The following is a 65,042-nucleotide window of genomic DNA, read 5'->3' as shown; positions in this document are numbered from 1 at the left end:
CGAAAGAACAGAACAAGGAGCTGGAAGAGGAGGAGGGAGATGAGCTCAAGGACACAGATGGAGATGTGGAACATACACCTCAAAAGATTGATATGAGCCAGTAGACAATTTATTTGTAACATTCTTTAAAGACATGCCCACACTACATTTATAAGTAGTGAAGGTTTGTAACATTTCTTATCAAACTAATTGAAATGTTTTCTGAATTCAGAGACTGATCATTCTAGACGTAAATGGTCTGCTTCTCAAAAGGTAGCCTGTTCCTTTCAATATTAGTGGGGCGAGAACATTTTGTATAGGGTATATGCACATGATGCTGAGGCCAGGAGTGGCAAATTTTGTCAAGTTTGTGCTCTTATTTTTTCGGGCTGCCATTTGGTCCTCAATGGCTCCGCAGAACTTGGAATCTATGATCAGAGTGCTTTGCACAGAAACAGGTTTTGAGCCAAGCGACTTTTATTTTATCTACGATCAAAGGGCTTGTGAAGTGCGTCCCAGTATGTTTCATCCAGGCAAAGAGGGAGTGCCGTTGTACACTAAGCCCATTGCCATTATCCATCTACCTATTGACATACATAATACTTTGTTGTTGATAGATGATACCCCTGAGAAGGGGATATTTAATCCAGAGCACACTTGTACCCCTACCATTTGAGGGAGATGTAGATGATAGGTTTTTGGAACAGACACTAATTCCTTATTTAGAAGGCTTGTACGATTTTTCTGGCACAGTACCAGAATATGTAAAAAACAATCCATTTAATTGAAGTTATTTCTTATAAATCAAAGTGATGACTCGTATACATTGCTAGCTTTCTTTCATTGCTAATATAAAAAAGAAGTACTGATAATATAAAAAAGATGTACATTGTCTTGCAATCAAAAGTGTTGATAATATAAAAAAGTACATTGTCTTGGAGCAAAGCTATGGAAAGTAGAAACAAAAAAAAGAAGAGACTGGATTATGGGAAAGCACAGTTGTAAACTTGGAAGTATTTCATTATTACCTCTAGAGGAGCCACCTTAGGTATTAAAAAAACTACTTCAAGAGAATGACGTAAAAATAGAGATTTCAAAAAAACATAAGGGCATATAACAGTCTTCTTGCTTTTGTATCCATGGGTGCTCAAATCGATAAATGTTTCTGTACAAACAAAGGTATTTATACTTTTCTTTTTCATGGAAGTACATATCATCGCATTGATAATTCATTACCAAAGAGAGAACAAGGAGAATTGCCATGTTTTGCACAATCATACATGTATGATATTGATCAAGAGTTGCAAAATCGGATTAATGGCATGCCAAATTTAGATTCTTCAACTCTACAAATATTGCAAGATATGCTACATGTTTATAATCCTTGTGCTCATACTTTTAAAGCAATGGGTGAACTAATAACTCATCAACCATATGCTGATTTAAAAATGGTGATTTATGAGTCTTGATCAACATCTAAGCAATATATAGCACCTACTTCAAGTGAAGTAGCAGCTATTTTACTAGGTCAAGGAGTTGATTTTGAGTTAGGACACCGAGATATACAACTCTTCCTACACAATGGAACTCTAAGAAGAATATCTAATCTACACCGCTCTTATATGCCGTTATTATATGTTTTGTTATTTCCAAAAGGTACATCTCTTTCTACAAAACAAAAATATTTTTTATATCTAATCTACACCGCTCTTATATGTTGTTATTATATGTTTTGTTATTTCTAAAAGGTACATCTCTTTCTACAAAATTTTTTAACTAAAGTATTGAATGTATATTGATCTCATATGCTCTATTATATGTTGTATTTTTTATTGATCTTATATGCTCTATTATGTGTTTTATTTTTTCCAAAAGGAGAAGATGGTCTGCACCTACATATCTCTCAAAATGAAGATTCTTCAAATTTGTCTACTAATGAAATTCAAAATCATAAACAAGTAACACAAAGGCAGTGTTATGCTTATCGTTTGCAAATAAGAGTAGATACTAATGCATGTCTATTACGAGGAGGAAGATTATTTTTTCCAAAAGGAGAAGATGGTTGGCACCTAAAAAATTAGATTCTTCAAATTTGTCTACTAATGAAATTCAAAATCATAAACAAGTAACACAAAGGCAGTGTTATGCTTATCGTTTGCAAATTAGAGTAGATACTAATGCATGTCTATTACGACGAGGAGGAAGATTATTATAACAATATATAGTGGATGCGTATAGTAGTTTTGAGGAATCTAGATTAGCTTGGATAAGAAACAAACCAAGCAAATTTGAGGGTAGAGATATATCAAGGCCTTTCAGATATGATATCAACTAATGATGGAATCACGAATATTATGGGAAGAAGTATAGGAAGAAGGATTGTCCTACCATCATCTTTTCTAAGAGGCCCTTGGTTTATGTATCAACTTTGTCAAGACTCAATGGCTATAGTCAAAAACAAAGGAAAACCAGACTTATTCATTACATTCACATGTAATTCTAAATGGACAAAAATATCAGAAGCACTGTTACCTGGACAAAATGCAAATGATCGTCCAGATCTCACAGTACATGTATTTTTTGAGAAGCATAATGATTTAATGAAGTCCATAAAGAATGATAACTTATTTGGTAAAGTAATTAGTCATGTCTTAGTGATTAAGTTTCAAAGAAGAGGCTTACCTCATTCTCATATATTGTTGATCTTGGAAAATCAATACAAGCCAGCAAATATAAATAATTATGATGATAAGCTGGTTGCGCATAAACACCAAATAAAGAGATGTATCTAGAGTTACATCATAACATTTCACAATTCAACATCAATGGACCATGTGGATCCATTAAACCTTCAACACCATGCATGTCAGAAGGAAAATGTACTCGCCATTACCCACGAAAATTCTTAGAATCAACAGTGGTTGAAGAAGATGGTTTTCCAATTTATATGAGACGTAATGATGGACAAAAAATTTAAGTAAAAGAAGGTTTCCTGGATAATCATTGGGTTGTACCTTACAACCCATATTTGTCATTGAAATATAAAGCACATATCAATATAGAAGTGTGTTCTACCATTACAACAGTGAAATACTTATATAAGTATGTGTACAAGGACATGATAGAGCCACAGTAAGGTTTCAAGCAACAAATCAAACAAATTTTCAACAACAACTTCAAAATCAAGATGAACATATCATGGATGAAATCAACAAATTCTTAGATGCGCAATATGCCTCTGCCTCAGAAGCCTATTGGAGAATCTTTGAATATGGCATGCATGAAGAAAAGCCAGATGTACAAAGATTACATGTAATATTTTTATAATACAAAAAAATAGTAGCTCAAATTAAAAAACATACTAAATACAAATTGTCTTACAGGTACATTTACCTAATCAAAAGGCAATCTTATTTCAAGATTATGATGATGTTAGAAGAATTTTGAACATAGAGAACATTAGAAAAACAACTCTTACTAAGTGGTTCACATGTAATGAACAAAATGTTGAAGCAAACGATAAGCTTTATAGTGATTTTAAAACATCATGGGTTTGGAATTCAAGTATTAAAAAATGGACCAAAAGAAAAAGAGGGAACTGTATTGGATGTATGCACAATATTAGTCCTTCAGCTGGAGAGCAATATTTCTTACGTATGCTGTTAATAGTTTGTCGAGGATGTAAATCTTTTGAACACTTACAGACATATAATAATCATATATCATCCTTCTTCTAAAGCCGCATGTATAGCAAGAGGTTTATTAGAAAGTGATCAAGAATGGAATATCTGCATGCAAGAAGCAGCCTTTCATCAAAGTGGAACACAATTGATATATCTATTTGCAACAATCTTGATCTTTTGTGAGCCAGCAACTCCAGGAGATTCATGGGATAGATTTTCAAAAGATATGTCTGAAGATTTCATACATGAAATGCATCAAACATCAGATAATTTATTGAATATTGAATCACTAGCAAAAAACAATGCTTTAGAACATATTGAGTGCATATTGCATCAACATGGAAAAAGATTACAAGATTACACATGTATTTAAACTACTGTTATCCTTTTGGTAACAAAAAAATAAAATAATAAAAATATGTTAAAAAGCTAACAAATAAATCTATTATGTAGGTATATCCCTTGTAACAAACTTAAACAATATGCAAAGTATCAATGTTTTATTACACGAAGAAATAATATTCAATATATACCAACAAGCAGAAATTGCTAATGAAATGGAATCAACCTTAAACGAATCTCAAATTATTGCATACAATCAAATATTAGAGGCAGTTTATACAATCAAATATTAGAGGCAGTTTATACAAGTTGCATTTTTTCTTGATGGCCACGGAGGTTTAGGCAAAACATTTTTATATAATTGTTTGCTCACTCGAATAAGAAGCAATAATCAAATAGCACTTGCATGTGCATCTTCAGGTATCAAAACCCTATTATTATAAAAAATAAGAAATATATTCTATGCAAAAAATACATTTAATATATTATACATTAAAATAACAAATGGTATTATGTTATCTACATCTTTAGGTTTTGCTTCTCTATTACTATCCAATGGTCGAATAGCTCATTCAAGATTTAAAATACCACTACACTTGAATGCTTCAAGTACATGCAATATAGCAACAAATAGTCATTTAGCTGAACTTCTCAGAGAAACAAAAGATGTGATTGCTTTACATTTAATTGGAAAGCTACTAAAATATGCAAGTGAATACCGGTAAAAAATATCATAAATACATTAAAAAAATATTAATAAAAATTATTACTTAAAATATTTATTTCATCTATTGTGCAGATATCTACCAAATAAGGAAAGAATTTATGCAAAACTAATTTTTTCCCCAAAGCCAGAGAAAAAAGAAATATATCTGCCATGCGGATAATATTTCATAAAAACAATGAATATAAATTGAAAATGGACCTCTACAGATAAAATTCTCTTTTGTGGGAAATAAAAAACCAAGAAAAATAAATAATGTCTCAGGCCATGCAAATGCAGAGCATTACATAAACATATTTAAACCGAATGAACGGGACATTTAATATATGACAATAAATTTTAAAAAAATTGTTTTGCATAAAATAATTTTAAGCATAAAATAAAAAAATAATAATTGAAGGGGGGGTCGATGTTGCTCGTTTTACAAGTAATGCCAAGGACACCATATATCTTTATATATCAAAATAAAAAAAATCCATAAAACATTGAATGACAGCAAATCTACACATATTACAATACAGTTAAACATGGGAAAAAAAACTACACCGTTAGATACAAAGATAGGTGACCACTGATTTTTGAATGTCCAGAAAAAATAAAATTGTAGGACCATCCGACCCCGACCACGTCGGGCAGTTCGAGCGCCGCACGGTGCTCGAACTGCCCGACGTGGACGCCGCACATGCCAATCGACGGTCTGGATTAGGCCCAGCTGTAACATCTGGCGGCCGGAGTGCGTCCGACTGGATGGCCTCTATATAATAATAATAATCATAGTAATTTTGTTACCATCTGCCTCTGCTGGTATCTGCTGCTGCTCTGCTTTTGTGTGATCAAGCAGGCGAGCAAAGCTTATCAAAAGAGGAATCAGTCTCTGCCTCTCCATTGGTATGCTAGGGTTTGCCTCTCCATTATTCACTACTAGCGTACACTAGGGTTTTCCTTCTGCTGCACACAGGTACCTCCCCCTAGTATGCTTGCTTACTGTGAAAGAATGATGCATGCATTAGGGTTTCGCTTGTTTTTCTTAAGCCGGAATTAGGGCTTCCCGTCGACTTTCGCAGATCTTAATCTTTGAGGTAAGTCCCCTCTCTCTTTCCCTCCCCTTCTCTCTCTTCACGATTCAAGACGGCAACCTGCATTTTCTTGCTCTTCACTGGTTTTATGCCAGCATGCATTGCTGCATGGCGGCATGCATGTTTTCTTGTTCCATTGTCTACTGTTTGGATCCCTGCAATGGCGTCTACTTGCAGTTTCTGATACCAAGTTTCGATTCTAGGTTTTTTTTTTGTCCAGCACTCTGATTTTATGCGTGTTTGCAATGCCATAGCCTCCAGCAGAATGGCTCCTCGTTTACCTGCGGAAGGTGCATTCGCAGTGTTAGAAGAAGACTCGATTAAACATGAAAGCAGAGTTTACAGCTCTCAGGAAGTTTTCAGCCATAACAGGCCGGAAGATTGCTGGCTGATCATTCATGGCAGGGTTTATGACGTAACCTCCTGGTGGGTTTTTCTGGCTCAGGGTTTCCTTCTGCGCAACAAACCTTTTCCTTTGGTTTCTGAAGTAACTTTTTGTTTGTGTGCATATCTTGGCTCAGGATTCCCCATCACCCTGGAGGCACCCTCATTTATGTGAACGCAGGGAAAGACTCCACCCAGCTTTTTGATTCTTACCACCCACTCTATGTCAGGTAACTAAGAATCTAACAGTGCATGCATTTAGCCCATCATGATACCATGATTCTGGATATGATGAGTTGATGTGTATGGACTTGCTTGTATTGATGATTCGATAAAGGAATTGGATAGATGTCATTATCTTCTTGGCTACATAGACAGTCTTTTCCAATTGTATTTTTATAGGCAGTCTGTGAGAGAAAATTCTTATTTGATTGCATTGTGGCTGCTCTTCAGCACGTCTGCATGAGTAGAGTGAAGCTTTTAGAGATCAGAGTGTTATTGTGCCTACCATGCACTTCACTTGATTGTTTAATAACCACATGTTGTGCTTACCATCATGCACTTGTAACATCTCGATTGCTATTTACAAAAATTTGGGAAATCTCAGTTCTAATGCATCCCAGTTACGGCTGTTTCTGGAAAATTTCAAAGCTTTAATATGGTTTTCTAGTTGAGAGTCCAATTGGAAGATGATTATTGAAATTTGAACTCTTCTGTATGGTTATTTATCAAGTCATCCCCAAAAGTTACTGGATCAGTAGCAATCTTACTCACATGTTTTCACGTCTGTGGCCCAGTGTGAAACATTAGATTGTTGGGTCAGGTAGTTGGACAACCTGCAAGAGTAATCTACATCTTGTAAATGGTTATGAAACTGTTCAAATCGGTTAGTCGGCTTTGTGGCTGCCGAGAGTTTTCAAAAAACTGAATTCAACATGCTATCGTCTTTTTAAAAGCTCATGCACATGGCATATTTCTCTCTCATTATTTTACATGTGTCCAGGAAAATGCTGGAACGGTATTGCATAGGAGAATTAAAACAAGCTGCAGTACATGAATTCCCAGAATTTGCCACTATCAATTATGGGCATGGAGGAAAGGAGGATTTTTATCTTACCCTAAAGAAGCGTGTGGAGAGTCATTTCAGAAAGATGAAGGTCCACACAGTTCTGTCATGTATGCTTGTGTTATTTTACTGGTATCTATTGTCTATATAATGTTTTCTAATGCTAGTGACAATTCTCATGCAGGTGAACCCAAGGGTGCATCCCCACATGTTTCTGAAGTCGTTCCTTATTTTGGCCATATATTTGCTAAGCTATTACTTTACCTTCTATTGGAGTGGAAGTTTTGTATTTTCAATCATCTCTGCAGTGGCCACAGGATTTTTGGCTGCTGAAGTCGGTATATCCATACAGCATGATGCAAATCATGGTAGAGTTCTTCTTCTGATTCTTATCTTCTGATTTTATTTGCTCTGTTTTTTCCTGGTATTCATGAGTACCTCAGAGTTGATCTGAAGAATCCAGGTGCTCTTGTTTCAGGTGCATATTCAGATTGGCAAGGGCTAGGATATTTAATGAGCGCTTCGTTGGATTGTGTTGGGGCAAGCAGGTCAGTGCTATTGCTGCTTTAGTTTTTATGACATGTTTTGTTTCTCACTCAAGTGATTTGCACTCCAACTTTGCACAGCATTGGAGATTACATTGAGCTCATGAGGCGGCCTTTGAACGTTTTTGCAGCTTCATGTGGAGACAGCAACATGTTGTTGGGCACCATTGCTATACCAACGTGAATGGCTATGACCCAGATATAAGTGAGTGACTATCTATGTTTGGAACTTTTTGTTGCATGCAAATCTACAGTCTCGACAAACTTGTTAGGGGGAGAGATCTTTTTGCTTGTTCTTGTGCCAAGCTCTGTACTGTACAAGCCATTATCTTCACTGTAGATTTTGTATACAGAGTGAGGAGGCTCGTATGATTTGCCAGTTTAACAAGTCAATCTGTTGCTTTGATTTTCATTCAGGAGTGAATGACCCTGACTTGAGAAGGGTAACACTAGAGCAGCCTAGGCGGAAATACCACTATTTTCAGGTCAGTTCTACAGATACATCATATGATTTTTTTTCTTGGATTAGGTGTTTGGAATGTTGTGATCTGACTGCTGAACCTCCTTGCTATGGTCGTTGCAGCACTGGTATTTGGCATGCCTTTATGGTCTTCTTGCTCTTAAAAGCGTCTTTGTGGATGACTTCATGGCTTACAGCTCCCGTTCGATTGGCTCGTAAGTCTCTTTTTTACAATGCACTCACTTTCTTTCCTTCTCTGGTTTTAAACTAAGTAGTTGTGCGATGCATACAAGGATCAAGCACTTCACTTCTTCCTATATAGTGTCTTATCAATGGCTCACCATCTTATCCGTTTGAATCAACTGAGGCTTTTTTTTTTTTTTTTTTTTTTGCAACAGCGTCAAAATCTCAAAAATGACTTCCTTGGAGTTGTACGTCTTTTGGGGAGGGAAGCTGCTTTATGCTTTGTATATGTTAGTTTTGCCCGCCATCTTCAGTTGCCATAGTATTGCTGGTGTTGCTAGTTTATATCTTATCAGCCAGGTATATTTCTACATCCAACTTTGTATTCTCATGCCCAGTTGAGCTTCCTAGTTGAAGGATGCTCAGCACCTGTTATGATAATGGCATGCATGTGTGCAGCTAGTTGCTGGTTGGGTTCTGGCATTATTGTTTCAAGTGGCCCATGTTGTGGGTGAGGCTGCCTTTCCAGTTGTGGAAGAGAGCAGTGGAGTTTCTAAAGTGTCAGAAGGTTGGGCAGCTCTACAGGTAAAGCCTGTGCATTGGTGATATTGCATTCAATTGTTTACTTAGTTTTCGTTAAGGTTTTGCCTGAAGCAGAGATGTATTGAGCTGTTTAGTAATTGTACTGGCTGGCTGGTGGCTGCTGCACGCCAGGTTTGTCATAAGGTCTAGCTTCTTTGAATCATATTAAGTCCCACTTAGGAGGAAGAAGGCAGGCCCGTCTTAGGTCCCTTATCCTTGTTAGTTAATAGTGTGGTCACAGGACCTTCTGGTTCTCAATATATGCAGCAAAGATGCTACTTCTCATGTAGGCTAAATGCAAGATAATGTTGTGCTGCTGGTTAATGAGCAAGGAAAATTGCCAACACGGACTCAAAAGACATGCAGATTTCATCTCTCTGTATGCTGGTTTGCAGTAACCTTTGAGACTCATTGTAAGGCGTGTAGGTGATTTGCACATTGTGTGCATTGATGTGTATGATTTAGTGGTTGATAGGTTAAAGAAGTGGGTTGCTTAGAAGCTAAGTTTGGCGGAGGATGAATTAGCAACAATCACTTCTCTATATAGGCTGGGTTGCAGTATCCTTTCTGTAGGCAGGTAGGTGGCATGGAATTTGCACATTGCATCCATGCTTTTGACAGGTATGCTAGATGAGATCATAAAATGAAGAGAGGCTTCTCTGTGCGAATCTTCAAGTCCTTTCAACCTTGTCATAGCATGTTCTCTGTCAATTTGTGTTTCAGGTGAGCACAACGACCAATTTTTGCACGGACTCCCTTTTCTGGACACACGTGAGTGGTGGTCTCAACTTCCAGGTATATGGCTTATATTTTTCCTATAAGACAATACTTTGTGTGTCTCATTGAAGAAAGAGATACTTTGCTTGGTTTTTCATCTGACTTACACTTTTGTACTGTAAAGAGATACATTTGGGTGGGTTTGATACCTGCAAATTTTTGTCTTGGGATCTGAGACATGAGAGTGCAGAGAGAATATAAACAACTTTGCGGAGGGGAGTCGTAGATTTTCTTGAAGATTTAGGGCTGTAAGCAAACTGAATTTGGGAAAGTGGGCATCACAATCAAGCTTAGCGGAGGAAGTGACACCTAAGAATTTTCTTCCTGCCTTATAAAATGATTATTGCCAACTTCTAGTCTAGATACTCTATTATACATTTGGGTGGGTTTGATACCTGCAAGTTTTTGTCTTGGGATCTGAGACATGAGAGTGCAGAGAGGATATAAACAACTTTGCGGAGGGGAGTCGTAGATTTTCTGGAAGATTTAGGGCTGTAAAGCAAACTGGATTTGGGAAAGTGGGCATCACAATCAAGCTTAGCGGAGGAAGTGACACCTAAGAATTTTCTACCTGCCTTATAAAATGATTATTGTCAACTTCTAGTCTAGATACTCTATTAAGAATATCGATTCGGCTGGCCAGGGCAATACAGTAGCTTGGGGTCAGCGTGTTGAATGGACGACTTTGGGTAGGACAGAAAACGTGCAGGAGCCTCAAGGGAGGCTCAAGGGCAAAACAGTCCCAAAGTGGGAATTAATCCTTAGCTGGAGATAAAAAGTAGTATTGATGCCAAATTTTTCTAGCCTTCCGAATAAGATTGCTGGATCCAATGGCCATTTCTTCCCAGGTTGAGAGAATTGCCTGCTTATGTACCCTTGCTGTTTTGTTGCACCAGTCAAAGACTCCTTTTGGAGTGATTGGATGAATGAAAAAAAAAGACCATATGTAAGCACCTATCCAAGCTCCATTAACTAATAGGAGAAATATAGAAAGATCCCCCTAGTTCAATGCTCATGCTTATGGGTGAGTAAAAAATGATGGCTAATAAGCCCCACAACGTTGTGGTGGTTGCAATTAATTAATTATCTTGGAATATTCTATGTGAATGATGGCTATTGATGATGAACATTGTCCGTACCATCTGAGGCAACTTCGTTGATGTTCAAACAATGTTTACTGAAGCCATCAATGAGCTTCCGTCGGTGCGTTTCGAATCCATTATTGAATGATACTGCAGTCTTAAAATTTGTAAGCCTGATTTAGGCTAATATTGTGACATGTAAGAGATGATGTCTGTATTATCTGAGGAAACTGCTATGATGCACAAATGATGTTAGTGAAGCCATCGATGAGTTTCTCTAGTGTGTGCCTTAGCAGGGCAGAAGTGACGGGCTTCATTTTATTTTACTTATAGTTTTACTATCGAGTCTTTTGTTCGGGATGCAGTTGTCATGTAGTTATGGCAACCATGTTTATTGCTGTATTTTTGTTGGTGTGCTTCTTGCTCGTGTGTACTCCCCTTGGCTGCTTGTAAAGAGTTATTTTCTTGTTCTCATTCATGTGTTGTCAGGAAAGCAGAGGTCTTGTTTGCAGCAAGACTCACTAGAGCAATGTTTTTCTGTTTAATCACAATCTAGCTTAATTGCACCTGACAAGGAAAGCTGTGTGCAGATTGAGCATCATTTGTTTCCTGGAGTATGCCATCTTCATTACTCGAGTATACAACCAATAGTTAGAGAAACTTGCAAAGAGTTCAATGTTCCCTACAACTGCTTTCCAACTGTATCTTCTTGACCCTCCTCTTCGTCTTTACTACTATAGATTGGTTTCTATCAGGTTGCTCTTATTGAAGTATTTACATTTGCCAAATGCTGTGTCTGGCAGTTTTGGGCAGCTTTGGCAGCACATTTTGAGTACTTGAAGAGAGTTGGAAGGACTGACTTCAAGCTTCGTTTGGATGGTTGAAGATCTGGAGTTTTCAGCATTAAATGGGCATAACCTTTGCTTTTGGAGACCTTCCAAATTTTTTTTTTTGGAGGACCCCCTTGCCGACTGTGAGCTCATGTGGATTTGAACAGGTTTTTCAGGTCTCATTATTTGGCACAATGCCCTAGTCTTTTTTTGTTGGATTTCTTGGTAGAGCAGCATCTAAGGAATGCCTTTGCAAGCCTCTTTTCAAGAGCCCATTTAAAGAGGTTGGAGATATAGGAAGATGCTGTAGTATTTCCAGAATCCTTAGTCAATTGGAAGGCTTGTGCTTTGATTATGTATGTATAACTTATGCCAATGTTTGCATTGTCTCTTATCCTCTTTAGTGCTAATGTTGCATATGCTCATTTTTTGGGTAGTTGTGTTTTCTTCCATGGCGTTTCAAATACACTGGCACACAGAGGCCGCCCATGGATATCTTGCAGACCCCCAAAATGTTCTCTGCGTGACTTGGTGCCACACAGTTGTCGCTCACCGTGGGATCAATTGTTTTCAATGTGGGTGGCTGATGGCATTCATTCTTAGGTTGGGTGTCTGCAAAAGACATCATGCACCACACTTCAAATTTGATGGGCCTTCTCTTTTCATGCGCGGCGTTCTCATGCGCTCTGCCCAACAAGCATGCACGTGATAACTTTTCAACTGACGATTATGATCTTTCGGGATTGTTTGGGGAAGTTTGTCATGGTGTTCTTCGATGATATCTTAGTTTATAGTTTCCCCTTGGAGGGGCATATTGAGCATCTGAAGGGTGGTCTTGGGGATTTTGAGACAGGAGCGATGGTATGCTAAATTCTTCAAGTGAGTTTTTTTGTAAAGAGCTCATGTACCTAGGTCATCGGATTTCTCAGAATGGTACGAGCATTGATCTTTAGTCGGTGTTGGATTGATTGGTTTCTCAGACACAGTGAGGTCACCGTCTATCTTAAAAATTAGTGAAGATAGCTGAAGGAATATTCGAATTTTATTGCTTCTTTCACAAATCTTTTTTGAAGACGATGACAAAAATCCAATAGTCCTATTACCTAAAATGATAGGTTTGGCAAGGCTTTGAGTATGCGTAAGCTCAAGGCGAAGGATGCATGTATTTTGGTCGCGCTTTTGGAAAATTAGAAAGCATTTCTATGAATTTTACTGCAGTTTGCCATAAATTCATAGAGGGCATGATGCCGTATGGTTGGTGGTAGACAGGCTAATGAAGATGGCGAGGTTTTTATCTACAAGGTCAATTGTTAGAGCACTTGATTTGGCACAACAGTTTATTGAGCAAATTTTCAGGTGTATGGGTTGCCTTGTGACATAGTGAGTGAGTGAGGGATACAAAATTTTTTGGGCACTTATGGCAGTTAGTTTTCTAGAGATTGGAGATTTTTGGGCACTAATGGTAGTTAGTTTTCTAGAGATTGGTGACTATTTAGTTTTCTAGAGATTGGTGACTAAGCTAAGTATGAGTTTCTTTCTAGAGATTGGTGCCTTGTGACAAAGTGAGTTAGGGATACAAAATTTTTTGGGCACTTATGACAGTTGAGTTTTCTAGAGATTCTTGACTACAAGTCTGAGTTTCTCTGATCATCTTCTAAGCAAACAGAGAAAGTGAATCAGGTTCAGATATACTTCGTGCATACATCTCTAGGCGACCACTCGATTGGGAGAGGTATATTACAATGGTTGAGTTTGCCTATGATAGTGTTAAGCATTTGGCTATTGGTTTTTAGTTTGTTTATGTTTATGTACGATCACCAACCTGGACCTCGGTAACTATTTCGGGACTTGAAGGGCATTAGGATTGATGCGGTGTGATGCTTGAGATTTTTTTTAGATTTGAATAGTCACAATGGGTTTCATATAGGGATAAGACTCTTGATGGTTGTCCAATTATTGGTGTTTGATACTTGAAGTATCAGAAGTTTTTTATGTTCACCCGAGAAATTATATTAGATTTTATGATACATTCTAGAGAGAGAGAGAGAGTACCTCCAAGTTACTTCAAACCCAAGCTTTCCATGACACCTCCAAATATTTCCGTGTTAATATACTCATAAAGTGGGGAAAACCCATTCTTCTAGTAGTTCTGAAGTGAAAAGGATATTGAGTTCTCTTTTTGAAAATCTTGGTGATAGGTTGAGGTGATTTCTCTTGTAGCTTAAGTTTAGAATTGGCCTTTTTGTTATTCTTTGGCATGATGATTGATTAACATGATATACAGATAAACATTGATTCAACAACAACATTGATTCAACAACAACAGACAAGTTGTCAAACTTGTGATTTTCAAGTGAGCCCTATGTGGTATCTCTATTCATCAAGCCACTTCCAACATAAAGATCCAACTACAAATCTTTCTCCTGCTTTGTTACTTTTATGGAAAAAATTCAAGGTGGGATCACCATTGACATCATACCTTTCACCTAGACTCTTGTAACTCACGTATCTGGCTTGACATCCACATTTGGATTTCCACGGGACCATCACACCATTGCATCTCTCCATATCCTTACAAACATACCATTGTAAGTTATTCATGCTAACAATCCCAAATGCATTATTGACAAACTGAAGACAACCTTCATCCACACGCATATATATGCTCCAAGCATCACTTATGTACATTGCAAGAAAACATATATCTTGTCCTTTATCAAATTTCTCTTTGATCTTTTGAGCTCGAATCTCATTGTTCTTAAATGCTAGCTCTTTGTCTTCTTCCATTACTCTTAATTGATCAAGATGATGTGAAATCAAGTCTCTCCCCATTGTTCAAACAAAGCCACCTTTAAACCTTGAACCTCCAGCTTAATAGTAAGGATAGCATCAACTTCATACACCAATTTGAATGTTGTAAACCCTATGGCTATTTTAAATGTGGTTCTATAAGCCTAAAGTGTTGCAGGTAAGCATTTATCCCATTCCTTTTTCTCGTCAAGTACAAGCTTTGTTATTGATCAACATAAAACTCCATTTGTCTTCTCCACTAATTCATTACATTGAGGGTAGAAAGGAGAAAAATATACGTGCTTAACTAATAGTTTTGCCATGAGATCCTTAATAATATCCCCTCTAAATCTTGGTCCTTGATAAGTTACAATTTCTAAAGGAGCGCCAAACCTAGCACAAATATTTTCAAACAAAAACTTCACCACCATATGTTGCACTTGCTTTTGCCCATCTTGTCATGTAATCTGTGCTACTAAGATGTATTGCTTACCGGAGGATATAACATATATAGTTATATAGTCTTGTGGGTTGACTACCATGAGTATATAACATACACGTTCCTAAAAGGTGAATTTGGGCATGTTCCTAGATTCATCTAGGTATATATATTGTTTACCAGAGGGTTTACTTGAGGAACTCCGTGGTAAAGGCCCAATAATGTCCAAGCCCCATTTTTCAAGAGGACCATAGGCTATAATAGGGTGTAAGGGTCCGCTTGCAAGTTTCGTTACTCCAAACATTTGGCCATGAGGACAAGTTTTGCACCATTCTTGTTCATCCTTGTGCATTGAAGGTCATTAGTAACCTGCTGCAAAATTTTTCTTAATAGTAGATTCATATGCAAAATGGCCTCCACAAACATCTTCATGGCAAGCAAGCAAGATCCTTTGTGCCTCTTGTGGGTCAACCACTTTCTTGTATACAAGTCTTTGCCAATATGATATAAACACCATTAAGCAATGTGAATTTCTTAGCCCTATAGACTAGCTTCTTCTTACTTTGTGCATTCAATCGCTGAGGTACATTACCATTCAGCAGATATTCATGGACATCATTAAGTGTATCTAAACTGTCATTACGTAGATACTCATTAAGTGTACATTACCATTAAGTAGATATTCATTAAGTACACCCAAACTGTCATTAAGTGTCAAAACAAATACATTTATTTCTAAGACACTATTTGCAAGAGCATCCCCCTTTGATTTTCTCTCCTTGGGGTTATTTGAAATTTGAGTTTTCCCAAATCATTTTAATTCCCACATAACTTTTTCAAAGAATATTTTAAGGTTACAATTCCTTACCTTTCAAACACCTTGTAATTGCCTGATCACAAGTAGAGAATCACCTTTGATCACTAACTGTTGAATCCCAAGATTCTTACATTTTTGCAGTCCACAAAGCAAGGCACTATGCTCTACTTCATTGTTAGTTTTGGCATCTAAGAGTTCAATAGATTCATCAAGCAGTTCATGCATTTCATGATCATAAATGACAATGCCACCACTACCTCTATTTCTACTCCTTTTAAAAGTCCACAAAGCAAGGCACTATACTCTACTTCATTGTTGTTAGTTTTGGCATCCAAGAGTTCAATAGATTCATCAAGCCGTTCATGCATTTCATGATCATAAATGACAATGCCACCACTACCTCTGTTTAACTCCTTTTAAATGTCCCATTAAAAAAAAGTGTGCGTGCATTATCCAATATCACAGGCTCACTACTAGGCACTGATTGAACCTTCTTTGTATATTCTAACTCCTCATGATACTCTTTCCTGGACATAAGATCTGTTAGAGTGGCTTTGGTGGAGTCTTCTATAAGGAAGAGGAAGTCATATTTCTACAGTTCCATTAGCCATTCATAAAATTTCCGTGAAGGGGTCATCTTTTTAACTGTATATAGAAGAATTTAAAATGAAAGTAAAAGGTTTGAGAAGAAGAAAATTCCTGAATTTCGTGACCACAAAGATAAGGTCCAATCCAATTTTCTCCACATCATTATATATTTTTTTGACCACAAAGATAATAAGGGCCAATCCAATTTTCTCCACATCATTATATTTTTTTTGAGCAAGTAGAAGAACCCTTCCTGTAGAGTAAATAGGCCACATGAAACCTCTATGATCTTTTTATAATAGGACTTCCCCTAATGCATTTGCACTGATACCAGGATTAGCAAAGTTACCATAGGCAGTAAGACTAGTGCGTTGTTAATGGCTAGCTTCATTGCTTCAAAGGCCTGTTGATGCATATCATCCCATGAGAAAATAACATTTTAGTGAGAAAGATGATGAAGAGGAAATAAGAGCTTTGAGATAGTGTCCAAAAACCTACTAAGGTAGGTCACCTTTTGCACAAAAGTATTCAATTGTTTAATATTCCCAGGTGGTGCAAGTGACAAGATAATCTTAACCTTCTCAGGGTCTATGCATATTCCCAAGTGGTGCCAGTGACGAGATAACCTTAACCTTCTCAGGGTCTATGTATTTCCAAGTGGTGCGAGTGAGAAGATAACCTTCACCTTATCAGGGTCTATGTGTATCCCTTCCAAGTATACCTGGTGCCCCAATAAATTAACCTTAGCTTCAGCAATGTGACACTGTTGGATTTATGTTTTCCCTCATATCATCTAACCTTTTTAGAGCCAAACATACTTGGCATAATGTAATAATCTGGAACCATAGATGCAAAAATCATCAATATAGACTCTAACAAATGTTCCAAGATAAGGTGCAGATACAAAATTAATAAAATTTTGAAATATTGTTGGAGAATTTGTTAAACCAAACGACATTACTCTATAAGCAAAACAACCCAAGGTGTTATAAAGTTTGTTTTTAGTTGATTCTCTTTTGCAATTCTAATATGAAAATATTATGAATACCCATCACATACTGTATCTCTTTCGTATCCTGCTACTTGGTTAAGGATCTCATCTTGAAAGGGTAAAGAATGACGATCCCTCTTTGTGTATTGATTAAGAGGTCTCATATCAACAGAGATTCTGATTTTTTTCCTTCTTTGGTGTTATCACTATAGGAGAAACCCATTCAAAATTTTCCACACGAAAGATAAAACCTGCTACCATAAAATCCTTTGTTGAATCTCCGCTAAAAGAGCATCACATTGAATTTTCGTAGTCTTCTAAGGTTTTGAACAACAGATTTAGATCCTAGTTTAAGTTTAATTTTATGCTGAACAACAATCACTCAACTAGCTGAGTGTATTTTGGAGAAAAGTGTTGTTCAATAAATCCATATATTCTTCCCTCTCTTTCTTAGTGGGGTCAAGGGTCAACATTTTCGCATTTATCTCTCTTCTATTATGTCTCCCTTCCTTTTCTAAGTTACAAATCTCATCCCTATGAGGTTGTTCAATTGGGACTCCAAGCAGATCAGGTGGTCAATGCATCAACTCACACTCACTCTCTGTATTTTCATTGGTAGATGTACCTGAAGATGAACTATCTCCAGAAGACTCAGTAAAACTCATCTTCATTGGTTGAGATATAGTGGTGAAGAGTTGTTTTCTATCCATAATTTGTCTTTTTTCCATAACATATGATTAGCTCACTTTTGTGTAGCTTTTACTTCCCTAAACCATGTCTTCCGAAGCTAATTAGATAACCTAAATTGTCTAACTTTTGTGTAGGGATAACATGAAAATTCCACACCCAACACATTCATTTGTAGGTTATGGAGGTTGAAAATTTTGTTATTGTTGTGGTGGTCTATCCTGCCAACCATGTCCACCTATACGACCTCTAGATAAGGATATCCCCCTTCTTCTTGCACTTGTAGTGATGGAAGTGTAAAATGATTTGTATTCATTGCCCAAATCTTTCAATGTAATAGTACTAAATCATCATCATCCATTGGTGCATTAATAGATACCAATGCATCTACACATGCTTTGACCTCCTACACATAATCATGCATGCTCCTATTATTCCGTGTTGTACTATGTATATTTTGTTTCATTTGGAGCTTCCTTGCCTTTGTGTTCATGTTGTACATCTTCACCAATGTCCATGCATTCTTGGAATTAATGTATCTCGGATATGACATAACATTCTATCAGTCAAAAAACTGAGAAGTAATGCAACACCTTAAATTCTCTTTCTGAAACCAATTTCTATGTGTTGTAAGTTGTGCCGGAGTTGCATTAATAACTGTGGGAATCCTTGGCTCCGTCTCTTCACTTGTCACCCTAGATTTCAAAGCCCTTTGTCTTTCAAAAACTTTGTCATGCGGTATTTTCAAATCTAGAAGTTGTTCCTGTCAAGGTTTTCACCAACAATTTTATTTGGACTATCACTCATCTTGGCTAAACACAATGCTTCAATAAGCACACTCCACCAATCAATGTAACCAATGCGGTACAATTCCAACCGCTAATAAATATACATGCACAAATCCCGTCAATGTAGTGTTAACACCACTTGTATATTCACTGACTCAATGCAAAAGCATTCCGAAATGATTCTCAAACCACGTACATGTCCACATTACACTTCTACATGCTCATTTTCTCTATACATACACATATAGTTACATTGTGCATCAAGAAGAAGCCTAAAAATCATCCTACCAAATTTATAAGCTTCAAATCACTCCCCTCTTGCAACAACTTGTAAATCAGCTTCTCAAGAGCTTTCCAATACCATGTAACAATAGCAAATGCTTTTACCAATCACAATGCATATACATTCCAATGTGTCAAGTTTAGCTTGCAACATCGAGCTTCAACCAAGCTTATGGGAAAACTTCACATATATCAACACTTCAACTAAATGTTATAGTAGCAGGCATCCCAAATCTACATCCTTATCTTGTTCTATTCATAACTTGAGCTACAGACTCTAAATCCAATATTTGAGTAGTCTAAACATATCTACGCAAAATAAACTTTCTATATATCATAATACAGTTAGTTTTTGAGTAGCATGATGAACGTTATTGTTGTTCAGGCAAACTATAATTTTTTTCTCATATGAACTTGTAAATTAGCACATTTCATTTCAACTTGTAAATCGACATATTTCATTTGCATATATTTTCAATTGGAAGCTTCAATGAAGAGATTCAACTTTGCTTGCTTTGGCTTCTAAATACCTACAACAACCCACAAGGGAATGGTTTGTTTGACTCACCTCTTGGCCAAGCTCTATGATTTGCTTGTGATTTCCACTCCAATGGTGCTTTATAGCTTTAATGGTGACCTTCACAACTTCAATCTCCAACCACCACTTCAGGTTTAGGGTTTTCACTCAATGTGAGAGCAACCTATGGTCTGATACCAAGAAAAGAGAATAGATAAGACTAGGGGAGACACACATAAACCCTAATTGTTTTTATGTCCACTTGAAAAAATAAAGAAAATTGAACGTTTTGGGTTATCTAGCCCATTCAAAATCTTGCCAAAAATCTGAAGCTCCACAACTAGCTTCATTCTCTTTCACCAAAAACAACACATTCTATAACTGATAAGTTTACACAACATAACCTAGTACTAATGTCCACACACACTTGGCCATTTGGGCACAACCATTATTGTTGTCCACACACTGCTAGACTATTGTCCACACATCTAATGCTATCCATCAGTTGCCGATGAGCTTGCATTCATAATATAGAAGTCACCCCTAACTGAGATACCAACTTAAGCTTGCTTTCTTTTTCTTTGGCTATTCTAAGAGCTTTATTAAAGTCTCTAGGTGCCCAATAATGAGCCTTCCTTTTCAAAACAAGATCAAGAGAAGATACAAATTTGTCAAGTTTAATAAAATCAATCTTAGGAGAAGTTATAATAATAGGAGGAACACTATCCCCCCGACCTTGGCTTACCTCAAGGCCACATCATATTCTCACTTATTCTAGATATCATTAAACCTGACCTCAAACTTACTAATGTCCTCTTCTTTTCCTTTATTAGGAGTTTGTAATTCCTTCCATAGGGTCTCAGGTGATTCAAATGCTATAAAATCCCTTTCTAAGGCTTGGGTAACCCTATCCCAGCAGTCACAAGAAACTTCATTAGGTAGCACTTAGAACCATATGCCCTTCAAAGAACATTGATAGAGACTCTAACATTTGTATTGGATAATCATTTCCCCCATATAAAACAAGAGCATCTAAACATCATAAGAAAAGTCTGAGGATTCTCATTTGATTCATCACAAAACACTAGAAAGTCCCCCATGATTCTTCCTAAAATTAGATAACTTTTCTCAGAGATTTGAATCCCACTATCCTGGTAGGACCTCCAAAAATGTAACTCCTAAACTTTCCTTAGATTTGAGCAATCACAATGGGTTTCAGGCAGGGGTATAACTCTTGATGGTTGTCCAATTATTGGTGTTTGATACTTGAAGTTCCAGAAGTCTTTTATGTTCACATAAAAGAAATTATACTAGATTTTATGGTACATTCAAAAGAGAGAGAAAGAGTACCTCCAAGTTACTCCCAAACCCAGGTTTTCCATGACACCTTCTCCAAATAGGTCCATGTTCATACTCATAAAGTGGGAGAAACCCATTCTTCTAGCAGCAGTTCATAAGTGAAAAGGATGATGAGTTCTTCTCTCTTTAAAAATGTTGGTGACATGGTGAGGTAATTTCTCCTATAGGTTAGGTTTAGAATTGGTCATTTTGTTATTTTTTGGCATGATGATTGATTACCATGATATACATAGATAAACATTGATTCAACAACAAAAGACAAGTATGTATCACCTCTGACGCTCTACCACTGGGTGCGCCTACCTAATCAACAAGAAGCTAAAGGTTTCCATGTACATTCTCTCTCTTTTCCAATACTCACACCAGTCAACCCAGTGCTGCTTCTTTTATGTCTGCCCTATCCTCTTTGTCTCTTGCCAAAGCAGGTGGCACCTCTCTGTCTATGTCAACTGTAGCTTCTGGCGCAGCCTCTGGGTTCTCTTTGTCGATCTTCCTTGCTTCTCACAGTGAGCTCCTGTCATGAAATACCCTATTGGATCTCCCCTCTACATGACTGTCCTTCCTAAGGGCAAAAGGCTTGACACCACCTTGTTGACAGTTACTCCTCCATTCTTTTAAACGTGTCTAAGTAATCTCTGCCAGCCTTGGTCTGCACATGCTACTCTTCTAGAAAGTATACCACCTTCACGTGCTTCCTACTCACTCCCTCCATGCCCTTGAAAGCCTTTGAGTGGCTATCCTCACATAGTGCACGTGCTTCTCTTTTAGTAGAAAGCCTCTTTTAGAAAGTATACCACTTTCACGTGTTGGGCCTCCTCACTCACTTTGAAAGCCTTTGAGTGGCTATCCTCACATAGTGCTCATTCCTTTATATTTACACCAAAGAGCCCTTCCTAAGAGCTTGTTCACATGCATTCCAAACTAAAGCTCATCCTTTACACCATAAGTGGCTCCTCCTAAGAGCTTGTTCACACATACCTTAAGCAACACTTATTTTACCCATTATCAAAGCTACGTGCCCTTGTATCTGAACTACCCATTATTTTACCCATTAAGTGGCCTCTCCTAAGAGCTTGTACACACACACACACACCTTAAGCAACAATTATTTTACATGTTATCAAAGCTACGTGCCTTTGTATTTGAAATACCCATTATTTTGAATGGTGTGCCTTTGTACAGTAACCTTCAAGAGAGGATGAGCCTTGGCAGATCAGTGTCTCTTACAAACCATATCCTTACAAACACACCATTGTAAGCATTTGTTATTCAACCTAACAATCCCAAATGCATTGCAAGGCAGATGCCACGGTTACATTGAACTAATGTCACCATCCAAAGTACCTATACTATCTTGTGCTGGCGAAATAGGGCATGCCTCAGTGCCAATGATGACATTCCAAAGCCCTTTGGCAACCAATGCAACCTTCATCCACATGCATATATATGCTCCAAGCATCACTTACGTACACTATAAGAAAACATATATCAACATGTCCTTTCCTTAAAAATTCACACATTTGCTTGAGTATAAAAAACCAGGCTCCAAATGGCAGATATCACCACTCCAATTGCATTTGAAAAAATCCATAGCACAATGTTATTTACGAAAAGCTTAAAAAATAAATTTGTAACAAAGGTAAGAGATTTCTTAGTATATATGTAGAAGATGCTAGTTAGTGCATATAGGAATCTATCAAAAGTGCTTAGATAGAGCATGGTTTTATATTGGTAAGAAGCCTTCGCCGTCAAGGGAGTTATCCAAGGGAATGCTAAGAGTTATCCAAGGGAGTTATCCAAGGGAATGCTAATATATTTGGTGATACCTAAGAGTTCTTAGATGTGGCTTGGACGAGGAAGGTTGGGAAGCTATCCCCCCCAGGCAATAACTCTCTTCAAATTTATACGCCATCTTAAACAAGCAGCATGATCAAATGACATGAAGTAAGCTTGGTAGGTGCAATCAAATGACATGAAATAAGCTTGGCAAGTGCAGTCAAATGACAACGGAATAATACTTTTCTCTTCTTCCCTAAATACTTAGTATGAAAGAATAGTCTTGCTAGGTACGATCAAAAAGGAAAAGTCATTAATCTAGCATGCTTTTTAAAAATTTAAAGGCATCATAATTCAAAATTGGCACACAATCTTAAAGTCACATTGGCATGGTCTCTAGCTCAGGGGTGGCTTGCCATTATATTGAGTTTATAGCCTATTGTTGGGTCGAGAGTGCTAGTTAAATCCACCTTTTTCCTCATGGTATCATTGATGTGTTGTGCTGATGACCATGGATTACAAGTTCTTGGATTGCTTCATGGATATGCTTTTGTGTCCCTAGATCTTGGACAAATACTCAAATAAGTGTGCTTTCTTTGCTTATTTAGTATCAAAAAGCTTTAACTTCTTGTGTAGATTTTGAAGTTTAAAATGTTTAGTATTGGATTTAATATTTAGCATTGGATTTAGTATTTAGTGTTAGATTTAATTATTACCTTTTAGAGAAAGCCCCTCTAATTGCATAATTATTGGCATATGTTTCAACCACAAATAGCTTATTTAGATCATGATTTGAAACGTGGGAATCGTTGTAGTCTAGTGTTTCAATTTCTTAAAACACTTATTAGGCTCCTCAATCCATTCCCATAGGCTTGCACTTACTACAGTGGTCTTTCTCCACCCCTCTAGGAAGATTAAAAAGAGACAAAATGATCTCCATTCCCACAAACTTGCCTAAAGAGATGAGAGGTGTAGCCAACCACCCATAAACTTGTTGCCAATGGAAGTAAGTACATCTCAATTTACTATGTATCGTTCCAAAATCAAAGGGTTCGTAAAAAAACTAATGTGCCCACTGGCCTAAAGATATGAGAGGTGTAGCAAATCACCCATAAACTTGTCGTTGGCAGCAGCAAGGGTCTAATAATAAACGAAGACTACCACAAACTTTCCTAGTAGATATGGATAAATCATGTTATTCATCACATGCTAGAAAGTTGCTAGCCTATTAGTGAGTCCAAAGGGTAATTATACCAAGAAACTTGTATAGCACATATCTAGTCCCATTAAATGTAATATTAGACATCATCCTTATATATCCTATCCAATGGTATTCCATTTTTTAAGTCGATCTTTGAGAAGTATCTTGCTCCACAAAGTCAATCTCAGTGTGAGATCATCCATATTGGCAACAATATATATTTATTATTAATTTTAAATTTATTAAGACCCTTCTTTTAATCAACAAACATCTTTTTAGTCTTGTTTTTCCTAATTTTCAACTTATCACCATGCACATCCAGCCCCACCAACCCTTAGGAGGCACACCAACATGAGAAACTAAGAGGGAACCTCAACAAAGATGTAGGTTGGGATTCCATCTCCAGTCTTGCTCTCCCCCTCAAAAACTATTGATCAGGGACCACACACATGCTCCAGTATATCTATAGCACTCACCTAACACCCTATTTGTTGCATGCAGGATTTTCACATGTCCAAGCATGCCACATGTGAGCAACATAGAACCAACCACCGCCGGTGCTACTCAAATTGCCTCCAAATACTACTCTAAGGTTCATAATCTTTGATTTATTGAAATCTCAAATCCTAAGCCTTAGAAATTATAAATATATCAATACTTTGGCTTGTCTACATTGTCTTACTCTTGTAGATAATGTCTCATAAATATTTTAAAAGCCAAATAGCTTCACATGATGTATTGGTAATAGCTCTATGTTATGCCTCAATGGATGACATAGAAAATTTTCTTTACTTCTTGCTTTTACAAGAGATCATCTCAACTTCAAGTGAGAAGAAATATCCTGACATGGATCATCTTCTCGGAGTTTTGTCACATGCCAAGGTTACAATGTATGAATTAAATGCCATGATTCAAAGTTCATTTGATATACTAAAGTACTTGTTTGGTGGCTTTTCAGTGGCTCTCCCTAGGCCATTTTAATGGGTAAGATCTATAAGGCACCTTCTGATAGTAAGACAAATTAAATTTCCAACAAGTTACATATATAAAACATTATGTTAATATAAATCTAGCTTATTACAATTCCATTCAAGTTGATATTGGCTTTCACTCTTCTGTTATAAATATCTTCAAAATATCTATGGTAAAATTTTTTTAAAGGTAAGGAAGGTTTGCCTTTTTCCTTCTAAACCTCTAAACTCAAACAATATTGCATTAAGCCAAGATCTTTCATGCCAAGGGATAACCTCAAGTCAATGTTTTGAATTAGTTAATAATCTCATCATTATATCCTATGATAATGATATTATCAACATATAGCACAAGCATGATGAGATTATATGCTCTGATAATGATATCTGTAACATATAGCACAAGCATGATGAGATTATCTTTCTTATTGTGTTTGAAATACATGTTAAAATTTGATAGCTTTTTCTTAAACGCTTTAGGTTTTGTGTGTGTATTAATTAATCTGTGGTACTAGGCTTGTGGAGCTTGTTTTAAGCCATAAAGAGATTTTTTTGGCTTACTACTCTCTTGAACCACAAACCCTTTAGGCTCCCTTTAGGTTGATCCATGTACACTTCCTTTCTGAGATCCCCATAAAACAAGGCTATTTTCACATCCATCTAATATAAAAACCAATTAATGTACAAGGATACAAATCATTATGATTATCTTAAGCTTATAATATGGTATGAAGGTTTCCACATAGTTAATGCCTTTGTTTTGGGCATAACCTTTTGTTAGCAATCAACTTTGTACTTTTGATACTTTCATCACTTTTTAGTTTCTAGTTTCACCTTATAAACCTACTTATTATTAATGGTGGAGTTGCCTATAGGTAAATTAAATGCTCTTATATTTCTCATTTATAGCTTCTTCCCCAATTTTGTTTCCTTTTACTTTTTGGTTTAGGTATCTTTGTGATATTAGTCATCAAACATGATTGTAAGTCAATCTATGAGGTGGAAAAATTCATCTTGGTTTTCTAAAGAACTTGATTTGAGTCCTCAAAGTTTAAAAAAACAATCTTGTCTTAGAATTTCAATTGAGATTGGGATCTTTCTCTTTGACATCTTTAATTGTTTCAACCTCACGAATGAAAGCTCGATCAACACTACTGAAAATTTCATTTAGGTCATTGAGAGCTTTGTTGAATATAACATCCCCCGAAAAGAAATATGTTAGGATTATACAATTTATAAGCCTTGTGTTCAACACCATAACACTGTGTTTGAACAATAAATAGACACTTAGTTAGGTTACAAGATGGAAACTTATACTCATAAAAAGACTTGAGATGTTGTGGTTGTTTCCATTGCTTGAAATTTTCCCCTTTTATATGAGGAGATACACCCTTTGGCTTGTACATCAATGTGGGATAAATCTCTTTGCTCATGTGACTTAATGCTAGGGCTTGCTCAACTTACTCCCTACCTCTTCCTTCTACTCTTTGGCACCGACATTTCTCAAAATAGATTGTAGCTTCTTACACATGTGCCTCTTTATGCTTTGTGTGAGAGAGTGTAAAGAATGAGATAGGTAAGTGAAAAAAACTTCTTAGTGACACTCTTTGGTGGTTAACCTCAAGGATGGTTCACCTGTTAACATGGCATGCTCGGTGGTGGACACTACACCAGTAGTTAACATAATTCCTCACTATTTCTAGAAATTGTCTTATGATGATGTTCTAAATCATCAAGTAGTTTTACAACCAAATTACTTCACATGTAGCCATAGTGGCTCCTCTATACTCTATCTCTAGTGCTACTATATAATGCAACTATGGGTTTCTTCTTGCTAATCCAACTCACAAAATAGGACTTCCCAAGCTAAATGTATACCCACTAATAGGCCTCTTATCTCATAAGCACTTCTTGCCCAATCTGCATCCGTGTAACCATACCATCACATCCTTTCCATGCTCATAAAATAGACAATAATGGATAGTGGTCTTCAATATCTCATGATCCTACTGTTATCATCCAAATGTGGTTTCTTGGGACTCTGTATAAGCCAACTAACTAGTCCCACTGCATAACATCAGTCTAGTCTATTGATTAGTCAAGTAAATTGAGCTTTTGCTAACCATCTTCCTATATATGGTAACATCTTCTAACTCACCAAAATAAACCCTTAGCTTTATGTTTTTCTCCAATGGTATCCCCAATAGACTTGCACCTAGTCATGCCATACTTTGCTAACATATCCAAGTATATTATATAAGAATATAGCATCACAACAAAAAGATAGATAATAAAACAAAGTGTAATAGACAATGAAATGGGTAGAGAATGTAGAGAATTTAAAATTCTGAGACAAGTACAATGTGATGGGAATGTTTACTTGTGCACTCTCAAAGTAGAGCTTAGATGGCGATCTAGATAGACTATGGATAAAGGATGTACTAAGTGTAGTGGGTGTGGATACTTCGGATGAAGGATGTACTAAGTGTAGTGGGTGTGGATACTTCGGATGAAGGATGTACTAAGTGTAGAGGGTGTGGATACTCATAATCATTGGATGCCTTAGCTATAACTATGTTCGTATATAGTACTATAGGTGGTGTGGTAGGCATGTATACGATGCGGGTGGTTATGTGGTATAGACACGGTCGCACCACCCTCAACATGGCCAACCAATCCATATCATTGGTTAGGGGGATCCTACCCCCGGGACCCCCACCAAGAGGGCCACTTGGCCCCCCTAGTTGGGGCTCCACCCTTGGGTGCCATTTACTAATGTTTGAACCCTTGACCATATCCTAACCAATCAATGGTCACAATAACAACCCCATCAACATCTAAGCCAGGTTTCCACCAAAGAAACGTACACCAATCGCTTCTCCTCATAATGGGGCTCTTTACAAATGTGCACCAAATATAGATATGTGATACATGCTGTGAGAGGTAGGTATTGAGTGTATACTAACACCCCCCTCAATGTTTGCCTAAAGATAATTTATGTTCTTGTCGCAATGCACCAAATCAATGAAGATGACAAGTGAGCTAGTCCTTCATAAGAGCCTTGGTGAAGATGTCGGTGAAATTCTAGTTCGTAGAACAATACTCCATCTCCACCACTATCTCATCCTTAATCAACACACACATAATGATATTGAATCTTAATGTGCTCAAAGGAGAGCTTACAAGATCCATGTAAGCTAATTTTCTTATTTTGTTTTCAAATTTTAATGAAAAATCTATGGTTTTCTTGATTTTTATGTTTTGTAAATGATTGAATTAAATTCAGATGCTATGCCTTTGATGAAAAGGCCACCCCCTTCTCTTCTTTACATTCCAACCTTTCTTAATCCTAGAAAGATTAACTAAGTGATTAATTAAACTCTTCTTAATGTTTACTCTCTTGAATAGGGTAAAGATGGGTATGAAATCGACCATTTTGGCCTCCAACCAGCAGCCTCAAAATTCGACCCAAAAATCGAGGCAAAAAACAACCCAAAAACCACAAAAAATTGTTAAAAACAGCACAAAAATGATGACTAGCCACATTCGGGCTACTTTTTGAGGGTCTAAACGACAAAATCACGGACGACTCAAGGAAACAAAGTTGTAGTACTCCAAAAATACTACAACTCCCTCATACAGAGTTTTTTCAAGTGCCCCCTCTGAGGGCGCTGGTGGCAAAAGCAGTGTCAGCCTCTCGCGCGGGGTAGGGATTCACACTTGGGGCCTCGCCCATGGATGTCTAGACAAGAGACTAGCCCGATGGTTCCTCCGAAACCAAACCCGAAAAAACTTCCCTTACCCGAAAGGCACGGGCGATTCTGCCAGGAAAATCATCTAACGGAAGAATTGATCTAACGAGTCAAAGTCTTAACTATTCAAACTGATCTGACCGAACCCAAAGTCACATGGTCAGATCAAAGAAGAGACTTGCACTTGGTCCATAGAATCACCGCTTTTTTCCTCCTTTAACAAGGCACAACTGGTGATTCCCTCCCACAGCACAAGGGTCTTCTAGGACTTAATCTAACTAACATAACTAATCGTAACTTATTTGTATCACAGGAATCCATCCAGCCTAACCCCCAACTGGCCCATGGGTTATGGGTTAGCCAACCACCCACCAACTGCTGTATTGGTTGGATTCCTTTATAAAAAATTGGTTATGTTTTTCCTAGGCCTCCTAGCCGACGTTTCAAGAAAAAATTAAGGTAGGCATATACCCAATATGAAATTGCCATTATATCAGATTCGACTGTCTTTAAAACAATCTTTCAATGAAAATCATAGTATTGTTGATCATAATCTTCCAGAATATTAAGTCCATTGTTGCACAAAATATATCATCCGGACACTCCGTTGAAGACCAGCTGGTCAACCAACAAGATCCAATATCAAAATTCAATTCACAAAAGTCATTCTTTTCAGTTCATCCGAATCTTCCTTGACGTACGCATGGGTTTCCTAACAACCGCAAGCCCGTGCATCACCTGGTCAGAACCCTCTAGGATCCTACTTAGGTGTCCTAGCACTTCACTTAGGGACCGCTTCGTCGATCTTGCCCATCGTACCGGAAGTGCACCATTTTATCCATACCGAGGCCGACCAAGACCTCAGGAGGTTTTGCCGCGAGGCAACGTCCCTCCACGACTCCCCGCCAGCTGTTGCAAATAACGAGTCTCTCTCCTTAGTTAAACACATACCAAATGCTTCCTCCAGCATTCTGGCGTAAAACAATCCTTTAAAAGAAAATAGAGGTTCTATGTAAGTAAAATTTCCGGTTCGAGATTGGTTCCACAAAACCCTTTTCCTTTAATCCAGATTTTCTTAATGAGAATCATTGATCTCTCATCAAGATAATCTACCCATCATTTGACTGAATTTCCAACTAGATTCTTGGTGATTTCAGTCAAGGAAAAACTAGGTTAATTCAACGGTAGTCTAATCTTTTTATTAAGAACTGGAATTGGTCACGAAGTTTTTGCTTGATTCAGATCGAGAGATGGACAAGTAGTTTACTGACTGTCCCTCTCATAGTCGTGGTCTAACCAAAATCATTCAGTTTATTTCTAACTTTGATTCCAAGGATTTTCTTTAGATAAACATCTACTGAAATTCTAACCGTAAGAAAATTCCAACTTTATGAATTTCATGCTAATCATAATAGATTAAGAAATGGTTTTATATGAGAATATCGGATTTTTATGAAAATTCTCTTCTTCCATTTAATCTAATTTTGGGTAAATATCAATTTGGTGATTTATCCACATAAAATATCTAAAGATATTCTTCTACCAATTTAATTTATCAACCCTAATTCTCTAGGTGGGATTATGGTGAAAATTCCTCTTTTGTCACCAACATTTAATTTAAACCTTTCTCTACTTAAATACCACAAAAATTCTTCTTTTGTCACCAACCCTAATTCTCTAGGTGGGATTATGGTGAAAATTCCTCTTTTGTCACCATCATTTAATTTAAACCTTTCTCTACTTAAATACCACAAAAATTCTTCTTTTAATTAAATATAAATATCCATTTTTTTGAATATGCTTAAAATTTCTCTTTTTGCATTTAAATGGTTGAATTCCAAATGTCATGGGACTTCTTCTTTTATCATAAAATAAATTAATCTAAAATTTCTCTTTAAATTAAATAAAATATCCATTATTTTAATTATGAACTTTTACCATTTAAATCATTGAATTCCAAATGTCATGGAAATTCCTCTTTTATCATTTAAAATTTCTCATGCATAAAATAAATTTATCTAAAATTTCTCTTAAAATTAAATAAAAATATCCATTATTTTAATATACCAAAATTTCTCTTTTTCCATTTATTTACATGGATCTCCATTATCATGGGAATTCCTCTTTTTGCATAAAAATAAAATGACCAAAAATTTCTCTTTTCTTTAACTAATTATTTATGCATAAATACTAAAAATTATTTTCTCATGAATATGATGAAAATCATTCTTTTAGCATAGGACTTCCCATCCTAAAATATGGTAGGAAGTCCTCTTTAGCATTATGCATAAAAATAAGATATGTATTAATTTTTTAAAATTTTACCATAGCTTCGCTATTATAGATAATTTTCAATTTTTCTAGAAAAGAATAAGACTTTGTAATACAATTATGATAAAAGAACTATCCTTAAACTTAAATCCAAATTATGGAATTAAATTGTACATTTACCATAATTTTATTAACATAAAAGCATAAAAATATAATTTTCTTAATCTCTAGCTTAACAAGCTTAGAGTTTGGTTTTGAATTAAGAATTTATCAATGAGAAGCATTCTTTTTCTAAAAAATTAGCCATAGGAATGACTATTCTTTTGGGAGACAGAGATATACATAAATAGCATTCAAAATAAGCATAAAGATTAACTTTTTTGTGATTCATCATTAAAGTTCTTAGAGAAAGCTTGATTTGCATTAAAAACAACTAATTAGAAACTTCTCAAGCTTGAGAGGGGTTGAGAAGTGAAATCATTTGAGAATATTAAAACAAAAACCATGAAATTCCTTCTTACCTCTAGGTTTGGCTTTCTTCTTTATCTAGAAGTAAAGCCCCCAACCAATCAATTGGTTTAGTGAGTTGAGAAGAAAGCTCCAAGAGTTGTTGAAGAGAGAGAGAGAAGCTCCAATCTCTCCAAAAGTAGAGGATTTTTTAGGAAATAATAGAAAATATGATTATTTTAATGTAATACTGGCATGGTATAGCTCACAGATGAGATTAAAAAAGAATGAGGGTCTATTTATAGGTGAGGGAGGCCACTAACTGAGTCCAACTACATTCTAGAATTTTCCAGCTTTAGTTTGGTTGAATTTGGACAAGATTTGGACCAGTTTAGCTCTCATTTTGACCCAGTTTGATCCAAGAGAGAGGAGAGATAAAAAAATCTCAAATTTTTTTGAGTTAAAAATCCTCCCACACATGTGAAGGAGGCGCCTACGTCAAAGGTCCCCCTCTCCTTACCAAGGTGTCAAAAATTCATCATTCCTCCAAAATATCTCATTTTTTTAGTAATATCTCTTAATTTTTAACTAAGTAATAAACCTTGTACTCAGTCAACTCTTCATCTTATGTGAGCATTTACTCTTTTTCGGGTATTTTCTTTTATTCATTGGATTTATCTCATCCCAACACTTAGATTAATTCTATTGGTCCATAGGAACCTTAATTGGACCACCATAATCTAGAAATTTGTGAAAATCTTGACCCTAAGGCTAAGGTCACTTATATAATTTTTAATTGATTCCTAATGCACCTTGGAGAATTTATTTTGAACTTTTGTTTCAGGGAAATATATTTTTGATATTAGGAGAACTTTTATATCCAAAAATATCTCAATATTGAATTACCTCTCTCTAGAATTTGTCTTCTCTCTAGGCAAAAACAAGGAAAAATAATATTTTTTTGTATTCAAAAATAGGAAATGATTATAGGGGATTGAGGTAGAAGCTTATTCATTATTCAGGTTGAGGAGAAATCTTACATCCTCTCCACTTGAAAAACGTGCGATATCCTCATCTTGCAAAGTAGGGGTAATCTTTTGCCCAACTCTTCTTCTTTCTCCCAGGTGGCGTCTTCTAGAGGGAAGAACTTCCACTTGACTAAAATCTCTCTGAGGACTCTGCTCCTGAGAACCTTCTCCTGAACGTCCAAGGATTTCTTTAGGTTGGAGTACCATCTGGCCTTGAGTTGAAGAAATCAATTAGTTATTCATCAAGTACGTGACTCGAGTTGGGTACATATTTCTTAAGCAAACTGACATAGAATACATTATGTACCTTGAGATGGGGAGGCAGAAGAAGTTTATAAGCTAGATCACCCACTTTCTTTATAATAGCATAAGGTCCACAGTATCTGGGAGAGAGCTTCTTGTACTTCCCTAAAGATAAGGAACTTCTTTTTGGTTGTGCTCGAATGAAGACCATATTTGATTCTTCCTCTAATATCTTTTTATCTGCATACTGCTTTTGCCTATCTGGGGCTGCCTTAATATCTTTACAGATTGATTGCATTTGCTGGTCCATGTCAGCTAGCATTTGTTTGGATATTTCGACTCTGATCAATGGGTCGGACCAAGTTAACGATGTAAGGCAATCTTGTCCATACAAAGCTTTGAAAGGGCTCATCCCAATACTTCGATGAGATAAGAAGCATTGTAAGCAAATTCAGCCAGATGCATAGGCTTAACCACTACTTGGGTTCCCTGCCACAGCATGATTGAAGGATATCTTTTATTACCTGGTTCACTCTTTTAGTCTGGCCATCTATTTTGGGGTGATAGGCTCTGTTGTGCTGAGATCCAAGAAAGTTCCTACGGCTTTGAAGAATGCGGTCCAAAATTTGGATATGAATTTTGGATCTCTGTCACTTACTATCCTCTTGGGTAAGCCATGCAATCTGAAGATCTCTTTAAGGAAAACTCTGCAACATCCACTACAGCAGCATATCTTTCTTCCACTGGAATCAAATGGGCAACTTTGGTTAGTCTATCAACTACCACAAAAATGGAGTTGTAACCTGACTGAAGGTAATCCAGTGACTCAAAGTCCATACCGATACATTCCCACTTCATCTGTGGAATGTCTAGAGGTCGGAGTTTTCCTGGTATCTTGACTCTCTCTGCCTTGACACTTTGACACATTAAGCATTGTCGCACATGATCAAGTACATCCTTTTTGAGTCCAGGCCATAAGAAGCTTTTCTTCACAGACATATAGTTTTTTATAAACCTTGGATGTCCAGCTATCGGGCTATCATGGTCTTCTCTCAGAATCTATCCCTTTATTCCCTCATCATTGGGAATGCATAGCCAATTATTATAATACATCCATCCTTCATCCAATTTGTACCCAAGAACTCAACCCATTTCCTGAGGAGTCTTGCTTTCGTGCATTAGAAGGGTAGCAATAAGGGCAAAGAATTTGTCCTGCATGATTTTCTCCCTTGCTTCACAAATTAATGGATTTGACACCACTGTAATTGCAAACAAGGAGGCTTTTCTGCTGAGCGCATCTACCACCACATTTTCTTTCCCCCCCGGTCGATACTTAATTTCATAATCGATATATTGCAGGGTCTGCATCCATCTCCTTTGATGCATGTTGAGATCCCTTTGGGTGAAGATCCACTTCAGACTTTGATGATCTGTCATCAAGGTGAACCTCTGTCCCAAAAGATAGTCTCCACAACTTCAGAGCATAAACTACTGAGAGTAACTCCAAGTCATGGATGACATAATTTCTCTCATGTGTTCTGAGTTTCTGGATTCATAGGCCACTGTATGACCTTCCTGCATAAGAGCACCGCCTAAGGCAATCTTGGGTTCCGGCCAAAATCTACGACGGCTTGGATCTTTGCGGGGTCAGGAGAAATCCCATCTTTTGACACTATGAATCCCAAGTATTCCACCTGGTCAATAGAAAAAGAACACTTGCTCTTTTTGGCAAAGAGTTGGTGTTTCCTTAGGATTTCTAGGACCTTGCACACACGATCTTCATGATCTGCAGCATTCTTTGAGTATACCAAGATATCATCAAAGAAGACAAGAACAAAATCATCCAAGTATTCTCTGAAAATATCTTGCATAAGACGATTAAACGTCGCTGGGGCATTAGTCAATCCAAACGGCATGACTGTGAACTCATAATGCCCATAGCGAGTATTGAATGCTATCTTCGGGATGTCCTGTTCCTTGATTCTGATCTGGTAGTACCCGGATTTGAGATCTATGTTTGTGAACATTTGGGTCCCACTTAACCGATCCAGAAGTTCATCAATCCTAGGGATAGGATACTTATTTTTAATTGTTAATTGATTCAATCCTCTGTAGTCAATACAGAGTCTTAACGTTTCATCTTTCTTCTTTTGAAAGAGAACCGGTGCACCCCAAGGTGAGACACTGGGTCATAAAAATATCCATTAATTCAAATATGCCAAGAATTCCACTTTTACCATTTAAATGATTGAATTCCAAATGTCATGGGAATTCCTCTTTTCTCATTTAAATTTTCTCATGCATAAAAAAAATTTAATTAAAATTTCTCTTTAAATTTAAATAAAAATATTTATTATTTTAATATATCAAATTTTCTCTTTTTCCATTTAATTACATGGATCTCCATTATCATGGAAATTCCTCTTTTTGCATAAAAATAGAAATACCAAAAATTCTTCTGTTCTTTAATTAATTATTTATGCATAAATACCAAAAATTGGTTTTCCATGAATGTGATGAAAATCATTCTTTTAGCATAGGATGACTAATCCTAGAATATGGTAGGAAGTCCTCTTTTCACATTATGCATAAAAATGAGTTATGTATGAATTTCTAAAAATTTTACCATAGCTTCGTTGCTATTACTAATAATTTTTAATATTTCTAGAAAGAATAAGACTTTGTAATACAATTATGATAGAATAACTATCTTTAGACTTAAATCCAATTTATGGAATTAAATAATAAGTTTACCATAATTTTATTAGCATAAAAGCATAAAAAAGCCATTTTCTTAACCTCTAGCTTAACTAGCATAGAGTTTGATTTTTGAATTAAGAATTTATCAATGAGAAGCATCCATTTGAATAAAGAATTAGTCATAGGAATGACTATTCTTTTGGGAGAGAGAGATATACATAAAAAGCATCCTAATTAGCATAAAGACTAACTTTTTTGTGATTAATCATTAGAATTCTTATAGAAAGTTTGATTTGCATTGAAAATAATTAATTTGAAACTTCTCAAGCTTGAGAGGAGTTGAGAAGTGAAATCTTTTGAGAATATTAATGAAAACCATGAAATTACTTCTTATCTCTAGATTTGGCTTGCTTCTTTATCTTAGAAGGAAGCCCCCAACCAGTCAATTGGTTTAGTGTGTTGAGATGAAAGCTCCAAGAATTGTTGAAGAGAGAGAGAAGCTCCAATCTCTCCAAAAGTAGAGGATTTTTAAGGGATAATAGAAAATATGAGTATTTTAATGTAATACTGGCATGGTATAGTTCACAGATGAGAATACAAAAGAATGAGGGTCTATTTATAGGTGAGGTAGGCCACTAACTGAGTCCAACTAAGTTCTAAATTTTTTCAGCTTTAGTTTGGTTGAATTTGGACAAGATTTGGACCAATTTAGCTCCCATTTTGATCCAGTTTGATCCAGGAGAGAGGAGAGATAAAAGTATCTTAATATTTTTGAATTAAAAACCCTCCCATACATGTGAAGGAGGCACCTACCTCAAAGGTCCCCCTCTCCCTAACAAGGTGTCAAAAATTCATCAATCCTCTAAAATATCTCATTTTTTTTAGTAATATCTCTTAATTTTTAAGTAATAAACCTTGTACTCACTCAACTCTTCATCTTATGTGAGCATTTACTCAATTTTGGGTATTTTCTTTTATTCATTGGATTTATCTCATCCCAACACTTGGATTAATCCTATTGGCCCATTGGAACCTTAATTGGACCATAATCCAAAAATTTCTGAAAATCTTGATCCTTAGGCTATGGTCTTTTAAATCATTTTTAATTGATTCCTAATGCACCTTGGAGAATTTATTTTGAACTTTTATTTTAAGGAAATATATTTTTGATATTTGTAGAATTTTTATATCAAAAAATATCTCAATATTGAATTACCTCTCTCTAGAATTTTTCTTCTCTCAAGACAAAAACAACAAAAAATAATATTTTCTTGTATTCAAAAATAGGGAATGATTACAAGGGATTGAAGTAAAAGCTTATTCATTATTTAGGCTGAGGAGGAATCTTACATCCTCTCCCACTTGAAAAATGCGAGATGTCCTCATCTTGCAAAGTGGGGGTAATCTTTCGCCAACTCTTCTTCTTTCTCCCAGGTGGCGTCTTCTAGAGGGAAGAACTTCCACTTTACTAAAAATTCTCTAAGGACTCTGCTCCTGAGAATCTTCTTCCGAACGTCAAGGATTTCTTCAGGTTGGAGTACTATCTAGCCTTGAGTCGAAGAAATCAATTGTTCTCATCAAGCACGTGACTCGAGCTGGGTACATATTTCTTAAGCAAACTAACGTGGAATACATTATGTACCTTGAGATGGGGAGGCAGAAGAAGTTTATAAGCTAGATCGCCCACTTTCTTTATAACAGCATATGGCCCGCAATATCTTGGAGAGAGCTTCTTGTACTTCCCTAAAGATAAGGAACTTCTTTTTGGTCGTACTCGAATGAAGACCATATCTGATTCTTCAAACTCTCTCTCTGATCTCTTTTTATCTACATACTGCTTTTGCCTATCTTGGGCTGCCTTTATATCTTTACGGATTGATTGCATTTACTGGTCCATGTCATCAAGCATTTGTCTGGACATCTCAACTCTGATCAATGGGTCGGACCAAGTCAACGGTGTAAGGCAATCTTGTCCATACAAAGCTTTGAAAGGACTCATCCCAATGCTTCGATGATAAGAAGCATTGTAAGCAAATTCAACAAGATGCAAATGGCTTAACCACTTCTTGGGTTCCTGCCGCGCCGCAGCATGACCGAAGGATATCTTCTATTACCTGGTTCACTCTTTCAGTCTGGCCAATTGTTTTGGGGGTGATAGGCTGTGCTGAGATCCAAGAAAGTTCCTACACTGCTTCGAAGAATGCAGTCTAGAATTTTGATGTAAATTTGGGATCTCTGTCACTTACTATCCTCTCATTAGGAATTTTTTGGACCCAAAAAGGGCCTCCTAAGGATTCCTAATTTTAAGGGATTAGAGCTTAAAAAGATGGGCTATGATGACCCCTATGTTTTGCCTTGCCACATCAGCCATACCCCCCCTAGTTTCACTTTTTAAAGGGAATATTCTCATACTCTCTCTCTCTTACTTTTTGACTTTTCTCATACTTTTTGAATTTTTTATCTTCAGTCTCTACAAATTGAATCTTTCTTGTCAGTTTGAAATCTCCTTTCTCATTAACTCCCACCATATCTTCCTTCCACCTTCCTTCCATATCAGCAAAACATTCTCGTATTTAGGTGGGCCCCAAAAAGTGAAAATTTTGAATTTTGAATTTTTTAAAACATTTTGAGGTGGAAAAAACACTACCCAACCAATATGTATGATGAAAATAATTTTTTACATTTTGAGGTGGAAAAAACACCACCCAACCGATATGTATGATGAAAATATTTTTTTCCCTCCAAAAAGCTTGTAATTCAAGGGTCACGTTAGAAGCCTGTCAAGAGCCCAGTACATCCATAACTAACTGTCAGGTCTCCACAACCCCATAAACATAACTAACTATCAGGAACCACTACATCCATGAGATCCCAAAATTGTGGGGACCCCAAAAATTATTATTTTTTAATTTTTCTCATAAATGTAATTTATTGATAAAAAACTCCAAGTTAGTATATTCGTATATATAAAATATCATTTTCTACCTAGAAAAACAAATTTGTGTTAATCCTCCAACAACAAACCTCCAACAACAAAGTTAGGCCAAATTGCATGCTAAAAGTCAAGCGGCTGAAATCTCAGCCCTCTAAAAGGAGTTGGAAGCCACTTCACAAGGCTTCAGCCCTCCTTGATTGAGGAGCTGAATACCATCAAGGAACAAATGAGGATCATTCGAGGAGGAGGAGCAATGTAAAGAGAAGACATCTTCATGGGTGGAGGTGATCACAGAGACACAAAAGAAGATGGACGAGGCGGAGAAATGGATCGAGGTAGCCAAGCAAGGGAAAGGTAAAGAATCGCCACTCATCCCCACTCCCACCATCATCAACATGACCCTTGAAGAGGAGCAAAGGAGGAAGACCCGGGCCTTACATGTACGAGTGTTCGGTCTAAAAGATCGTGATGATGCAGAAGGGGAAACCAAGGAGCTCTTCTCTATGATGGGCATTGAAGCCACGCATACAAAGGCATGGAGACTGACTGGGAAAGAAGAGAGAAGGTAGTGGCAAATCTTCTAAGGGGAGAGCACTTATCATTCGTTTCCCCTCCATGGAAGCAAAGAAGGAATTCTTGAAGAGACGTCCTACACTCAAGAAGACAGGAATATTTCTTGGAGATGACCTCACACTCTCGCAGCTTGTCCACATGAAAGAAGTTATGCCCAAGATAAGGGCAGCCCAAGAGAAAGGGAAAATGGCCTTCTATAGAGATGGTAGAGTGGTGATTATGGAGAGGCGCTCTTCATGATGGCATGAGACCTATGGGACTACACTCAAAGTTGCTACTTGGAATTGTAATGGATCTCTACGGCTTGATGTAGGGGCTTTTGAGGGTAGTTTCACTGGGAGGGACCATCTTCTACTCTGAGGAGACGCATCAGGCTCCTAGATAGTCCATGCCACATGTTAGTGGATACCGATGGGAGATAGCTTGTAGACAGGAGACTCGTTCAGAGCATAGAGGATGGGGCTCAGGAGGAGTGACAGTATTGTTAGAGAGGAGCTGCAGCCACTGATACATATAGTCTGCAACCACAAAGATGAGCAAGCTAGGTACATGTGGGTTAGACTGAGGGTAGAGACAGGCAGATAGATATCTCTACATTGCTATATGCTATTTTGCTCCTAGTACATTAGTGTATGCATCACCTAGCGCAGTCGCCCTTTTCTATTTTGGATGATGACATTTGGGAGTTCTCCAAGGATGACATTTGGGAGTTCTCCAAGGATGGTGACATCATTCTCCTGGGGGACTTCAATGCCAGGACCGCGCATAACCAGAAAGTATTTTATGATACCTCAGAGGAGATCTCAGAGGAGATGTTGAGGGAGCTTGATGTTAGGGATATGGGCCTATCTAGACTCTCACAGGATGAGGAACACACTGAGTATGGGCAGTGTTTGATAGACATGGGGACTACACATGGATTGGCCATCCTGAATGGCCTACAGAGATTCTCAGCAGTGGGTGGTTTCACTTGCTTTCCACATCGGCATGGTGCTAGTACAGTGGACTATGTTATGGCTCAGCCCAGTCTCATTCTCTCTTTTTAGGATTTTATGGTAGGCACTAGGCCGGTTGGAGTAGCAGTGGATCATGTTATCTTGTCCTTCACTCTCACATTTCAGTTCAGCACAGCTCCATTGGGACAAGTCTCCACACACACTCATTATACCTTTACGAGGGAGACTGACACCGTGTACACGGATGAGATATACAGACCCTTATGTGTCAAGGAACCGGGACGGCCATTAGATGAGCTCACTCAGATATTGATAGAGACACTTCATGCTGCAACATCAGAGGCATATCAGCCTACATGGAGACGATCTAGGAACATGCCCCAGAATAGCTGGTATGATGAGGAGTGCAGAGAGATGAGGATCAGATTACAGAGAGAGGTGCTCATGGGTGTTACCACTCACAGAGAGAGGTGCTCATGGGTGTTACCACTCACAGACAGTCACGGATTACCTTCCAGCGCCTAGTGCGACAGAAGAAGAGGGCTCATCTTGCTTAGTTAGAGAGGGATTTGTATCAGTTATTTATGAGTCAGGACTCAGGAGAGGCATGGAGACTATTCCATGAGCATTCATCACCAGCCATTACCTCCACAAAGATTTGGGGTGAGTATTGCAGCATCCCTGTACACAGCACCAAGACAGCCACCCCTGCCAAACCCATCGGGGAGCCATGCCCAGAGACATGTGCTTTCTTTACTGCTAAGATGGTAAGGAAAGCTATTGATAGGATGAGGACTCGGAGAGCATATGATCATGATGGTTTGGTAGCAGAGCACTTTATTCATGCCAAAGATATGCTTACATAGCTTATTGCTATGATGTTTAACCGAGCCATGTGTGAGGGTTTCTTGAGACTTGGAATATGTCCACGATTGTGCCTATCTTCAAGTCAGGGGATCCCATGCTTCCTAGGAATTATCATACCATCATGATTGGTCACACATTGGCTAGATTATATGCATCTATTCTTGAGTAGGAGTTGAGTAGATGGGAAAAGAGAGAGGGCATACGTGCATCAGGATAGGTAGGGTTCAAGAGAGGTTTCTCCACTCTTGACCATATCTTGACACTCATAGCTATTATTGAGGAGGGCAGATCATATGGCAGGAGGATTTATTGTTGCTTTGTGGATTTCCACAAAGCTTTTGACATAGTACCAAGAGCTAGACTGATGCACAGACTACAGGAGATGGGAGTGCCCACATAGCTGATTTGGGGAAAAGTTGTGGGGCAAGTATGTACTACTCAGGGTATATCTGAGATGGTTCACTCCACTATTGGGGTGAAACAGGGCTGCCCCCTTTCTCCCACCTTATTTGGGATGTATGTGGATGAGGTTTTGGACTATGTAGAGTGGGAGGGTGACAGAGGAGCACAGCTAGCAGGGACATGGATTCCATTGTTATTGCATGCTGATGATATTGTGTTGATCTCAGATTCTCCAGAGGGGATGTGTTTGCAACAGGATAGTGGATTGTCTATTAACCTTGGTAAAACCAAGGTGATGGTGTTTAACACAACACAGTGGGTTAGGAGGTCAGCACCCACCTTTACATATGGTCAGGAGATAGTGGAGTATATAGATGCATATACTTATTTTGGTGTAGTTTTTAGTGGCCCCACTATTTTCCTTGAGGAGAGCAGCGAAGACCAGATTGACCAGAGCTTATGCAGCATTGGGGAGACTAGAGAGGATGTGTTTGCAGCAGGTTCAGTTTTAGGAACCTCGAACAAAGCTCTAGCTCTTTGACACTTTGGTCACTTCAGCCATGCTGTATGGAGTGGAGATATGGGGACCCTCAGTGGATCACCACAGCCAAGCTGGTAGCACTGATGGATGGAGATGTATGGAGAGGTCCTTGGTTTCTATGATTTCTCAGATGATTAGGGCCAAGGCCTCCGTACCACATGATATTATCCGTGTAGAGATGGCTGCCCCCCATTGGTAGTAGAGGCACTCACTCAATCAATCTCCTTTATACATAGCACTTGGGCTCTCCCTAGGGACAGATATGCTTGCTTAGCCCTGGAGTCTTCACGACAATTGGCACCATAGGGAGACGAATCATGTTGGTATGCATAGATGACAGCTTGGTTCCAGCTGCATGGCTTTAGTATGGACAGGCTACCTCCATTTCAGTACTCCCTGGATGCACCCTCCCTCTCTCTCACATGGGCAGAGATTACCAGACTTATCAGGCAGGACTTGACTCAGCTGGACACTAGGAGGACATGGATACAGCTGACACACGAGCTTGGTATGAAGATGGCTTTCTATAGAGATCATCTTCTCCAGCTCACAGAGGATGGGTTTGTGATTAGACCCAGCTACATGGATACTCATCTTTCTCATAGGGTACGGTGTGCTATTGGTTAGATGTGCACATCCTCACACCAGCTAGAGATTGAGATTGGCATATTCAGAGGAGTACCAAAAGCTGAGGCCAGGATTTGTCAGTTGTGCTAGATAGGTAGAGTTACATTACATACGTCACTGTCCAGTATATTATGAGATACGAGGCTGTTTTCACTGCGTGTTCAGAGAGGGTCTCGGACCACTTTTCAAAGTCCTAAGATACCAGGATCAAAGATACCTTGGATTATACTTGCTGTGTGTTTAGAGAGGGTCTCAGACCACTTTCTAGAGTCCTTAGATACCAGGATCAAAGATACCTCAGATTATACTTGCTGGAGCTACGTAGACATAGAGAGGGTCTCTTGAGAGGGAGGGGATTAGAGAGGGAGAGACACCTACAGAGGCAGATTACAGACTTCTTTTGACCAGAGATTGAGCAGTCAGGCCAGTAGTAGGCATTGCAGCTAGCCCCATAGTATAGTCGCACCAGAGGTACACTGATTGATCGGGCTATAGAGATGGGGCGGTCCAAGTGCCCCAAGATGAGAGGCCCATCTTGACACTAGCGCAGACTACAACAGAGGATCAAGACCATACTAGCACGGCATGGGAGAGGTCCAGTCAGAGTACTCACCATGGAGGACATTGAGGATATCCGCCCATCGACCGATGAGAGACATCTTTGGATAGTGATGTATATGATGCTTACCTTGTTGCTGGAGTTTTCCTTCCCATATGTTATCCATTAGGAGCTCCTAGTACCTTACTTTTCCCCATAGTTGTTGTTTCAGTTTCAGTTAGTTGTTTAGTTGTTTTAGCTTTTCTTACATAGACATTGTATTAGATCCACCAATTGTTGTAACCTTTTTGGTCTCATAGGTCATTTTGGCCTTTTGAAGATGTTAATATATCATTTCATTTCTCACTCACTCTCTCTCTCTCTCTCTCTCTCTCTCTCTCCCCCTCTCCCTCTCTCTCCCTCTCTCTCTCTCTCTCTCTCTCTCTCTCTCCCCCCCTCTGAGGATCTCTCTGCTTTAGCTTCTTCCTCTGCTTAGCTATGGAGCCTTTGCAAGCGTGTGTGTAGCCCCTTGTGAAGCTAAAAAACGGAAGGTTGATTTACACATTTGTATTCCTGAAGAGTATGGCAGCTTTAAAAAAACCCATCCTACTGATGCACAATCTATCCAAGCTTGTAGGATAGCCAAGGAGAAAAATGTAGATCTTTAGGTTGATGGGCGTCTCTATCCAATTGACCCGCCATTAAGAGCAAACCCTCCTTTCCGCGATTTATCATCTTTTATGCAATTTGTTGGTGAAGGAGAGCTTGGCTTGTTAGGATACTGCAGAAGATTGACTACAAGTGGAGCTTGGCAAACCCATATTCTCCAATCTCAATTGCAAGCATTACAATTCACCCTTTTACAATGTCAAGAAGGACTTAAAACATCATCAGATAAAATGAAAGAGATCCTCGTCTCGCAGAGAGAATGTGGAGAGGGATGCAAAGATTCAAAGGCTAGAGGAACTTATCAAATGACTCAAAGCAACGCCAAATGGTGCTCGTGAGCGCAAAAAGACATTGGCTGGTATAGAATCTCTTGCATTTGAAGGTGGAGTACAGACGAAAAGAATTCGTATAACAAAGTAAGTAACATAAACTTTCACATTATGCACTCAGTGATTTAAACAAAATAGTTATATTTGTGTTCTACCAGGAATTTTCTACAAGAGGTGTGTGGTTCTAATAATGAAGAGGGATGGAAGGATTTGGTCAAAGCCGTTCAGAATACCAAGGATATTCTCTCAATTATTACTGACCCTCATCGTCCTAAAATACGCCACGTTGTTGTCAGCAATGTGGTAGCGAGATTACCACCTCCATCGATTCATTAATTCAACATGCTTGTGATGCAGTTGGAATCACCATGAAAGGGTACCAAGCAATCCGTCAGGTTGTAAAAGATGCATTTCTAAGACAAGGAATCACTCGCACTTTATTTCCTACACTCAAGGTGATTCACAATGTCAAATGTATCAATAATGATGATGTGCAGCGAGCTATAGGATAGTTTTATCACGTTGAGGGCACACTAACGTTAGACACATGGTTGAGCAGAAAGAAAATCAAGACAACAAGTAAAAAATTTCACTCCTATGATGTTTACAATAACATCTTTGTTCATATTGAGAGACTACAACAAGCTATGGTGAAGTTCTATGGTCTTTCACTAGAAGGTGAGAACTTGCAAATGCTACTATTCATGTTTTTTTGTAGAAAATGAAGACGATTATTTTGTTTTGAATATTGTAAATTACCATTTATTTACAGTTTTGGGGAGCACACTTTCATTTATGCTTAAGCTAGATGAGTGCCAAATTGTGAAAGGTCGAAAGCTGAAACGTATGAGCATTACGCTCATGAATGAGGCCATGATATGTGCATGGGAAAAGACTACCAAACCAAGTTTTAGTGTGCAATCTGAGAAAGAGGTCTGGTGGCTTGGTGCATTCGAGGTACCGAAGGAGACACGAGGTATTGACATGGATGTTTGAAAGGACTCCTTGGATGTTTGAAAGGACTCCTTGGATAACAGATGTAATCAAAAAGCAAATTGATGGTCAACTTTTAGATGTAGAAAACATAGGAAAGTTCAAGGTGGATTGCCATCTTGGGGGAGATTTGAAGATAATTAAAAGCATGATGGGTTGTGCTCAAGGCCCGACATCAAGATGGCCTTGTCCATAATGCAATGCTCATCTTGGGGGAGATTTGAAGATAATTAAAAGCATGATGGGTTGTGCTCAAGGCCCGACATCAAGATGGCCTTGTCCATAATGCAATGCTCATATTGATATTCCTAGGTAGAAAAAGACAAATGGAAAAGGTATGCAGAAGGTTGGTTCTGTTGGGAAGGATGCCTCAAAAGGTCCCAAGAAAGGGAAGAAGCAACAGGAAGATACAGTAGATCCAACCGAGTCAACTGATGATGAAGATGAGGAACAACCAAATGCAAGATGGGTGGAAGGTGTTATGTCTCCTGATATGCTAGGAGAACCAAACAAGAATTCAAATTGGAGCCCCATCATTAATTTTCCACTAAAGAATATTCACTTTTACACACTTCATGCATTCATGTGAGAATCTTCGATCGATTGCTTAAGTGCCATATCGATTATGCATTCACAATGCCTACACAAGAGAGGAAAGTTGCAGCCCTTGGTAAATTAGAGCATCTTTTGAATTCTCTGGGCTGCCATGGCGGAAATGTGAAAATTGAAGTGAATAAGCAGGCCTCTAGTATGTCATACGAGGTTGCTTAAAAGTTATCCATGATTGGAGCAAAGGCAACGAGATTTTTGGAGAAGCCAACAAACATAGAGAATTCAAAGAAGACTTGGGGACTCTAGAGAGATCTATGTGCAATAACCACAAATGTAGATTGTCCAATGCCAGCTCTTGTAAATATGCGCAAAAAGCTTTGGATAAATTTCAATAACATGGTTCGTATTATGAATCAAAGTAGCACAACTGTCCAAGAATGAGCATCATTCCAACAACATATCGTAGAATTCACCAAAAGTGTGCTAGGTGCTTGGGGAGAGAGTAAAGTAACACACTATATAGTAAGTTGTACAATAAAAAAATAAAATTGGTGTTTTAACCTGGACTTTTTTTAATTAAATTCTATTGTCATGTGTACATCACATAGTTTATGCGCATGGTGCATATTTCATGAACAAGTATGGATCGCTTGACATGTGGAGTACCCAAGGGATGGAGAAATGACATTATAAAGCAAGAGGGGTTTATTTCAAAAATACAAGACATGGAGGTGGAGCTTTTGCAGGAGGAACACGTACAAACTATCTACAAGAGACGTTCAATTGGTTTTATCGCACAACCTTTGGAAGGGTATTGGTTAGGGAGTGGGCCCAACAATCAAAGCTTGCGCAAGAGGCACACAAGGCTACAAAAAGTCATGCTCGGCTTGAATGGTTACAGACCAATGCTCCCCATAGGCATGGTGCTTGGCGTGCATGAATGAAGAGACAAGGGAGGCGTTGGGTTGTGCACGCACCAGCACAAATCTGCCCTAAAAAAAAACTATTACTATTTCCTTCTCTCACTCAAAATTTACACTGTTCTGGCACTACTCCCCCAGCCACACCTAGGATTATTTCTGATGCATTTATAATGAAGTTCAGTACATTGATTATGAAAAACAGTAATTTACAAGATAAAAACACCTTTAATCATGTGTAAAAATATATTATTTGTCATCCAATGCATCAGAATTGCTCCTGAAGGGCTAGGGAAGCTGTGCCAAAACAATGTGAATTTGGGCTCTACAAAAGCAGTGCAGGCTCGAAATTCGCACTATTCTAGCACTACTCCCCCAGGATCCCAGGGCCATTTTTGATGGATTTACAAAAAAATTGATGGTACAAACTAGAAAAAACAATGATATACTTGATGAAAATGTCTCGGTTTCATCATGTTTGTTTAACATGGAGTGTCTATCATGTGCCAGTTTTTCACCCAAGGCATTAGAAATGCTCCTGAAGGACTGAGGAAGCTGTGCGCCAGAACAGTGTGAATTTGGCCTCTGCAATGCCGATGTAGGCTTAAAAATCACACTGTTGTGGCACTTCTCCCCTAGCCACTTAGGATCATTTCTGATGTATTATGAAGTTGAGTACACTAATGTGAGAAACAGTAGTTTACAAGATAAAAATACCTTTAATCATGTATAAAAATACATTGTTTGTCATCCAATGCATCATAATCCCCCATTTGCAATGATTTTGAGACCATGGTTGTCCCCTCCTTACACTTTCCAATCTGTAAAAATATAGAAAGTGGCACAATAACCAGAAAGTGTAAGGGTTAATTCTAGACATGTAGTGGAATCAGATATCCCTTTCTTCTCATCAACTTAAAACTTGACTCTTCCACATTGTCAAAGCCCATGATGCTAAAGTGTTGACGCAGGTATGCTAGGCTCTAATGCTTGCTTGTTTCTACTCGCTCAATCCATCCATTTTGCATCATCACAGCTACCTCAATAGGCATAATTTCTTCTTTTGAGGCTTGAAGTGGGATCCATGTCCTTTGCTTTTGCATCCATCTTTGGTAGTGCAGATGCATGTACAAAATAGAGCGTGTCTTCAAGAACCTGAAAGACACTATAGAATCTACTACATTGCACTTGTACACATCACCTTGATGTGACCCCTCATTAACCTTCCAACCCTCTCCTAGTAGTCATTGAATGAGGTCAGACCGTACCTCCTTACAACATTGTTTTTGTTTGGTGTATTGGCATGGAATTGAACATGTGCACAAAAACATGTAAAGGACAAAACCAATTTAGCCCTACTAACCTAGATGCCTTTGAAAACTTGAGTGATGTTTTGATATCACTTACCATCTTAAACTTTAAGCATAAGATGGTCCAAGCATCAGGTTTGGGCCATTCGATTGTTAAAAGGGGGGTTGGGGATCTCTTCTAGCTTGCAAAATAAACCTGGTTTTTTATCTACAAAATATGAGTGAGAAAAGAAAGAGATATTGTTCTGTACAAGATCACTTGGGCTTTGAGATACAAACATTGCCTCTCCCAATGGGTGCATGCATATAGCATAGAAAACTCCAGTGAGGCTTTGGAGTGGTTGTTCCTCAACATAATTAGAGGGAAAAATATATGTAGATAGAGACATAAGAAAATGGAGAATCATAAGAAAATTTGAAACAAAAAATCCAATATTAGCATGTTGTTAAAGCTGTGTTTATATTACACTGACAATTTGAAGGAAACCTTGGTCGTTGGCCTTGAATGTACAGGTCTCCAAGGGTGTACACATGTTGCACTATAGCAACCAATCCTTCCTTAGTATGCTTGAAGCCTTGTAGCCATCCCTTCCAATGATATAGCATATTTCCCAGTTGATGCACTCGATGTGGTCCCTTAGAGCTTGGTCCATGTAGACCTAAGCCCCAACCCTGAATCTTATTGGAGCCCAAACTCCATTCTCATCTCTTTTGTTATGCAGCACAAGCTCTTCCACCTTCTCCCCCTAGGTCTTCTCACATTACTGAAAGAGGCCATGGTGGTAAGAAAAGAGAAGAAGGGAAAAGAAAAGCTTGTTTTACAACAGAGGAGTGGAGAGGATAGAAAGTTCAGGGTTTTCAGTGCAGCAATGGAAAGCTTAAAAGAGGGTTAGAGTTTGAGAATAGGCTTTCTAAACCTAGAGTAGACTAAAGAGGGATAGAGTTTCTGCAGCAATGGAGAGGGAGGGAGCTTGAGAGAGAGAGAGAGAGAGAGAGAGGGAGAGGGAGATTGAGAGGGAGGGAGCTTGAGAAGGAGGGAGAGCTTGAGAGGGATGGAGTTTCTGCAGCAATGGAGAGCTTAGAATATGAAGAAAGAGGGAGAGGGAGCTTGAGAAGGAGGGAGAGCTTGAGAGGTATGGAGTTTCTGCAGCAATGGAGAGCTTAGAATATGAAGAAAGAGGGAGAGGGAGCTTGAGAAGGAGGGAGAGCTTGAGAGGTATGGAGTTTTTGCAGAAGGAGAGCTTAGAAGAGGAAGAAAGAGGTTCAAAATGAGCTTTCCAAACCTGGAGTATGTTGGGGGGAAGTTTGAGAGGGAAAACACACTTTTGGGAAAAATCTGAAAATTTTCAATTTTTAGGGTTTTTAGTTTGTGCAATTCTAGGTGGGGGGACCTCTAAGTTTGGGCCCAGGAGGTAGGGGGACAAGAGTAGTAATTAGGCCCCATTAGCAAACCAAAGCCTAGGCCCCCTAGGGTCAAAGAAGTAAAAAATGTGCACCCAGCCCTCTTCCTATTGGTCCATTCCTAATTAAAAGTTAATCCAAGAGGCCCTCTTTGGGTCCAAAAAATTCCTAATGTCTTGGGTAAGCCATGCAATCTGAAGATCTCTTTAAGGAAAACTCGGGCAACATCCACTCCAGTGTATGTTTCTTTCACTGGAATCAGATGGGAAACTTTGGTTAGCTTGTTTACTACCACAAAAATAGAGTTGTAAGTTGATTGCACTGAAGGTAATCCAGTGACAAAGTCCATACTGATACATTTCCACTTCATCTGAGGAATGTCTAGAGACTACAGTTTTCGTGGCATCTTGACTCTCTCTGCCTTGACTCTCTAACACATTAAAGCATTTCTGCACATGATCAAGTACATCCTTTTTGAGTCCTAGCCAGAAGAAGCTTTTCTTCACAGACATATAGGTTTTTATAAACCATGGATGTCCAGCTATCAGGCTATCATGGGCTTCTCTCAGAATTCTTTCCTTTATTCCCTCATCATTGAGAATACATAGCCGATTATTATAATACATGCATCCTTCATCCAATTTGTACCCAAGAACTCAACTCATTTCCTGAGGAGTCTTGCTTTCTTGCATCAGAAGTGTAGCAATAGGGGCAAAGAATTTTTCCTGCATGATTTTCTCCCTTGCTTCACTGATCAATGGATTTGACACACCACTATGATTGCAAGCAAGGAGGCTTTTCTGCTGAGTGCATCCGACACCACATTTTCTTTCCCCGGCTGATACTTAATTTCAAAATCGAATTCCTGCAGGGTCTGCATTCATCTCCTTTCATGCATGTTGAGATCCCTTTGGGTGAAGATCCACTTCTTCAGACTTTAATGATATGTCATCGAGGTGACTGTCCCAAAAGATAATGTCTCCACAACTTCAGAGCATAAACTACTGAGAGTAACTCCAAGTCATGGACGACATAATTTCTCTCATGTGTTCTACGTTTTCTAGATTCATAGGCCAGTACATGACCTTCCTGCATAAGAACACTGCCTAAGGCAAACCCACTGGCATTTGTAACTACCTCAAAGGGTTTGGTAAAATCTGGCAATTTAAGGACAAGGTTGGTTACTAAGGCTGTCTTCAGTTTATCATCAAAGGCACTCTGACACATTGCAGTCCATTAAAAAAGGGTACTCTTCTTGAGAAGGTTACTTAAAGGGGATGTTATCTGAGCATACCTAGGTATAAAGATCCTAGGCTAATCCTAGGAATCCTCTGACTTCCTTTACCGTCTTGGGTTCCGGCCAATCTATGACTGCTTGGATCTTTGTGAGGTTAGGAGAAATCCTATCCTTTGACACTATGAATCCCAAGTATTCCACCTGGTCTTTTTTGCAAAGAGTTGGTGTTTCCTTAGGATAGTGAGTATTGAATGTTGTCTTCGAGATGTCTTGTTCCTTGATTCTAATCTAGTAGTACCCGGATTTGAGATCTATCTTTGTGATTTGGGTCCCACTTAACTGATCCAGAAATTCATCAATCCTAGGGATAGGATAATTATTTTTAATTGTTTAATTGATTCAATCCTCTGTAGTCAATATAGAGTCTTAACGTTCCATCTTTCTTCTTTTGAAAGAGAACGGGCGTACCCCAAGGTGAGACACTGGGTCTGATGAATCCCTACTCTAATAGTTGTCTTAACTGCTCCTTAAGTTCTATGGCTTCAGGGACTGGCATTTTGTATGCACATTGGGCTATTAGCTGAGCTCTGAGGGTTAACTCGATCTCATGATCTACTTTGCGAGACGGAGGCATCTCAGTCAGCTCTTCTGGGAACACATCTGCATACTCACTTAACCACTCTAGTTCTTTAGCCTTGCATTTTAAGTCTATTGGATTCATCTTAACATAAACAGCTTGCTTCTTTTATGAGCCCTTTTAACAATTTTGAAGCCTTGACTAATTGCAACACTGGGGATCCAGAAATTCAAGTTCCTTGAACTTTATTCCCGTGAAGGTCAAGGAAAGAGATGGTTCCTTTGTGACAATGAATGTCAGCCTGATTCTTATGGAGCCAATCTATTCCAAGGATTCCATCATAGACTCCCAAGGGTAGGACTCTAAACTGGCGCTCTTTTACGTTCCCATCTAGACTAAACTGAATAAGGTCTGTCTCAAGGTGTGTGAAAAGAATCTTTTCACTGGCCAATTCCACTTGCATAGGTTTCCGTGATTTCTGATTTAGGACTAACTTACGCATACATCCTGGGGAAATAAAAGAATGAGTACTGCCTGAATCAATCAAAAGCTTGAATTTCTTACCTTGGTACTCTGCTGGATTTTGGAGGACTGAAAATTGACGGTTATTCCCCTGATGCTCTATTGTGGCATAGATCTGTCTTTTTTCTTCCTCCACTTCTTCAGCTATAGTGATGGCTCCAGTTGCTACAGTATGGAGGTGGAACTCTCTCTTTTTGGTTTCCCCAATTGTGGGAGGGAGTTTGGAGACTGCTTTGCATGGAGGCTGTAGGAGGCTACAGGAGGCTGAGCTGGCACTCTTCTGGGGTTGCCCTGATTTTGGTGCGGGGGACCCTGATTGGAATGATACAAAGGATTCTGTCTCTGAACTCTGGGACCCTGGCTTCCTTAGTCCACAGAAGGAGATGGGTAATCTTTGAGCTAGTGCCCAAACCCCTGACATCCGAAGCACCTGTTCTCACTTCGAAGCTCTTCCCTTTGCATTCTTGAAAGAGCCGAAGTCCCTGAGAAAGAACTTCGAGGGAAAGGTCTTCCTTTGTTCCTGAAACTTCCCGACTCCAGATTCTGTTTGGGGACCTTGGTGTCTCTTTGGAGGCTGAAGGCTGGAAGAACTTCTATGTGTCTTGAATCTCTTGAAGGATGAGGGAGCTGGCTTTGGCAGGACTTTTACGATGAAAGCTTTGGCGAAGTCCTTCGTCATTCTTACAGCTTCTGCCATGGAAACTGGCTTGGCATTCTTGACCAAGGTGTCTAAAGGTTCGTTCATTCTCGGAATGAATCTGGCCATAAGTTGCTCTTCGTCTAGCGGTGGTGAGTACTTGAGGAGAAGAGCAAATACCTGATGATATTCTTCAATGGTTTTGCTCCCCTGGTTTAGCTCTAAAAATTCATTCATCTTGGTTTCTAAAAATTCAGGGGGACAAAATCTCTTCCTTAGATATGCTTTAAGATCATTCCAAGACTGGGTATTCCTATCCAGATGGTTGGTGTCGCAATGGTTTCTCCATGCCACCCTGGCTGTTTCCACAATTTTTAGCCCCCTAGCAAGAGCCATTTTGCTCCTCTCGTTGTATCCAGTGACATCAAAATATTCCTCGATTGCCTCAACCCACTTCTCCACAGCCTCGCCCAAGTTCTCCCCTTCGATGAAGGGTCCTGGCTGAGTTCTGTGAAGAGCCTTACAAACGTCGGGGTCAAGCTCTTCTTCATCAGTGAGAGGATCTGGCTAACGGCCACGGTTCCCTCGCCTCATGATTCTGCCAAAAATAATACATTATTAAATTTTTATTTTGATTTTATCCGCGAGATCCTAAGACTTAAGAGGTTCAAAAAATAATTTCTTAAACAAGATAAATGATCTTATTGGAGATCTATGACATATGCCCAGTAACAGATTTTGCTTCATCAATTCGTCACTTAATAACAATCACTTATACAATAGGGAATTTTTCCACAAAACATTTCTTTATTTATATAAAGATTGCAATATGTACATAGAGCAGCTTGGCTCTAGAAGTCAAAATCTCCTCGGGAGACGCATAAGATGGCGGTACTAGGCTACAGACATGCCTTGATACAAATGTTCCCTTACTACCAAGGGAGCTACTATCTTCTCCTTAGGAATAAAGCGACCAAGGGGTCTCTGTAGATATGGCAGGAAAGTCTGAAATCTCGAGGCGTCGGGTGATATAAAATAACACAATGTATCACTTTCAGCCTCATCAAAATCATAGTCAATGAGATGTTTTGCCTCAGCATCATGCGCTGGTCGCAAGAGGCATGGACATACTGCCGTGCAAACCACTTGTGCTGTCGTCTCTCCGTTGGGTCAGGGAAATATAAATCCTCGAAATGGCCTGTGAGCCTAACTCGGCTCGTTCGCGGAAGAGATGAGATGCTCGAAGACAAAAGGAGTCATGTCTTGCGACTGGGTGAGGTCGGGAACACCAGATAAGTGTGGAACTTCCATTTATAAAACCAAATTCTTTGATTAAAATTCTTTATTAATAAAGCTTAAGGAATGAAAATATAATATTTTTGGTATTTCTATTTTTATGCAAAAAGAGGAATTCCCATGATAATGGAGATCCATGTAATTAAATGAAAAAAGAGAAAATTTGATATATTAAAATAATGAATATTTTTATTTAAATTTAAAGAGAAATTTTAGATAAATTTATTTTTATGCATGAGAAAATTTAAATGATAAAAGAGGAATTCCCATGACATTTGGAATTCAATCATTTAAATGGTAAAAGTGGAATTCTTGGCATATTTGAATTAATAGATATTTTTATTTAATTTAAAAAAAATTTAGATAAATTTATTTTATGATAAAAAAGGAATTCCCATGACAATTGAAATCCAATCATTAAATGAGAAAAAGAGAATTTTAAGCTTATTCAAAAAAATGGATTTTTGTATTTAGTTAAAAGAAGAAGTTTTATGGTATTTAAGTAGAGAAGGATTTGAATTAATTTTTGGTGACAAAAGAGGAATTTTCACCATGATTCCACCTAGAGAATTAGAGTTGATAAATTAAATTGGTAGAAAGAATATTTAGATATTTATGCGGATAATTCACCACATTGATATTTTCCCAAAATGGAAGAAGAGTATTTTCATTAAAATCTGATATTATTATGTAAAACCATTTCTTAATCTATTAGTTAAGAAGGAATGAAATTCATAAAGTTGAAATTTTCTTCAGTTAGAAGTTCAATAGATGTTTATTTGAAGAAAATCCTTGGAATCAAAGCTGTAACTAAACCGAATGATTTTGGTTAGACCACGACTATGAGAGGAACGATCAGTAAACTACTTGTCCATCTCTCGATCTAAATCAAGCAAAAACTTCATGATCAATTCCACTTCTTAATACAAAGAATAGACTACCATTAAATTAACCTAGTTTTTCCTTGATCGAAATCACCAAGAATCTAGTTGGACATTCAGTCAAATGATGGGTGGATTACCCTGATGAGAGATCGATGATTCTCATTATGAAATTATGGATTAAGGAAAAAGGATTTTGTGGAACCAATCTCAAATCGAGAATTTTACTTACATAGAACCTCTGTTTTCTTTTAAACGATTGTTTTATGCCAGAATGCTGGAGGAAGCATTTGGTATGTGCTTAACTAAGAAGAGGCTCATTGCAACAGCTAGTGGGGAGTTGTCGAGGGATGTCACTCGTGACAAAGCCTGCTAAGGTCTTGACCAACCTCGGTACGGTTAAAATGGTGCACTTCTAAGTACGATAGGCGAGGACCAACAAAGCGGTCCCTGAGTGAAGTGCTCGGGCACCTAAGTAGGATCCTAAAGGGTTCTGACAAGGTGATGCACGAGCTCGCACGGTTGCTAGGACACCCATGCATGTGTCGAGGAAGATTCAGATGGACTAAAAAGAATGACTTTGGCGAATCAAGTTTTGATATTGGATCTCCTTGCTTATAAATAATCTAAAAGAAATAACCATTATTTTGGTAACACAAAATCATAAAAATACCATTTTCTTAATCTCTAGCTTATCAAGCCTAGAGTTTAGCTTTGAATTAAGAGACTATCATTGAGAAGCATCCTTTTTCAAAGGATTTAGCCATAAAGATGGCTATTCTTTTAGAGAGAGAGATTTACTTAAAGAAAGCATTACAAATAATCATGAAGATTAACTCTCTTAATTAAGCATTAAGACTTTAAAAAAAATCTTGATTTGAATTAAAACAATTATTTAGAAAGCTTCTCAATCTTGAGAGGGGCTGAGAAGAAGAAAGTCATTGAGATAAATTGGAAAAAACCATAATTTAAATTGATTTTATCTCCAAGTTTGGCTTGATTCTCTATTAGAGCAGTGAATCCCCCGACCAATCAATTGGTCCACCAAGAGGAGAAGAGCAACTCCAAGAGTTGTTGTAGAGAGAGAGAGCTCCAAGCTCCCAAGAGAGGAAAATTTAAGGGATAATAGAAAATATGATTATTTTAATATAATACTGGCATGATATAGCTTCAATATTTTTTTTTACAAAAGACTAAGGGTCTATTTATAGGTGAGGGAGGCCACTAACCAAGTCCAATTGGGTTCTAAAATTTTTCGGATTTAGTTTGACTCAATTTGGATAAGATTTGGACCTGTTTGGCTCCCTTTTTGATTTGGTTTGATCCAGGAGAGAGGAGAGATAAAAATATCACAATGTTTTTGAATTGAAAACCCTTCCACACATGTGAAAAAGGCACCTACCTCAAGAGTGCCCCTTTCCTTACCAAGGTATCAAAAATGCATCATTATTCTAAAATATCTCATTTTTTTAGTAATATCTCATAATTTTTATATAATAAACCTTGTACTCATTCAACTCTTCATCTTATGTGAGAATTTACTCATTTTTGGATATTTTCTTTTATTCTTTGGATTTATCTCATCCCAACACTTGGATTAATCCAATTGGTCCATTGGAACCTTAATTAGACCATAGTCCAAATTTTTTTAAAAATGTAGACCCTTAGGCTAAGGTCCCTTATACCATTTTCAATTAATTCCTAATGCACATTGGAAAGTTCATTTTAAACTTCTGTTTCAGGGGAATCCATTTTAGACACCAGGACGATTTTTATATCCAAAGATATCTAAATTTTGGATTATCTCTCTCTAAGCTAAAAAAGGGTAAAACAAGATCTTTCTCCTATTTCAGAGAGGGGAGTAATTTCAAGAACAGAAGGGGAGGTTCTTACACCTTTACACCTCAAAAGATGGAGGGAGGAATCTTACATCCTACTCCACTTAAAAACGCAAGATTTCCTTATCTCGCAGAGCTAGAGGATAAACTTTTTCACCTTAAGATCCAACTGATTATGGGGTTCCTTATAATTTGGTCAACCCACGCAGAATCCTGGGATAAAGATCCTTCCACAAGAAGAACACACAGAACTTATTATTAGAGAATAATTCATTCAGAACATATCATTCATATCCTTAACACAATAATGGTCCATCATACCGAAAATTTCATCTGAACATTCCTCCACGAGAATTTCAGTTATGCAGGTTCTCAATTTGTCATCCCTTGATTAGATCCAATGGGTCAAAGGTTAATTTTTATTCTAATGTAGTCAAGAGCCTCCATCAATCCAGCCTAATCCCATGGATTAGCCAACCGCCCAACCATTGTAGTGATATGATCCATTTACAAATTTGGTTATGTTTTGTCCCGGGTACCACGAAAAAGAGTTCCCAGGCCCCCTAGTCGGTGCTTCAAGCAAACTTCAAGATAGTCACACCACTTACACACCTAATATAAAATTGGCTGTTTCACAGATTCAGCTGTCTTTAAAACAATCTTTTAATGAAACTATAGTACCACTGATCATAATCCTCCAAAATATCTAGCTCTTGAATTCTAATTTCTAATCATTCCTTCATTGGTGTACGTATGGCATCATTGGCAACCAGAACGCACACAACCTGTTCACTTAGGGGCCTTTTCAATAGTTCCTAGCTCATAGTACCCGGAAATATATTCACTTAAGAAAATCTAGATGAACTCTTCATTGAAGATCAGCAAGATCAACCAACATATCCATATAAAAGAGCCATGGACTCATCCGTTTTGAGGACCAGCAAGGCCAATCAACCAGATCCATGCCGCTCGAGTTCAGAAAACAACTCTAACACCTTGTTCCATTTTTCTTCCTCGATGTATGCGTGGGTATCTTTGATGACCCAGAGCCTGAGCATTGTATGGTCAGCACCCTCTAGGCTCCTTTCGCAGGTCACCTAGCACTTCACTCATAGGTTGCTTCCTTCGTCCCTCATCCACCGTACCGGAAGCTCACCATTTAAATCGAACCAAGGCTGGTGTCAAGACCTCGGCTAAGACCTTGCTATGCGAGATGTCCTCCGTTGACTCTCCGTCTCAGCTATTGCAACTTTATCACTTAGGTCTCCATGACCTCATTCACAACATGGTCAAAATGCTTCCCCAGCATTCTTGACTTAAAACAATCATTTAAAAACAGGTCATAAATACAGTTTCTAACAAACTCTCATCTTTCCACATTGTTCCACATCATTTCTCGTTATTCCACATTCTTCTACATCAATTTACATTACTTATTCCACATCCAGTTATATGTATTCCCATCGTCTTCATCCATTCTCATCCAATCATATCATATTACATCTCATCACATCTATCCACATCCAGTTATATGTATTCCCATCGTCTTCATCCATTCTCATCCAATCATATCATATTACATCTCATCACAGCTATCATCATATCACATTCATATGCATTCACATCTTCTCGCATCCATTCACCCATTGACATCTCATCGCACCCATTCACATCCATCACGTTCATTGCATCCTCATCACATCACATACATTCCATCCACATCTATCCTTATCACATCACATTCATTCCATCCATATCACATCACATTCATTCCATTCACATTGCATCACGTCCACATCTATTCACATCACATCTCATTCATTCCATCTACATTACATCACATCCACATCTATCCATATCTCATCACATCCATTCATATCTCATCACATTCATCCACATCCATTCATTCATTCACATTCATATCTATCCACATCCATCCATTCATTCACATGCACATCTATCCACATCCATCCATTCATTCACATTCACATCTATCCACATCCATGCATTCATTCACATGCATATCTATCACTTCACATCTCATTCTCATCTATCACACCACCCCCATTCACATATCCTCACATATCATTCACATCTCATCACATTTACATGCACATCTATTTACATCACATCACATATCATTCACATCTCATCACATTCACATCCACAGCCACATCCATTTACATCTCATCACATTCACATCCACATCCATTTACATCACATCACATCTCATCGCATCCACTCTCATCTCCTCACATCACACATTCATATCTTATCACATCCACATCCACATCCATTTACATCACATCACATCCACATGATTTAATTACTTGGATCTTAAATATCATGGGAATTCCTCTTTTTGCATAAAAATAAATTTACCAAAATTTTCTCATAATCAATTAATTATGCATAATTATAAAACAAATTATTTCTCATGATTATGATGAAAATCATTCTTTTTGCATAGGATGTCCAATCCTAGAATATGGTAGGAAGTCCCCTTTTAGCATTATGCATAAAAATAAGATATGTATTATTTTCTAAAAATTTTATCATAGCTTCACTGCTATTACTGATAATTCTCAAATTTTTCTAAAGAATAAAATCTTGTAAATGGAAATATGATAGTAGTTCCTCTTTTATGCTTAAAATCAAATTATGAATTTAAATCATAATTTTAACCATAATAAGAAACTTAATTATGATTATTCCACTAGATTAAGCTAATTCCATTATTTCTCTTTTCCCAAATTGATAGGATCATCTATTTCTCATTTAGAATCAATCAAAGTAGTTTTTAGCTACTTATAAATAATCTAAAATAAATAACCATTATTTTGGTAACACAAAATTATAAAAATATCATTTTCTTAATCTCTAGCTTATCAAGCCTACAATTTAGCTTTGAAAAAAGAGACTATCATTGAGAAGTATCCTTTTTCAAAGGATTTAGCCATAAATTTGGCTATTCTTTTAGAGAGAGAGAGATTTACTTAAAGAAAGCATTACAAATAAGCATAAAGATTAACTTTCTCTTAATTAAGCATTAAGACTTTAAGAGAAAGCTTGATTTGAATTAAAACAATTATTTAGAAAGCTTCTCAAGCTTGAGAGGGTTTGAGAAGAACGTCATTGAGATAATTTGGAAAAAACCATAAAATTTAATTTTACCTCCAAGTTTGGCTTGATTCTCTATTAGAGGAGTGAAGTCCCCGACCAATCAATTGGTCCACCAAGAGGAGAAGAGCAACTCCAAGAGGTGTTGTAGAGAGAGAGAGCTCCAAGCTCCCAAGAGTGAGGAAAAATTAAGGAATAATAGAAAATATGATTATTTTAATATAATACTGGCATGGTATAGCTTCAATATTTTTTTTACAAAAGACTAAGGGTCTATTTATAGGTGAGAGAGGCCACTAGCCCAGTCCAACTGGGTTCTAGAAATTTTTGGGTTAAGTTTGACTCAATTTGGACAAGATTTGGACCACTTTGGCTCCCTTTTTTATTTGGTTTAATCCAGGAGAGAGGAGATATAAAAATATCACAATTTTTTTGAATTAAAAACCCTTCCACACATGTGAAAAAGGCACCTACCTCAAGAGTCCCCCTCTCCTTACCAAGGTGTCAAAAATGCATCATTATTCTAAAATATCTCATTTTTTTAGTAACATCTCTAATAAACCTTGTACTCAGTCAACTCTTCATCTTATGTGAGCATTTACTCGTTTTTGGGTATTTTCTTTTATTTTTTGGATTAAACTTATCCCAACACTTGGATTAATCCAATTGGTCCATTGGAACCTTAATTGGCTATACTCTAAATTTTTTTGAAAATGTAGATCCTTAGACTAAGGTCCCTTATACCATTGTCAATTAATTCCTAATGCACATTGAAAAGTTCATTTTGAACTTCTGTTTTACGGGAATCCATTTTAGACACTAGGAGGATTTTTAAATCCAAAGATATCTAAAATTTAGATTATCTCTCTCCAGACTAAAACAGGGTAAAACAAGATCTTTCTCCTATTTGAGAGAGGGGAATAATTTCAAGAACAAAAGGGGAGGTTCTTACACCTTTACACCTCAAAAGCTGGAGGGAGGAATCTTACATCCTACCCCACTTAAAAAACGCGAGATGTTCTCATCTCGCAACTGTAGGATAAACTCTTTCACCTTAAGATCCGATTGATTCTGGGGTTCCTTATAATCTCGTCAACCCATGCAAAATCCTGGAATAAATATCCCTTCTACAAGAAGAACACACAGAACTTATTATCAGAGAACAATTCATTCAGAACATATCATTCATATCCTTAACATAATAATGGTCCATCATACCGAAAATTTTATATGAACATTCCTCCACGAGAATTTTAGTTATGCACATTCTCAATTTGTCATCCCTTGATTAGATCCACTGGGTCAAAGGTTAACAATAGCAATCTATCAGCACAAACCACTAATCTCATAGTGATTTGCTGAAGACATAATCGTCATTCTAGTTACTAACATCATCATTGGGATTCATCCCATTCATCCTCGTTGTGGATTTATTCAACTTATCTTCTTTCAACCAGAATTCTAGAATTATTATCTTTCAATCAGAATCCAAATCAACTCATCAATTCTCAACTAGAACTTTCAATCAAAATCCAAATCAACTCATCAATTCTCAACCAGAATTCTAAAATCATATCAACCAGCATTCGAATTCATCATCTGGATAGCATTTTTGCTTATAATTTCAGGGTCTTAGATTTACTCGTATATATTGTGAGTCTTTAAAAGAGCTGCAGTTATACCCACGGTATATACGGGTAGTCACAGTCCTTGGAGCTATAAGGTAAATACCATCATATCTAGGCCTCAAGAAAGTCAAGGATTCCATACAATTGTGGTACTTCCATCTGAAGACCCAATTTTCAATTTATGAATCTCCATTCAAAATATCAATCTTTTTGTATGAATTTCATCACACAATTACAATCTTTTACTAGTACTTCATAAATTTTTGATATTTCTGGCTTCTCGGTTGTTCCACTTTAGCTAATTTGCTCCTGATACCAGCTGAAAGATCCCTGCCTCCTCCACGCAACAAATTTTGGGGTGCTAGCAGCAGAAGTAGCACTTCTTACACAAGGCAAAACCTCTCACTCAGGGTCTCCCATGGATATCCGGACAAGAGACTAATCTCTCTATTCTTCGAAAATCGATTCCAGAAAAACTTCCCTCACCCAGTAGACATAGGGGATTCCTCTAGGAAACTTATCTAACGAAACTTATCCGAACGAACCCGTAAGTCACATGGTCAGATCAAGGAAGAGACTTGCACTTGGATCATAGAGACCAATGCTTTTTCCCTCATCAAGAGGCACATTCGTTGATTCTTTTCCATAGAACAAAGACTATCCGAGATTTACTTCATCTATCGTAACATAAGAGGAACTGACTCTCATTTTAGGGATCCATCAATCCATCCTAACCCCATCCAACTCCACGGGTTAGCCAACCGCCCAACCACTGTAGTGATAAGGTCCATTTAGAAATTTGGTTATGTTTTGTCCCACGTACCAGGGAAAAGAGTTCCCAGGCCCCCTAGCCGGCGCTTCAAGCAAACTTCAAGATAGTCACACTACTTACACACCCAATATGAAATTGGTTGTTTCCCAGATTGTCTTTAAAACAATCTTTTAATGAAACCATAGTATCACTGATCATAATCCTCCAAAATATCGAGCTTGAATTCTAATTTTCAATCATTCCTTCATCGGTGTACCTATGGCATCATTGGCAACAACCAAAACGCTCACCACCTGTTCACTTAGGGACCTTTTCAATAGTTTCTAGCTCATAGTACCCGGAAATATATTCACTTAAGAAAATCGAGATGGACTCTTCGTTGAAGATCAGCAAGATCAACCAACAGATCCATATAAAAGAGCCATGAACTCATCTGTTGAGGACCAGCAAGGCCAATCAACCATGTAAGATTCCTCCCCAACCTCTCAGGATGTCCAGTATCTTCCCCTGTAATCAATCCCCTCTTCAGAAATATAAAAGATCTTGTTTCTACCTGTTCTTAGAGAGAGAAAATATTCTAGAGAGAGGTTATTCAGATTTTGAATATTTTTGGATGGAAAAATATATCTTCTTATTAAAATAAGCTCCCTTGAAATAGAAGTTCAAAAAGATTTTCAGAAGGTGCATTAGAAATCAAGTATAATATGTTTTAGAGGCCTTATTCTAGCAGTCCAAATTTTTGAAAAATTTTAAATTAAGGTTTTGAGGGGCCAATCAGATTCATCCAAATGTGTGGAGAAGATAAATAGAAGAAATAAAGAAAATCCCCCCAAAAATGAGTGAATACTCACATAAGATGAAGAGTGGACTAAGGACCAAAGGAATTCTAAAAAAATGGATTTTTGACACCTCAAAATGGGAATTCCCCCCCTCATGAATGAGGTGCCTACTTCACATGTGGAATGGAGTTTTAAATCATAAAAAATTGAGGTATTTCATCTCTCCTCTCTCCTAATTCAAGTCTAGTTCCAAAAAGTAAGCTAAACTGACCTAAAAATGGTCAAAAATTGACCAAACTGATCTGGAAAATTCTAGAATCAGCTTGCTTGGTTAGGAGTTCACTTTTTCCTACAAATAGAAGCCTCCTCCTTTGTTGAAGCTTAATACTGTTTTATGCACTGTTACTCTACTCCACCCCAAATGTAAGATTCCTCCCCCACCCCCTTTTTGATGTCTAGTATCTTCCCCTGTAATCAACCCCTCTTCAGAAATATAAAGACCTTGTTTCTAACTATTTTAGCCTAGAGAGAGAAAATATTCTAGAGAGAGAATATTCAGATTTTGAATATTTTTGGATAGAAAAATATCTCTTATAATTCAGATGAGTTCCCCTGAAACAGAAATTCAAAAAGAATTTTCCAATGTGCAATTGGAATTAATTGGAAATAGGTATAAAGAACCTTAGTCTAAGGGTCTAGATTTTCAGAAATCTTTAGACTATGGTCCAATTAAGGTTCCTATGAGCCAATAGCATCAATCCATGTGTAGGGAGTAGATAAATCCAATTTGTAAAAAAGAAGATACCCAAAAATGAGTAAATGCTCACATAAGGTGAAGAGTTGAAAATGTACAAGGTTTATTAGTAAAAAACTATGAGCAATATTAAAAATATGAGATATTTTGGGAATAATGATTTTATTATGACACATATGTAAGGAAGGGGAGTCCCTTAAATGCTCACATAAGATGAAGAGTTGAAAATGTACAAGGTTTATTAGTAAAAAAAAACTATGAGCAATATTAAAATGATTCCATTATGACACATATGTAAGGAAGGGGAGTTCTTTAAAGGATGTGCATATTTCACATAAGATGAAGAGTTGAAAATGTACAAGGTTTATTAGTAAAAAACTATGAGCAATATTAAAATGATTCCATTATGACACATATGTAAGGAAAGAGAGTTCTTTAAAGGAGGTGCATATTTCACATGCTTGAATGAGTTTTAAACTCATAAAAATTGAGATATTTCATCTCTCCTCTCTCCTCATTTAAGTCTAGTTCCAAAAAGTTAGCTTAACTGACCTAAAAATGGTCAAATATTGACCAAACTGATTTAGAAAATTCTAGAATCAGTTTGTTTGGTTAGGAGCTCAATTTTTCCTATAAATAGAAGCCTCCCCCTTGTTGAAAAATATATAGTGTTTATGCATCGTTACTCTACTCCACCTAAGCCAAGAACTGTGAATTCATTTAATAATTCACTAGTTTTTGGAGCTTCCCTCTTTCTTCAATCCCCATTAGTGGCTCCATCAACATACTTAACCAATTGATTGGTTGGGGGCCTCTACCGTGAACAAAGAATCAAGCAAGTTGTAAGGTAATTAGTGAATATTGATCTTTCTATAATTTCTCAATGTTTCTCTCTTCTCAACCCCTCTCAAGCTTGAGAAGTTTAATTGGTATGGTTTTTTTTAAATGCTATTGAAGTTTGAATAGTAGTGAAGAGTTACATAATGCTATTGAAGTTAATTTTCATTTATGTTTAAATTCTAATGATTTTTATGTAAATTCTCTCTCTCACTCAAGAAATGGTCATACTCATGACCCATTCTCAATCCAAATCAAGCTTTTCATAAAGCTTTTCCTTAACCCAAGATTAAGCTATGCTTGAGGCCAAATTAATGGCTTTTTTCTATACTTTTAGTTTATGTATATTAATGATTCAATCCATTATGGATTAATAATCCAATTAGAGATTATTTTAATTATTTCCTTAATGATAAGCATTATCCCTTAGAAAAATTGAGATTTATCAGTCATAGCAGCGGAGCTATGGCAAATTTTTTATAAAAATTATGCATAAAATAATCTCATTCAAAGCATAAAAAGAGGACTTCCTACCATATTCTAGGAATTATTATCCTAGATTAATTGAAAGAATTTCATTACAATCATGGAGAAATTGAATTTTAATATCATGCATAAAGGATAAGTTTTTATATCAAAAGTGTTATTTTTACCATTTTTATTTCATGCATAGAAGTATGCATAATGGATAAATTTTTATATCAAAAGTGTTACTTTTATCATTTTTATTTTCATGCATAGGAATATGCATAATGATAAATTTTTATATCAAAAGTGTTACTTTTATCATTTCTATTTTCATGCATAAGAGTATGCATAATGATAAATTTTTATATCAAAAGTGTTACTTTTATCATTTCTATTTTCATGCATAGGAATATGCATAATGATAATTTTTTATATCAAAAGTGTTACTTTTATCATTTCTATTTTCATGCATAGGAATATGCATAATGATAAATTTTTATATCAAAAGTGTTACTTTTATCATTTCTATTTTCATGCATAAGAGTATGCATAATGATAAATTTTTATATCAAAAGTGTTACTTTTATCATTTTTAATTTTCATGCATAGAAGTATGCATAAGAGTTGATTATTTTATTATAAAAGTGTGACTTATATCATAATTGAATTTCATGCATAGAGGTATGCATAAAAGTTGATTATTTTATTGTAAGAGTGTTACTT

General features: G+C 37.4%; 1 protein-coding gene and 1 non-coding gene across 3 annotated transcripts; both read left to right on the top strand.

The window, feature by feature from the left end:
• The first annotated feature begins 5,515 nt into the window (after nucleotides 1-5,515).
• LOC147605071 (acyl-lipid (8-3)-desaturase-like) lies at nucleotides 5,516-12,149 on the top strand. Of its 2 annotated transcripts, XM_086793921.1 has the most exons (15): nucleotides 5,519-5,616; nucleotides 5,739-5,807; nucleotides 6,059-6,230; nucleotides 6,326-6,418; nucleotides 7,192-7,345; nucleotides 7,439-7,622; nucleotides 7,733-7,802; nucleotides 7,931-8,004; nucleotides 8,217-8,284; nucleotides 8,383-8,474; nucleotides 8,658-8,802; nucleotides 8,902-9,027; nucleotides 9,748-9,819; nucleotides 11,474-11,584; nucleotides 11,687-12,149. In XM_086793921.1, exons 3-15 carry the CDS (start codon nucleotides 6,070-6,072, stop codon nucleotides 11,765-11,767), a joined length of 1,431 nt encoding a protein of 476 aa, XP_086650047.1. In that variant the 5' UTR covers nucleotides 5,519-5,616; nucleotides 5,739-5,807; nucleotides 6,059-6,069; the 3' UTR covers nucleotides 11,768-12,149. The 2 variants fall into 2 exon arrangements, with proteins under 2 accessions (XP_086650046.1, XP_086650047.1); XM_086793920.1 differs by having other exon boundaries at nucleotides 5,516-5,807.
• Nucleotides 10,913-10,987, top strand: LOC147605072 (small nucleolar RNA snoR117). Its single transcript, XR_015265272.1, has one exon. It is a non-coding gene; the product is annotated as a small nucleolar RNA snoR117 (small nucleolar RNA).
• Nucleotides 12,150-65,042: the final 52,893 nt, after the last annotated feature.

This window comes from Cibotium barometz, chromosome 60, assembly GCF_041138505.1.
Source record: "Cibotium barometz isolate CiBa-2024 chromosome 60, ASM4113850v1, whole genome shotgun sequence".
Lineage (NCBI taxonomy): Eukaryota > Viridiplantae > Streptophyta > Polypodiopsida > Cyatheales > Cibotiaceae > Cibotium > Cibotium barometz.
Note: the sequence above shows the minus strand (reverse complement) of the source record. Positions and strands in the feature narration are given on the sequence as shown.

Bases quoted from the DNA above. Each gene is read 5' to 3' on its own strand.
- LOC147605071 (XM_086793920.1), top strand. From the start codon at position 6,070: ATGGCTCCTCGTTTACCTGCGGAAGGTGCATTCGCAGTGTTAGAAGAA. The intron at 7,623-7,732 runs GTAGAGTTCTTC...CTCTTGTTTCAG, and splicing joins ACAGCATGATGCAAATCATG to GTGCATATTCAGATTGGCAA. The intron at 8,475-8,657 runs GTAAGTCTCTTT...TTTTTGCAACAG, and splicing joins AGCTCCCGTTCGATTGGCTC to CGTCAAAATCTCAAAAATGA.